Consider the following 58,710-nt stretch of genomic DNA (forward strand, 5'->3'; position numbering starts at 1 on the left):
GCTTTCTCTACCCTGGGAACCAGCTGTCACCTCTGCTATCCTCAGAGCCTCTGCTTCTCACCTCCTTTTCTTTCTCTTTTACTCACCAGTCCCCTCATCGCTCCTGGAACAGCTCAGCTGCCAGAGGCCCTGCCCAGTCCCTGTAGGATGGGCTTGGGCCTAGAACCTGGAGGTCACTGTGGCTTCTGGTCCAGGAGTATTATGAAAACCTAGTGGGCAGGATGAATCGCATGTTTCGTTGCCAGTCTGTGTGTTCATATGTCCTCCGCTGGGCCATTAGCTCCTTTAGGGCAGGCTCTGTGTGACCCGCCCTGCCACTCCCACAGCCCCTGGCAAAGGGAGGCACTCACTACAGCTTTAAACCTAATTGTAAGTTTAAAAGAATGGGACAAACGGAAGTGTTTCTTTCTTTCTTTTTTTTTGTTAGGAAGATCAGCCCTGAGCTAACATCCATGCCAATCCTCCTCTTTTTTTGCTGAGGAAGACTAGCCCTGAGCTAACATCCGTGCCCATCTTCCTCGACTTTATGTGGGATGCTGCCACACCATGGCCTGACAAGCGGTGCGTCGGTGCGTGCCTGGGATCCGAACCCGGGCTGCCAGCAGTGGAGTGTGCGCACTTAACCGCTATGCCACAGGGCTGGCCACGGATGTCTTTCTTCTTAGACAATAAACTGAGGGCAGAAGTCACGTCGCCTCGGTCTCTCTGTGACTTGTCACTGGCACAGCTGGCATATTGTGGGCACACAGCAGTGCGCGGTAAGTGAATGGATTGGTGAACCACTGGGTCATTTTGACTGAAAAGATGATTTAAGTGAAAGCTTTCAGGAGGCAAACAACGTGGAATAATTTCTTGAAAACCTGTCATTCTTTTCTCATAGGCCAAAAGTATTTTCAGGATGAGTTTTCAGGGTTAACAAGCTGGTAAGCCAAGTTTGGGTGACAAAAGCCAGCTCATTATGTTGATAAGAGTGAGGCTATGTGTGGACATATAAAATGGCAGATCCTAACAAAGAAGGCAACCTGAGATGTGTGGAAGCGTGACCCCTTATCACTCAGGGACAGAAATCAGGGGTGGGGAGCAGAGAAGGGAACTAAAACTGGTGCAAGGTTTCTGTCTGGAAATCAAGGTGCTTTTCTGCCATTAACAGAGATAAGAAAAGTGAGTTTTGGGTGCAAGATTAGTTTGGACTTGAATGTGTCTCTGAACTCCAGCGTCCATAATTATTAAATAGGGGTGCGCTTGCTTTCTGAGGAAATGGGATAATGGTTGTGAAAGCACTTTGAAATTTGAAAACTGGGAAGGCCTAGACTATTACATTAATGATAACCTTTATTATTATTTTAATTATATTTAGATATATTCTGCCAGCAGTTAGAGAAAAGACTTGAAGTGACATTTGGGATCCAAAAGGAGGGATGAGACAACAGAAGAAGCGGGCGCAAATGGAGAGAGGCAGAGGGGCCAACAAGTCTTTAGGGATGGGGAAGAAGATAGGCTTTATCAAAGGGCTAGTGAGAACTCCAAGGGAAGGTTAGATAGTGCAGAGTGGTAGAAAGCAAGACTATGGAGAATTTTCAGAAGCTGGAAATGTTCCACAGTGTCAAATGCTGCAGAGAGGTTGCGTAAGAAGAGGAATGATTAAACCCCACTGAATTTGGTAAACTTGAGTAAATGGTTTCAGTAGGGGGTACATTCGTATATTTTGGAGGGGTGGTAGGGACTAGGTGTTAAGGTCCTGGAAGGGAGGAAGTAGTGGCTGTGGGTATCACCACAACTGTAGTGCTTAACAGCAAAAGAAAGATAGCTTGATAAATTCTTTTATACTTGTATTCCAAAAAGGATTTGAAGGGAAAAACAGGGGCAGAGAGATTGGCTGAGAATGTATGGAGGGTGCAGGGAAGTACGAGAGGAGAGAGAGGAGACTCTTGAGGATGTGACATTCAGTCTAAGTGGAGGGAGTCGCTTTACAAACTAGAGAGAACTCTTTTGAGGCTGGGGGGAAATGTGAGGGTCTCAAGAGTGTTGGCAGAGCAGAAGAGAGGGATTGCTGGAGGGAGGCCTCCTGTGAGCGCAGAGGGAGAGAATTGGGCAGTTAAGAAGAGAAGCTCTGAAACTGCACTGGGAAGAGCTGGGTATTTAGCAAATGTTTCTTGTGGTATAGAAAACATATAAAAATTTGCAAATAACAAATGTTCATTTGTCATACTCAACTAAGAACTATGGATTAACTTTCACACAAATCTAAAAACATACAGTAACTAGATCTTTAAATGCTGGTTGAATTGCTATTTTTATTATGTGTCAGCAGGTACTAATAGTTATGAATGCAGCTACATAGTTGTGCATGTATGTGTGTGTTGCATGCGTGTTTCTTTTAAAGATGTTGCAGAGTGCACTGTTTCTTCTCACACCTGACTCAGACCTGACTTCACTTTTCAGAAGCTGGAAGCCCTAGGCTGACATCCTTTCCTCGTCCCCCGCTCCTCTAGGGGCAGGGGCCTGAGATAGGGCAGAATGCATGGGCTATTGGTTGCTTCCATCACCTGCATGACCCACCACGCCAGGTGTGAGCTTTGCTGAGGTACAAAATTACTTCTTACTAGCATGTAATCGAAAGACAGGCTGAGAAAGAGTAAAGGTCCTGGCTTGCTGACTGGACTGTAATCAGTGGGTGCCCCTTAGCCCTGGACACCACTTGGGGCCTGCCGGTGTCCACACTGATGCTCCTGTAACCAGGCCCGGAGGTCAGCCTGGCCCATTAGCACGACCTCCCTAAGGTGCCAATGTCCCACCTTCCCATTCTGCTCTGGTATTTCCGCCTTCCAGACACATCCCGGCACTGAGCCCTCCCTGCCAACCCTTTCTTGTGCCAGACTCTCCTTTTCCCTATAAACGAAGTCTCCTCTACTGTCAACCTCTTTGTAAATACTCTACCTTCTTCCTCTTCCCTGAGGAATGACCCATCTCCTCCCACCACAGAGCTGGGGGTCGGGTGGGGTTGGCCGCCTTCTTGCTCCCCATTACTGCCTCCTAACCAAAACCACATGCCACTGGGCTTTACCCCTTCCTGCTCCACTTGTCTCCTGAGCTCTTCTCCATGCTCCCTAAAGACTTTGACATTTGGTCTGCAGACTTTTCCTCTCAACCCTTAGTCCTGCCATCAGCCTGGACAACTTCAGCTTTCACGTGGTCAGCCCTGCCCAACGCCAGTGGCACTGGCATTTACTTCCCCTCCACTACACTTTGGCTGCCTGTCCATGGTCACACCTGTGTCTTTCATTGCCTAGGACTGGCCCATCTCTGTAATCTCAAGTTTCAGAAGCATATTCGCGCTTATCATCCTGCAGGATAGAAGCTCTCCAGCTCATCTACTCCTACAGTTTCCAACCTCACACAGCTCTGGACTACTCCAATTTCTCTTTTCTGCATTGACTTCTCCCGCTGACCCAATTCTCACAGCCATTATTTTATTTATTCTCTCCCCACCAACCTTCTTGCTTCCTCATTTCTGCCTTGTACTCAGCCAGCAAGACTCCATCCTGGAGTAAGGCTCCTAATTCATCCTCTCCGGTTTGTAGACCAGGGAAAAATTCACTACAATTCAAATAGCAGATATTTATTTGGGCAATTAGAATTGCAATTCGGGAGACACAGATTCAGGCAGAAACCCAAAATGTGTTCCGAGGAAGAAAAGGGAGGCAAGGGTTTATAAAGGCAAAAAGAGATAAATCACACAGGTTGTTTTGCAAAATTTATGATTGGTGCTGGCAGCAACTGTTACTTCCTGGCTATACATGATTGGTTGCTAAGGCCGTCTCTAAGGCAAAAAGTTCTTATCTATGGGAGTGAGCATGTTTCTTGAAAGAAGGTCATGATGACAGCAGTGAAGCACAATTCAAAAGTTACATCCCATCTGGGTAGAGATGTGTGTATGCATAAGCTCCATTTCATTAATGGCCTCCCAGCTCCATTGTAGAAGCCTTGACATATGTTACTCCATGTTGTTATTGCTATCCACAACTTCTATATATATGGGTCCTTGTGGGCTGCTGGTGAAAACTGTATGATTTTTTTCTGCCTGACAATCCCTAAGCAGCTTTAGGGAGCTTCTGCCACTCCCTTTTTTCCTTTTCAAACCCTCCACCTCAACACCTTGCTTACTCTCAACAGAGGGCCTTACTTTAGAAAGGCCTTTCTTTTTCACTGAGAAAACTGAGTCTGTAAAGTAGGGAGTTTCTTAAGTTACTCTCCTGTGTTTATGTCCGTCTGACTCCCATCTTTCCATCCTTCTCCTCTTAGGAAAGAGCTATGGGCTGCTGTTTATTAAGGCTTTAGTTCTGGTCCCTCATCCCACCATCTTTACCTGATTCTTTAGGCCCATAAACTTGCTCACACCTTTCCCATCTGAAAATCAAACCAAACAAAAACCCTTGTTACCATCCTATCCTTCTCTTTCCCTTCACAGGCAAGCTTCCTGAAAAGACAAGTCTGAGTAGCTCTCTTCTTACCTCCCACTCCCTCTCTAATCAAGTTTCTGCCCTTATCATGCCACAATGAATGAGTCATCACTTGAGCCTCATGTGGACAAAATGTATTGGCACTTCCCTTCCTCCTTTTGCTTGCCCCTCCCTGAGCCATTTGATCTGCTGGCTGTCCCTTCCTCCCTTGGCTTCTCCCCTACATCTCTCCTCTTTGCTATCAAATCTCAGTTAGCTCCTTCTGAGTGCCCTTTACTGAGTCCCTTTGGACCCTCATCCCTGAAGCGCTGGAGACCCTGGGTTTATTCTGTACTCTGCTCTTCCCACTCTGTGTGCTTTCCCTGGGTGACCTCATCTGCAGTCACAGCTTCAGTAACCAGGGGCTTATTGAAAATTCTCCTGCATCTAGCTCCTGTTCAGGCTTCTCTTCTGAGTTCTAGACCCTTATGCCCAACTGCCCTCTGGGCACCTCCACTTAAATGTCCCTTGGGTACTCAGTCTCAGCCTCATCCTAACAGAATTCACATCTTTTCAGCCAAATTTCTTCCCCTGGATTCTTTGTGAACATTGTCATCATCCAGGATCCCAGCCTCTTTTCCCTATTTCTAGTCAGTCGTCAACTCTAGCAAGATGGGGGGGGGGTTTGTTCACGAGAATCCCAGGGAAGCTGAGGGATGCGGATTGGCTTGGTAGGGCTGCTCTCCAAAGAGATGCAGTGGATTGGGGGGCTACATACTGTGGGGAGGGCCCTGTGGTAGGAACGGCACTCGGGGAGCTGGCCCAGTGAGGGAAGGGTAGCTATGGGTGATGCTGCCAATCCTAGGTAAACTTAATTGAGCATCACCAAGTGCTGAGGTATTTGGAGTTCTTGAAGAAAAAGGAACAGAGCTTGCCTGTGCCCGAACAGAACTGAAAAGAGATAGCTCAGAGAGGAACAGGGACAGAGAGAAGCCCAACACAGTAAGATTCAGAAGTGGGAGGGCCAAGCGTACTTGGATCTTTCATAGGTAAGGAGGCCCCAAGTGAGTGTGGGTTATACAGTTCCTATTCACAGGTCTCCAACCAGATCCTCTTTTCCTCAGTAGCCTCCAGGCTACTGCCCACCCTCAAGTCTTGTCCAAAATGCAAATCTTATTAAGCCATTGGCTCTTTTAACTTTTGGATGTCAAGTTAAACATTCCTTGGCTCCTTACACAAGGCCCTTCAGGATATGGTCCCTGTTTACTATCTAGCCCCATCTTTTGCTACTGCCTACACATTCTTTTTGCTTCAGCCACGTGGAAGTTCTTCTAGCCCTTTAAAAGCATGAGGCCTTCAGATAGGGGTTCTATGCTCCTGTGCTTGGAATATCCGCTGGCCGTCTCCTCCTCAACCCTATTAATTCTGCCATTTCTACCTTCCCTTCAGTACTCAGCTCCAGCATCATTTCCCAGATGGCTTTTACAGTCCCAATCTGATTTTCTCTAGGCTACCATGGCATCCTACACATAACATAAAAATACTCTTTACCACATCTCACTGTAATCAGTTAACTTGCCTCTCTTCCCTAGGAGACTGGTACTGTATGAAGGCAGGTCTCAGTCTCTCTGGCTTTCTATCCCCAATGTTTAGCTCACGAACAGCAGTGGATATTTCTAAACAAATAAATAAAAGGTAATCAACCATGAAAGTTCTAACGTTTAATAAGTAGGCTATTTAACCTAGCAACCTTTTAACATACAAATAGCAGGCCACTTAATTGTGCCATTTCACACGCTGACTGTCGTGCATCTCGTTCCGGATGGTGAGTGCAATGTTGGTGGCCCATTTGCCAGTGGGAAAATCTGGACATTTAAGAGAGCATCTTCAGGAGGTATCATCAGCCCACAGACGGATCTCAAGCAGCCTGTCATCTGCAGAACTCACATCAGCATCTTTCTCCCGGCCTTGACCTAATCATTACCTATAGCTACTAACAGAGGTGGGCAGATAGACATATTTATGGTAATCTCTCTTTGGTATGTTGGTCTATGTGGGTGTGTTTCTGTGTGCGCGCGCCCAGGAGAGGGAGGAAGGAGCGCACCACTTCTTCAGAGACGCCTTTCCTGACCTCCTGGCTAGGTGACGGTCGCTTCCCCACCGTCTCTGAGCACCTTATTCTCCCATCTGCACGGATCACATCTTTACTTGCATTCGTGTGATTAGTGCCTGTCTCCACTGCATGAGGTAAGCAGCCTAATATGTTCCTGTTCACCCCTGTAATCCCCCTGCTCAGTAGGATGCCAGAGGCATCACAGGTATCCCATAAATAAGTACTCGACAAGCATCTCTGGCCGGAGTGGGGGACTGCGGGCCGCGGGCAGCTCCCACCCACTCCGGCGCGCAGACCCCGGCCAGCGCTAACGCCCCGCCCACCAACGGCCGGCGTGGCCAGGCGGGGCCGGGCGGGGCACGCAGCGCGGGGGGCGCGCTCTCGCGGGGACAGTCCTCCAGCTCGCGTGGGCGCGGCCCGGGGAGGGGGAACTCGCGGAGGGGGCGGGCGCGACACGAGGCAGCGGCCTGGCCAATGAACGCCGGCCTGGCGGGGCTCGCGGCCGGCCGCCGGGGCGCGCGCGGGGCTGGGCGTGCCCATGGGTGACGCGCCGGCCCGGGCGGGCCAATGGGCGCGGGGTGGCAGGCGGGCGGGCCTGGCGACCGGGGGCTTTAGGAGGCCAACGGGAGGCTGGCCGGACAGGCTGACGTTCGTCCGCAACGCGGGAGGCGCGTGGCGGGGATGGCGCTGGCGCGGGCCTGGAAGCAGATGTCCTGGTTCTACTACCAGTACCTGCTGGTCACGGCGCTCTACATGCTGGAGCCGTGGGAGCGGACCGTGTTCAGTATCCTGCCCGGGCCGCGCGCGCGGGGGCCGGGGCGGGGCGCGGGGCCGGGGCGGCATCCTCCAGGGCCCAGGGCCCGGGGCCCGCGGGCGGAGGGCGGAGAGGCGGCCCCGCAGGAGCCGCGCGCGCGGACTGGCCTCTGCGCGGCAGGCGCGCGGGCGGAGGGCTCGGGACCGAGGGGGCGCGCCGGCGGAGTGGGGGGCGAGAACTCTTGAGACCCGATCGCCTGTGAGTCGCTTGACCCGGGGTGGAATCGTCTTTATTCCTGGAGAAAGTCCCCTCGGGCGATGTTTAACCTGGTGTGTCCTCACCTGCACTTCGGCCGCGCCTGCCTTGGATTCAGTGCCCTGTTCCTGTGAGAGGCAGGGACCGTGTAAGTGGAGCAAGTCGCTCCCGGCTTGGACGCCTTTGACCTTTAGCTGTCCCTGATTTAGCTGGCTTTAGCCCTAATGAGAATGCTAACCAGTTTTAAAATCGGTTTGTGAATTTGTGTTGATGACACCCCAATACAGTCTTTGAAAGCAGTTATTGTACCTTTTTGGTCTTCAAGATGGCTAGTTGTAAAAGTGTGTTTTTATTCATTAATTTGCTGTTTGCACAGTCTGTAGAAGTGGAGCCCAGAAAAGGAATTGTGGTTAGTCGTAGATAGTATTTGAAACTTGTGTTTTCGTAGATAGCTGATAAATACTTGTTAGTGACTGTTGAGTGTTTACTGCAAGCCAAGCAACCGTGCTAAGCACGTTGCCTGTATCTTAACTTATTTAACTTTCATAACAACCTCAATTAATAATTCACTGTTGTGAAGATAGGCTCCGTGAAGTCTGTGATGTTCGTGTCTCCATTTGTCTATGTTTACATCTCTTGATATTATTCTTGCGGAATAAATGCTAATAATGAGTTGTAACTTTTTGTTTAACTTGGGGGCCAATATGAAACATTTATTTAACTTGCTTACTTCACGCAGGGTTTCTCCTTTTCATTGTGGTTTATTTTGGAGTAACTTCAGAATGACTTTGCAAGTGCATCGTTGCATTCTGGTAGAGTGACTGGTTAATTTCATTCCAAGTCTTAATAAATGTGTTTATTTGTATTGAACTAGTATAGATTGTACTCAAAGCTGAGTCTTGTTTCAACACTTTCGAGGAGGAATCTTGGCTGCTTACAAGTAAATTTACTTATTTTTGTTATTGTTGGCATTTCTTTCCAAACCTGGAACTTAAGAACTGGCATGCATATTTTGGATTTTAAGTCAGAATGGAAAGTACGCTTTGATTTCCTGCACCATTTATTTGTAGCTACAGTTTAATTTCACTCTGAGTTCTGTAGGTTAGAGCTCATGAGGTCATCCTTGTAAAATGGGTACAGTCATGTATTGCTTAACAACGGGATACTTTCTGAGGAATTTGTCGTTAGGCGATTTTGTAGTTGGGCATTTTTTTATCAACCAACGTCTGAACAGTTTCCATGTGCAGACATGCTTTGTATCTTACCAAAAAAATGCTAAGTGACACTTGCGGTAAGACAGAAGGTAACAATAAAATGAATCATGTAAGTGCTAAGTAGTATTACAATGAATATTATAGAAGGAGACCAGCACAGACTGAGAGAACTATTGACCTCCATCTCTGGAGGGGAAGTTTTTAACATGTTTCAAAAGCCCCCTTTCCCTATTGGCGGCCATCAGATGGAAAGGAAGAAGACCAGGTTTTGTAACCAAGACAAGTTTTGTAACCAGTGAGACACTCCCTGTAGAGCCTCATTGGATAACATTGTAACCATGCTTTTGAGGGGAGGTGGAAAGATTAAAAATACTTTATTAAATAATTTGAAGCATAAGTAAAGTTATTTTAGCCTTGTTTTTTTAATTAAAAAATAAAGTTTTTTTTTTCTGTAATCACTGGGTTATATTTGCTATCTCTCTACGGCTTCTTATGTTTCCATGGCATTTTATACTTATATTTATTTTAAGCAAAATGTGGGCAGTTTTTTGATTTATGTTAGGAATTAGATTTCCCCTGAAAGACAGTCCATGTTTCTTCAAGAAAAGAGTTTTTTTAAAACTACTGTGCTGGGCACACAAATAATGCTTGAGAAACATTTGTTTATATATTGATTTGTTATTTCAAAGCAATTGCAGAAATATTTGGGAATGGTAAAAGAGACCTGATTTTAAACCACTTTTAAGGTAGCTTTGGAGCTTGGCTGTTTCTGATGAACAGAGTTCAGTTCTTGGAGAGAAATCAAATTTAAAGAAGTAGAACATGCTATAGATTGAAACAGCTTCTTTGATTTGTTTTGGAGATGTTAACAAAATTTGCATTGCTCTGTCTACTCATTTGTAAAATACGCATGTTTGCGGAATTCTGTATTCCTCAAGTATTATGTACTTGCAAATTGCCAGATACTATATTTTAGATAGTGGAGCTAGAAAATTAGATAAAACATAAAATATTTATTCTAATTCCACCAGGTAAATAAGTAAAAAATATAGACCAATAGATTATAGCTGTTGTAGAGAAAAATAAAACAGAAAAGAGGATAGGAAGTAAGGAAAAGGGAGTGTTCTTCAGTTTTAGCTAGCGTAGTCAGGAAGGGGACATTTAGAAAGATTTAAACAAGGAGAGAATTCCAGGGGAATGAGCATAGCAGGCAGAAGGAGCAGTCGGTACGGACGCCCCAAAGCATCAGCATGTCTGGCCTGTTTCAAGGATAGCTGAGGAGCCAGTGTGCTGAGCCGGAGTAAAGGAGGTGTGAATAGTAGAGAAGGAGGTCAGATCCTGTAGGGCCTTCTAGGCTTTGGAGTAAGAATTCAGGAGATGAAGGGAGGTGCTCGTACCTGTTAAGTAGAGTCACTCCAATCCAGTAACAAATTTTTCACTGACATTTTAATATTTAATAAAGTAGGAAAATAAATCATAAGAATATATATTTCTTTTCTCCATGAGACTCAAAGCTCTTTTCATTTTGAATGGAAAAAATACAACCTAGGAACAGTTTCTTTCTCTCTCTCTCTTTTTTTTTTTTTTTGGTGAGGAAGATTGGCCCTGAACTAACATCCGTTGCCAATCTTCCTCTTTTTGCTTCAGGAAGATTGTCCCTGAGCTAACATCTGTGCCAGTCTTCCTCTATTTTGTATGTGGGACGCTGCCACAGCATGGCTTGATGAGCAGTGTGTAGGTCTGTGCCTGGGATCCGAGCACGCAAACCCCAGCCGCTGAAGTGGAGTGCGTGAAAGTAACCACTATGCCACTGGACTCACCCCTTTTTTTCTCATTTTTAATGTACTGAGTTCTGTACTAAGTTTCCAAGAAGATGGACTTCATTTCTTCCTTCAAGGAAATTAAAGCCATGTTTTAGGAAAAATAAGAATTTACACACGTTCTCCGATGGATCCTCCTCTTGTCATTTCAGCTGAGGGAGCTGGGCAGCAAGTGCTTTGGGATGCAGGGCAGGAAGAGCACAGTGGACTGGGGTGCTCAGAGAACTTTTAAGGAAGTATTTAAATGTTTTTTCCCCCCAGATGGGAAGAAGGTATGGACTGGGGTGCAGAGGTGTGCTGAGGTGGCAAGTGCGCCAGGCTGACTGGCTGGAGCAGGGATTCTTTAAGGCAGACGAGGGGGAAAGTCGAGTTGAGAAAGCAGATTGGGGCCATTTATTAATTCAGCAGATACTAGATGTGCGTACCTTGTGCTGGATGCTGGCCTAGGAGCTTGTGATACATCAGTGAGCACCTGAGACATAGATCCCTGTCCTTGTGGAACTTGTATAATAAGTGAGGTCTATAGTATGTTAAGCGGTAAGCACATGGAAAGCAGAAAAGTAGGTCAGGGTTGGGGGATAAGAACTGTGCGGATGGGATGGAGTTCTTGTTTTTAAAGAGGATATCAGGAGAGGCTTCATTGAGAAAGAATATTTGAGTAAAAATGTAAAGGAGATGAGGAAGTTAGCAGGGTAGAAATTTGAGGGAGGAGCATAGCTGGCAGAGGGAATAGCCAGTGCAAAGTTCCCAAGTCCACAGCTTGCCTGGCATGTGCGAAGGCCATCACGGAGGCAGGGATGGCTGGAGCAGAGCGAGCATGGGGGAGACTAATAGGCAGTGAGGTCAGAGTCAGTGGAGGTCGTAGAGGTCCTTGTAAGGACTTTGGCTTATCATGTTAGTGAAAAAGAGTGCTCTTGGAAGGTTTTGAGAGAGGAGTGATCCGATCTGCCTCTACGGTTGAAAAGGTTTACTTTGGTTGCACGGTTTGGAATAGGTTAAGGATGCTGAGAGGAGGCAAAGGTAGAAGCACAGGTGGGATTGAGGTAGGCTTTGAATGATAACAAAGAGAAGAACGTTGAAAATTTTAAGCTGTATGTTATTTTCAGTAGCAACTAAGTTAATTTATTTTCTTAGATTTTTGCTGGATCCTCAAATGCTTACAGCTAGAATCAAAAAGGATTTTTCTTCACATCTCAGTATACTAGAGTAATTAAAGTTTTTGAGAGTTTAGAAAATACGAATTCCTAAATTGTAAATACAGTAGACTATGCATCCTCATGGTTCAATACTCAAAAGGTACAAAAAGGTAGATGGTGAGTTTTTTTCCCCACCCTGCGCCAGCCACCCTGGGGCAACCAGTGTTAGCAGTTTTCTGGGCATCTCGCCTACGATATTCTGTGAACACCAGGAAAATGCTTTTAATATGTGTTGTTTAATAATTTTATTTTCTTTATTTCTTTTTTGTGAGGAGATCAGCCCTGTGCTAACATCTGCCAATCCTCTTTTTTTGCCGAGGAAGACTGGCCCTGGGCTAACATCCGTGCCCATCTTCCTCCACTTTATATGGGACACCGCCACAGCATGGCTTGCCAAGTAGTGCATCAGTGCGCGCCCAGGATCCGAGCCGGCGAACCCCGGGCCGCCGCAGTGGAGCACGCACACTTAACCGCTTGCGCCACCAGGCCAGCCCCTATGTGTTGTTTAATAATGCATGGTTTGTTGAAGTCAAAGTTTTTGTAAGCCATTAGAGAGGTGGTTGAGTAGTATATTTTGCCATGCCACTTTTGGAGGTACTAATAATGATTGCATATGGTTCCCCACAATTAAGTTAGTATTTCTTTTTTGTATAGTTTCCATATAAAATATATTTTTTAGATAAACACAACAAACACAACAAAATTGACCAAAAAACCCGCTATATTTTGGCCATTGGGGTCCTTTAGATCACTGCCTCTCTCTGTTTGGTAGTGCTTCCTCTAAGCTAGTCAGTAAAGGGAATTATCATTAAAACTCCAGGTCACCAGACTCTTCTACTAAAACTTTTTTCCTAACGAACTCCTCTTTTGAGGAAAATGTTTGGACATATAGAGTCATTTGACGCTTGAAATAGACTTCCAGTAAAAATCAGCATGTGATTTGGTGATTAGGCAAAATTCTTAATATCAGAGAAAGTTACTTCTAGAAAATATTCTTAGTAAAGAAACTTAATGTCTTTTAGAAGGATTTTTATCAACATACTTTCAAGCAAAATGTGATTTCAGAAGAACCTTGAAATAACCTGAACATTTTGCACTACCTTCAAACTTACATAGAAAAAGAATTTCTTCCCAACAATTTCCAGTCTTTCTTTTGTATTTTATGCCATTTCCTTTCAATCTTCCTGTTGTAGAAATGAATGCAGCTTTCTGTGACCAGGAGGGCTAAATGGGAAAGTAGAGGTAGTAATAACTGTGACTGATAATTAATACTTACAGTCCTCCAGCCCAGCGTGATTCAGATTTTTTGGGAGCCCCTAAAAGGAAGAAAGCATGGGCTATGTATCCTCTCGCTCATTTAAGTTGACATCTGAAATCTTTCATAGTAATGTACACAGTTACAAGCGATTTAATTTCTTGCTTTTCATACGTGTATTTTATTATTGTATATTTTTGTTAAAACCTTCAAACTATAATTTTTTCTTTTATAATTCATAGAAAATGTGCAGTACATAACCTAATTGACAAAGCCAGTCCTCATTGTGAAGCCAAATAGGCAGTATCAGCCTTAATTTCTGTCAGAACAAGCTCAGTGCCATTTTTCTGTTCAAGTAATTGTTATGTAAACATCTTCACTCCTGTCTCACTTTTTTTTTTTTTTTTTGGTTTTATAACTTTATTTGACAGTCAGTGGTTAGTTCTCATTCACATTGACTGTAGGGATTTTTGAAGGTGGTGACAGGTATGTAGGAAACGAAAGCTTGTGCGGTGAGTCTTCACCCTCATGACGTTTTCTGGACAAAGGCACATGAATACAGTTTGGGACGTTCCTTATCCCTTTGGCCCAGACAGCTTTCTGGAGCCTGGTGTCAAAGCATACGGTTGGAGTTCCCATCTCCTTCATGGCAAATTTCTGGATCTCTTTGAGTGTCTGAGTGGCAGTCTTCTTGAAGCCCGCTCCATGGGCGTGCTTGTGAATGTTGACAGTGTGTTCTCTGGCCACTACCTCATTGATGGCACAACAGCACTTCTTCTGCCATTCTTCTTTGCGGGAGCCATTCTGCTGGGCTCAGGTTGGAAAAATGTCTCACTTCTGAATTCAAGTTAGATGAGGCTGGAGCTGTGCCAGGAGTTTGTTATCTGAATGAAATAAAGTACAACCCAAGTTAGTTATTATTCCTTTGTTTGCTGTCCCAGAGGTTGTTTTATACCCTGGGGAAATGCAAAATTGTAAGATTCAGGAAGTAAAGTGGGGGAAGTGAAGTTGTAAGTTGGAGGAGGAAGGAGAACTAGCTGATCACAACAATCTCAGATCAGCTTTAGGAGAGAATGCAGTGGAATCTGAAGATCTGTAAACTGATTCCCCTTAACCGATCCTAACCTTCTGGAAAGTCTTCTTGTACCTCCAGGGCTCCTGTGCTTTAGTTTGAAGACAGCTGCTCCAGCCTGTTGTATACTGCCTTGATATTTGGCTGGCTAAGTGAGAATGTTAGAATGTCCCTTATCTGTACTTCTTAGGATATTATAACTTTTTCTTTAGCAGCTTTCAGGAAAGGTGGAAGATGAAGAAAATCATGCTACACAAGAACCAGGTGGTCTGTACCAGGACCAGGGCAGGGAACGTCATGGGTGGTTGATAGCAGTGGGAACAGAGCACACATAGATATTCTACAGTGTTTCAGCATGTGATACCATCGATTTGTCAGTAGAGGTGACTGTGGGTCCTGTCTCCACTGCTTCATATTCTTCAAGACTTTGTGACTCCCCCCCGCCCCCAGCCGGCCCAGGCTTTGAGTGTTGTGATGTTTATGGTACTTAGGAGCAAAGACAAGATAAATTCTTTTGATTTTTTTTCAAAAAAAACCCTCAATGCTCAAGTTTAATAATTAAAACTACATATACTTAATTGGGTATATATACTTTTCAGAAACAGGAATGCTTAAAAAATAGAAGTTATGGAATGATAGAAAGATAGTATTTATGATCAGTAGTTATGAAAAGTAGAATTACTACTAATACAATAATTTTGGCCATCACATGTTATATGTGTTCTTGAAAAATCCCCCAATAATAGGATTTATGGGAAAATGGCATTGGACCAGACCACTGAAAATCCATGCAACTTAGTAAAGGCACTAACAAAAACAGTAATCTGCACCTTGGGGGATAACTTGGATAACCCCGGGCAGGCAGGCTGCAGGCTGCCTTGGGGGACATTAGAAACACATGGACAGAGTTGACTGGAAATGAGGTAATACAGGTGGTGTGGGCTGCCATTGAGGAGGCGTGGGGTGGGGGCAGAGCAAGCTGCCACTAGCTGAGAGCTGTGCTGGCTTAGAGGTCCACCCTTCTGAAGAGGGAGCCAGGTGCAGATGTTCATTTTTAATTTTCTTAAAATGAGCTAAAAGGACTCCTGCCTGTGCAGTAGCTGAGCTGAAGGATTTTCCTGCTGAAGGTTATAATTCATTTCCCATTAATCTGGCTCCCCCAATTTATGAAAGATCCCAGATGAAACAATGCGGCTCCTATGCTATACTAGTCATGTGTGACCTACTGGTGTTCCAGAAACACACTGTAGCAGAACAGATTATATTTGAGAGCAGACTGGGAATTTTTTTCCCCTTGACCCTGGGACTTCACATCTTTATAGAAATTAATAGAAGCTTTAGTTATAAAGGTGCACAGCAGCACATAGCCTTGGTGTCTCTGGGCTCAGAGCTACAAACCATGTCCAGGATTTCAGTTCGGAGTTGAACATGATTATTGCTGGTTTCAACAGCACGCTTTTTTGTTTGTTTAGTTTTTCAGGAGGTTGTCATGAATTTGTGGTTTCTAAAGTAATTTCCATACTTTGGTATAATGAGCACTACAGAAAGCTCGTAGAATGGGTTTTGCTTGCTAAACACTAATTTTTGGTGTTGCTGGGGTATCCTTTAATGTGACCCAAGAATACCACGTTGGCTGACATACCCAGGACTGTCACAGTAGCCACTTCTTCCACTTGCTTTCATTTTAAGGCAACTAGAAAAGTATCAAGAGACAGTTGATATATTTGGTAAAAATAAACTTTCTTAACATTTCTCTTGGTGATGATCTCCAGTTTTTTGAGATCAAGGGGAAAAACCCACAGTAATAAGGAAGGTTTTCTTTTTGGAGCGGCAGTCAGTAGCCGACAGCTGCTTTCACTTAGGGCTCTGATTGCTTTTCACCAAACAGCCTACGGTAATACTTTGTCAAGTGCTTTTTCTTTTTTCATTAAGGTAGTTCCTTAAAATAAATCAGATTTATCAAAACTTTTTAGTATTTCTAAGGATAAAAGTAGCATTTTAGAATGATTTTAGAAAAGGAATTTGACTAGTAGAAGATTGCATTGTTTTAGATGACATTTTAGCTTTATTTTTTGATGTGACCAGTGCAGAGACTTAAAGCATTGAAATTCTTTAGATTAGTGAAGAGGTGTAAGTCATACCCACTGGAACAAATGTTCCTGGCCTTTTCCCAGTGAGAAAGTACTCTTGATTTCTCCACGTCTTCTAAGTAGGTTACTAAGGCAGGCGGTGATAGGGCGGAGTTACTGATTGGGACAGGAAATGTTAGTTACTGTGGTCTTGCTTCTGATGTATGGTACTTGTCTTTAAAGCATTTCCTCTCTTTGTTATTGGGCTTTTTTTTTTTTTAAGCTGCTGGGAAAAGGGTTGGGGATGGCGCTTGTGTGGGCAGAAACCCTCTATTTTTTCCCATCTAGCTGTAAATGTGTCAGCTTGTGATTAGTTGGACATCCCTGTTAAAGAAACAGCAAACAACATACAGATAATATGGTTTCACATCTATTTGCTTTTAAATCCATTGAACTCATAAAATATTTATGTTGTGTCCAGGTTATAAATAACCTCTGATTGTTCATTCACCCCTTGTACAAACGTTTATCTGCCGCGCCTGCACATATCATGGCACGTTATCTGCTCAGTTCTTGAATGATTTATGAGGTGCCTGCTTGAGCTAACAGTACGCTACAGCTGGGAGCAAAGGAGCCGCCCAGGTGCTCTTGCTCTCAAGCACTTAAAATTCAGAGGTAGAGACAGTTATAAACACACAAAACAGAAAAGCCTATTTTTTAGTTTTTGAGGTTTGTTGTTTGTTATGTTCTAGATTTCACTAATTTTATTCTCTGTTTCTTGAATCCTGGAGTCCCCTCTAAAATATAGACCTGATTAATCTGTGTACACCTACTGATACTTATACAAACAACACTAAGAGTTTAGTAAATGGAAGGACTACTCTTATCACTTTGTGTATTACCTTCCAATATGTGTGTATTATATAACATTGATTATTTACATTTTTTCTGTGTGTTTGTGTGTGTCTCAGTGTCTCAAACAGAAGATTACGTTAAGGATGATTGAGAGGTGGTGCCTAAATGTCCTCTCCAAACAAGTGGGATCCTAAAATGTTAATGTAGGAAGGAGCCTCATTTTATGGAGAAGAAACTCGGGTCCAGAGAAGTTGTGATATCCCAGGATTATACTATAAATTAATAACTAATAGCAGGAATTTGGGGAATTAATTAAATTCCCAAATATAGGTCTGAGTCATGACGTTAAATGCCCAAGCCCTCAAACGATAGTTTTAATGAGGATTATATTACCTTGTGTTGTGAAATAGATTTGATTCCAGATTCTCATATCAACCCTGAAAGGTAGGTGATATGTCCCCATTTTGTAGATAAGGAGACTAGTGATCAGAGAATTGTTGACACAACTAGGGATTGGCAGAATCACAACTCAAACCTAGCTCTCCTCCAGTGCCGTGGTGCTCCCGGTACCAATGTCTAAGGATGTCAGTAAATCTACCATTTTAAATGATGCCAAGTGTAATATCAGGGAATATTCAACTCAGTACATTGGAGCTATTTCAACTGCATGGCTAAAATTGCTTAAGTTGCATTTGTAGACAGCTACTTATACACGGTGCTTTCTTTTTGCATTTTTTGCAAGGTGATTATTAAAGCTGGTAGAAAGTCCTCACGGTCCCATTGTCTACTTGTTCACTTAGTGTGTGTCACTGTACAGTGAAGTCAGTTTTAAATATTCTCTTATGGTTTAGAGCTTTAGGATAATTTTTGGGAATGATTTTGAAATTTAATTGTGTAGAAAACTTACTTTTAGAGTCTTATTTAATTATTGTAATTCTTGAAATAAGTAGAAATGGGATCAGAATATAGGAACATTTTTGGGGGGACACAAGATAAAAGTTAAATTTAATAAATGGCTCTGGGTAAAAGGTTAGGTTAAGTTTTTTTGAGCAGCTTATAAACTGGCATTTGCATCTAGGTTCAAATGACTTTCGATCATTTTCTGTCTATCTTGGCCAGAATTGAGAGTTGTTTATTCTGTTTCCGAGAGCTAAGACTTTCTGTTTATTTCCTAGTAACAAATTAGATCCAATGATGCTTAACCCAAACTTTGTAAGGGAGGAAGATCCTTCATACAAAATTGTTTTTAGTCTACTACTGTATGCAGTTCCATTTTCCTTTACAGTTCTTATTAAAAAAAGTTGACTTTTGTATTTGTATTGTGTTTTGTATTCAGGCATACAAAAAAGCCCATAAAGGCTAATATAATGAATGTGCATGTACTACCAACTAGCTGAAGAAAAACATTGCTAATACATTTGAAGCCCCTTTACGCCCCTTCTCAGTTGCTCCTCCCTGCTTCCTCTTCCCATTTCACCCCACTGAGTAACCACTATCCTGAATTTAGCATATGTAATTGCCATGTATTTCTTACTGCTGGTACTCCATGTGTATGCATCATAGCGTAATGCCATATAAAGTCATGAACTCCAGTATCTTACATTTTAACCAAGAAAAAACCTTTTCAAGTTTTGATAAATTTTTGTTTCATTTAGAAAAACATCATGATTCTATGTGCATATAAAAATTTTAAAAGTTTGACAATTTAGTGTTCACAAAATTGAGCTTAAGCTTGAGATTCTTGTCTTATAGTGGAGTAATATCTGTTAAGCTAATTTATGCATGTTTCTTAACGATATATTCTCCATACTAAGTTGAAGAAATATAGTGCCATAAAGAGGATGTAATATAATCATTCAGAGGGCTGTTTTTAGTAATCACTCCTTACTTAAATTTGAGCCAATGACCTGAAGGTTATTACTACACCATATCATTTGCTTGGTGTATACATTTATAAGACTTATGTAAAAGCTGTAAAAAACCCAAAAAGCATTCTGAAAATACAGTATTGCCTAGAAGCAGATTTTGGTTTTCTTTTCTGTAGTCACTATAAAGTTTGTCAGTCACGGTAATGTGTAGAATATGTAGAAAGCACTGCAGTAAATCTAGAGTCCTATAATGTTTCTTGAGCAATTCCTTTATTCATCAAGTATTTAGTGAACATATGTTATGTTAGTTGGAGGTACAGCAGTAATAAGACTTTGTTCCTGTGTTCAAGGAATTGGATCTGGATGAGATAAATATATCTACAAGTAGGTAATGTCAGGTGATAAGTGCTATATTATATGAGTAATGAGCTTTAGGAGCATTAGGGAGTAATCAATTCTGCCAGGAGGTTGGGGTAAGAATGGGAAAAATCTGAGTGCTAGGGAAGGCCTCATATAAGAGGAGATAACTAGCTGAGCTCTAAGAATGATTAAGTTTTACTGGGAGGAATAGGACTTTTCACATATAGGAAAGTATTATAGTAGAGTGGTTGAGAACACAGATTTTTGGAGTTTGACTGATTTGCTTTGGAATTGGCTTGATCACTTACTCTGATTTTGGGGTGTTACTTGAGTTGAAAGGCTTAACACAGTGCCGGGCACACACTTGGTATTCACAAAACGAAAGTGGCTGCTACTACCCTTATTCTTACTCATATTATTATTTAACCATAAGCAAAAGGAGAGCAATATGAAAACATAAAACATTGTTTTCTGAGACTCATGTAATATGGCTGCGAGTAGGCTGTGTGTTTGTTGGGGATGATTTGGGATGTTGGGATGTACGATGGAAAAGTAGCATAGTGGATGCTCTTGGTCCCCACCTCGATCCCCCTTACTAGCTGAAGTACCTTTCCCCCAGCAGAATGTTGAGTGTTGTCTGCTATGCCTGCTAGCCGCCCTCTTCTCTGGGGTATCGCCCTTGGCCAGGGCGGCCGTCTTGCCCAGGTGGTTTTTCCTCACCCCATCCTGTAGCCAATGACTGACTGCTAAAGAGATACAAAAGGTCAGGCCTCCTACCTCAAAGCAACACTGACGTGTGGTACAATGCGTGTGCCAGAGCCGTCTGTGGAAGCTGAGCCCCTGAACTGATGTAGCTCCACTGTCCGCCCCCCCGCCCCCACTCTGTTCTGCTCTACTCATTCCCATTCTGATAAAACGCCCTCAAAAATAACTTGTATAAGAATCCCTGCCCCAATTTCTCAATTCCTGTCCACTTCTGTGGACTCCAATCTAAGACAGGTACTTAGGTTGGAAAGATCCTTGGTTGCTTGGCTTAGAATTCAAGTGCTATAGGCATTGGGAAGCCTAATGTATGTTAAAAGGATCACTAGTCAGGAGTGTCATGGAAAGTGCCTCGCAGACTAAAATGGGAGCTTTTACATGATTGAGTAAGGGATGATAAATACCTCAGTCATTTATCATTGATTGGTGTAGGGGAACAAGATGTGAGTCATTTGTAGGGTTTGGGAAGAACTGAGAAGTCTTAGATAATTTAAATTTGGGGAGCAGGAATCAAAGAAGTTTCTAGATTGACTAGGCAAAGAGTTAATCAATGGTTATATCAACTCTTTTCAAGTAGTTGAAAAATAGGACTCATAGGGAGAGGTAGTTTTGGAGAAAGTAATGAGTTCAGTTTTGGCTCTGTTGAACTTAAGGTACCTTAGAAATGTCATTGGTGGAAATGTTCAGTAAGTCACAGGAAATACTTGTCTGCACTATGGAAGGTGAGGTCAGGTCAACAACATTAAGGTGATTGTTTAAGTTATAAGAGTGTACAGGGCCCAAGACAAAACATTGGGAACTCATTTTATTATTTAGAATGTTTTCAGCTGCAAGTATAACAAAGAAAATCTAAAACTGGATTAATAGTAAGAGGAATTTATTGGCTTATGTATCTGTAAATCCAGTGGTGGAGTGGGCTTCTGGTGGTGATTTGATCAGGGTTCCAGCTCCATGTTTCTGTGATTATTTTTGTTTCACTATCTTCACGTGTCAGCGTTGTCCTGAGTTTTGCTTTCCTCATGGAGGCAAAGTGACCCAGTGATTCCAGGATTCCATCAGCACATCATACTCTTCTAGGAGAGAAGAGTATCTGCCTTCCTGAGTTCCTGGCAGAAGTCCTAAATTTTGAGCTGGTTGATCAGTTTTGAGGGTGGTCATTGTTATAAAGAAAAGTGTTTATTAATTGGTTAAGATCAGTCAGGGCTTGGGGCCGGCCCTGTTGCATAGTGGTTAAGTTCCACGTGGTCTGCTTTGGTGGCCTGGTTCACGGATTCAGATCCCGGGTGCGGCCCTACACCACTTGTCAACCACGATGTGGTGGCGACCCACATACAAAATAGAGGAAGCTGGGCACAGATGTTAGCTCAGGGCTAATCTTCCTCAGGAAAAAAAAAATCAGTCAGAGCTTATCCCTTGAGATGGGATGGGGTTAGGCCTACCCTAAGAGCATCCCTAAGAGCATGGCTGCTATGCTAGGAGGAGGGGTGGGAGAAAAGCACAAAATTCATTCTAATCATCTTACACATAAGGGACAAACAGGGAAGAGCCAGTGAAACAGGAATTTGGTGAGAGAGATGGGAGGAGAGCCCTGGAGAAGTACTCAGCTCAGACTGGAAAAAGCTTTGAAGAGGAAGGACTAAAATAGCGTCAATTCAAATAGCCATTGGATTTGTTAGGAGGTCTTTGGTGACCTGAGAGCAGTGTCTATGGCCTGGAGGGTTAGAAGTCAGACGGTTGTCTGGGTGATGAGCAATGATATGGAAGCAGGGAGTGTATACTTTTTTTTTTTTTTTTTAAAGAAATGAAGTGGAAAATAGAAGGTTTAAGAAGTAACTGGATTAAGGGGGGCTAAAACGTCAATTAAAGAAAAATGATTATGGGAGACTTTTCCCCCATGTTTGCTGGATGAGGGGAATGAATTTAGGGTTTGAGTCAGATGGCTTCTGTTTGAGCTCTGGCTCTTGTATGGCCCTGGACCAGTCACTCTAGTGTTAGCCTTTAATGAGTAATAGTCATAATAAACATTTCACAGGAAAGATGTAAGGGTCAAGCAAGATAATATATAGTAGAGTTTTGTCAACTAAACTGTTATACAAATACTGGTTGGTAGTAAGCCTATTGTTTATTTAAATCCTATCTTCTCATAAAAGAATGTAAAGTATTATAAAACTGCTAATATGGAGAGCTGAAAGGTATGAAAGATGGGGGTGAGGGAGAGGGAGACAGAGAGAGAATATGAATGAAGGAATTAATAAATCATGGTCCCCATTCGGAAGCAGTTATTTCTCTTAGCATGGCTACATGACCCTGCAAAGTGAAAGCCCTTAGATTTTACATAATTTTTGTTAGCAGTATTTTGTGTGGCCCAAAAGGAGGGCCCTTGTTGATTTGCATATGTATAGTTTCAGTTCCTTTTGGAATGAGGAGAAAAGAACACAGTTCAAAATGTTTATTGTTTAGGTTATCAAGATTGATATTTTTATTTGACGTTGCAAAGTTTAGTGATAATAATAAATGTTTAACAGTAGCAGATGCTATGGGTTTTTTTTTTTTTTAATTTTATTTATTTATTTATTTTCCCCCAAAGCCCCAGTAGATAGTTGTGTGTCATAGCTGCACATCCTTCCAGTTGCTGTATGTGGGACACGGCCTCAGCATGGCTGGAGAATTGGTGCGACGGTGCGCGCCCGGGATCCGAACCCGGGCCGCCAGCAACGGAGCGCGCGCACTTAACCGATAAGCCATGGGGCTGGCCCTATACTATGGGTTTGTATGTCACTAGTATATGATTGACCTTGACTTTGTCTGGCTCTAAAGCCAATGCTTTTAGCCACATTCTAGTCTAAATAATTCTAAAATTCTTGGATCATACGTTTTTATTATTCAAGTTGGTAGACCTTTTGCAGTCATTAAATACAATTTTATTCCTATCATTTGTGTTTCTTAGTTGACAGTGTTACCTTCTATGCTTCATTTTAAGCAGTCTGATGTTTTGAAGAATAATAGGGAGAATAACAGTACCTAGCTTGTAAGGTGGTGGCGAAGATAAAGTGAGCTAAAAAACTTAGAATGGTGTTATTGTTATGGCTGTAACTATAATTGTTAGTTCTATATAAATACTTGATGTATACGAGAAAGCATTAAGTGAATGGATGCTTCAGTATAAAGCAGTTGAAAAAATGTTGAGATTTAGTTTTCAATAAATTAAGAAAAATTCAATTGAGTTTCCTTAACTACAACTCAGACTCCATGCTGGTTTCCATTGTGGGGATGGCACTGTACACGGGCTATGTCTTCATGCCTCAGCACATCATGGCGATATTGCACTACTTTGAAATCGTACAATGACCAAGATGTGACCAGAATGGAGAAGTTCCTGAGGGAAGAACCACCCTCTGAAGTTGGAATGAGACTTCATCAGATGTCATAAGAAACTCTACTAGATGTCAACATAACCAACCGTATGAATATGAAGACTGAAATTCATGAGTAGAACAGGAAAATAATCCTGACTCATGTGTTGTGTTCTTTATTTTTAATTTGAAAAGAGGCTCTTGTATAGTAGTTTTTGTCTATTTTAACATTGTAGTCATTTGTACTTTGATATCAGTATTTTCTTAACCTTTGTGACTGTTTCAATATTACCCTGTGAAAGCTTTTCTTAATGTAACTTTGAGTACATTTTAATTGCCTTCTATTTCTAAAACCCAAAGTCATTAGTTGGGCTTTACTGTTCTTGCTATTGTATGGCATATACATCTGCCTGGATATATTTCTACTCTTGACTAAAGTTTTGTAAGAAACAATACAGGATTTGGGGCAGGGGGATGGGGAGGGAGGATATTTTATTGAGAACTATTTACAAAAGACTTATCTGTAAGTTTGAACTCAGGAGTACAGTTTTAGCTATCTAGACTCTAACAGCTTTTGCTTTAAAACTGTTAAAATGTTTCTTAATAATGAAAAAGAAAGATCTTGCTGAAGTTAAAATAAGGAACATTTCATTTTTTAAATATTTAATTCTTATGTGGACTCATTTCCAGAAAACTTTGGTGATGATTCTTGTGACAACATGTGGTTGAATGGCATTATTATGTAATGCTTGTGTAGCATAGAGTTTTAAATAGAAAGTATATCAGTTTCCTCGGAGGGCCATTATTAATAATGTACTTCTTTAAATTTGGTTTCATGATTGTAATGGGTGCTGCAAATGCATTTGCACATGGCAATAAGATATGATGAGATGAATTGTTAAAAACTATGGCAAAAAGAAATTTAAACTTGGTTAAAATCCTTTCACTCTTTGTATTTTTTTTTTTTAAGATTTTTATTCCTTAAACGTAAAATGACTACCTAATTTTTTGATGTAAACTCATTAAATTCAAGGAGAAAAATCAGCTGATGTAGTGGTATAATTTTGTTTCCTCATTGGTTAAATATTGATTATTTATACTTCTGAATTGATTGCTGTGGACAGATAAGCAGTAAATATATCTTAACATGTCTCAACATAAAAATATTGCTAATTAAAAAAATTAGACATATTATATTTTACCATGCTTCCCAGAATAAGTTTTGCTGTTTTCTACAAATGTAAATATTTTTGGCCTTAAATTTTAAGGACTAGACTTTTAAAGTGTTTTCTACTCCAGAGGTACCAAGTAATATATAAACGTTTGGTGTTTTTAAAGAGTCAATTTATATCATTACTATTAGAGATGGTGAGGATAATATGTAATTATTTAGTTTTGAAGTAGTTAAGAGTAGTTGGGTATGGTTATGTCTGGTTATGGTATGGTTATAGTATTTATACTATCTCAAGCAGAATAATGAATATGAGGGGCCGGCCTGGTGGCGCACAAGTGCGCGCGCTCCACTGCAGCGGCCCGGGGCTTGCCAGTTCGGATCCCGGGCACGCACCGACGCACCGCTTGGCAAGCCGTGCTGTGGCGGTGTCCCATATAAAGTGGAGGAAGATGGGCACGGATGTTAGTCCAGGGCCAGTCTTCCTCAGCAAAAAGAGGAGGATTGGCAGATGTTAGCTCAGGGCTGATCTTCCTCACACACACACAAAAAAGGAATAATGAATATGAGGATTTAACTCTGGATTTGTTCAACTAATGCTCAAATTTGGTTTTCCCTCGTTGACCCCCCTATAGAGAACCATTGACAAGCAATGTCTAATATCTGAGTCTCTGGTAAGTTGAGGACAGGAAAAGTTGAGAATCACTAGTTTAGATGGGTATCCAGATTACCTATCCTAGCCCTCTACTCAGATATCTATTTTTTTTTTTTTATGCATACGTTTTCTTTTTTTGTGTGTGAGGAAGATCAGCCCTGAGCTAACATCCATGCCAATCCTCCTCTTTTTGCTGAGGAATACTGGCTCTGAGGTAACATCTATTGCCAATCCTCCTCTTTTTTCCCTTTTTGTCCCCAAAGGCCCAGTAGATAGTTGTATATCATAGCTGCACATCCTTCTAGTTGCTGTATGTGGGATGCGGCCTCAGCATGGCCGGAGAAGCGGTGCGTCGGTGTGCGCCCGGGATCCGAACCCGGGCCACCAGTAGCAGAGTGTGCGCACTTAACCGCTAAGCCACGGGGCCGGCCTTACTCAGCTATCTTTAATTCATCTTCACTGTTTGCTGAAATCCATTAAATTGCTCTTGTATAGCCAATGATTGTTATGAAACACTGGCCTGTGAGATAAGTTTAGCCTTAGAATCTTGAGGAGAGTCAGAAAGGCAAATAGGAGCAGGTGCATTGAAAGGTAATCAGGGAAGCATATTGTCACCAACTGATGCAAGTGTCTGGTCTTTTATTAGTAAAAAACAAATGGGAGATCTTTCCACTTTATTTGTTTACAAGAAGGTATTTATTAGACAATTCTCCATGGGTCTGTTATGTTTATGTCTTCCAAGCAGAAGTACTGACTGCTTTTATTCTGGAATATTTTTCAAGGATGTTTGTATGATAGAGAAGATAGAGCAGAGAGAATATCTCCCTCCAGAACAAAGGACAGCTTTGCTTAGATCCTTGAAAGAGAGAGTATGTCCTGGAGCAAAGGGCACTATAAAAGATCTGGGTTTCCTTTGCTCAGGGTTCCTCTCCTGTAATGTAACCCTTTGCATATACAGATATTACCTGGCCCTCTTTGCATTGTCCTGTGGGAATTGGGGCTTGGGAACCAGAACAAGAAAATGATACTTTGGCTATGGCTATGAGTAATAAAGTACTTTGTGTCTGACCCTGGAATCTCATATCTTCTGCCAGGACCGATAAAACTGTGCCAGACTAACTTGTTAGTTTGCAAGTAGGGTAAAGTCTCACAGCCTTCACAGTTCTTAACAGTTTTGGTGATGAGGATGCGACCCCGACAGAGACATGGTATTCTGGAAGAGGAAGGATAATGGCCCTGCGGGCCAGATTGAGAGGTGAGACAACTCCCTGGTATCCAGTAGTATATGCTCTTGCCAAAGTATTGAGTGGGTTAGGGGAATAAGGGTCCCCCACTATCTTACTTGTTAATTAATGATTAGAGGCTGAGCAGTGACAGGATTGAAACAAGCTGCCTAAATGGTGCATTAGTTGTTGGTCACTCCTGTGGGCAGCTGTAAGAAGGAATCTTATAACAATGGGACAACTCGCAAGACAATGTGGCTGTGGCTGCTGAGCCAAAGAATCCCCAAAACGGAAATAAATGGTGTCAGCAGTGAGGGACACATTATTCAGTACAGAACTTTTGGTGGTCTGAAAACATTAGAAGTTCATTCGGGTGATCCATGAGCGAATGACCACTGAAATTGAATGCAAAGCCTTGCTTATTGGCTCAGAGCTTCTCTCTCCCTCTGTGACCCCTTCTCTCTTCTCTTCTATCCTGACTTCATTTTCATTAAGAAGAAAGATAATTAAGCCTGGATGGTCAAGCTATTCATGAGAACCATCTGTTTTACTGCCTCCTCAATGAGGGAAGGCTAGCTTAGTAGTCCAAGTGAGAAAAAGATGGTAACTTAGACCAGGGTGGTGGCACTGGAGGTAAAAACAGGATATGGTGACTAATTAGATATGGGGGTGGGGGGAGTGGGTAGGAGGAGAGTCCAGGTTTCTGTCTTGAGCAACTTGCTAAGTGGTGACATTCACTAATAACAGGGACTAGGGGAAAAGGATCAGATATGGGGTGACTATGCAGGAATTAAGTGGGTTGTAGGTGATAAAGGACTTTGTAAGCCATTATTAAGGAGTATGGACTTGATCCCAAGAGCAGTGGGGAGTTACTGAAGAGTTTTAAGTGAGGGGGTGATACCAGATTTGCATTTTAAAAAGATCACCTAGTTACAATATTGTACATGGATCGGAGGAGATAAAAACTCTGGTGGGAAAACTATTTAGGAGGCTGTTAGAGTAATTCAGGCAAAGCATAGTGGCCAAAACTAAGTTTGTTGCAGTGGAGATGAGAAGTGGATAAAATTGAAAGATATCAAAGATAGAGGAGAGATGGAAGTTGTAGTTGTTGACTGGATTTTTGGCTGACTCAGTTGTGTGGTTAGTGGTTCCATTCATTAAAAATTAATATACAGAGGGGGCCGGCCCGGTGGCGCAAGCGGTTAAGTGCGCGCGCTCCGCTGCGGCGGCCCGGGGTTCGCTGGTTCGGATCCCGGGCGCGCACCGAAGTACTGCTTGGTAAGCCATGCTGTGGCGGCGTCCCATATAAAGTGGAGGAAGATAGGCACCGATGTTAGCCCAGGGCCATCTTCCTCAGCAAAAAAAGAGGAGGATTGGCGGATGTTAGCTCAGGGCTGATCTCCTCACAAAAAAAAAAAAAAAAAAAAAAAAATTAATATACAGAGATGAATGGGTTTGGCATAGGAGAAAATGATTTCAGTTTTTGATATGTTGAGTTTGATGTTAGTGGCATATTTGAGTGGAGATGTTGAATAGTCTGATGAATATGGAGATATGTTCAGGAAATGGATCTGGGCTGAAGATATCTATAATATATAGATATCTATAGATAGATATAGATGGATATATATACATATATATATTTGGGAATCATAGATAGATGATAACTGAAGTCAAAGGAAAGGATGAAAGTTCCTAGGAAGACCATAGAAAGTGGAAGTTCTTAATCTGGTTTCTAAGCCCTATAAAGCTGAAATTATGTGCAAAATTATATGTAAATATTTTGGGGCACTTTTCCAATACTTTAATCAGATTTTCAAGTTATTATTCATTGACTTGAAAGGATTAAGGACCACTGTTATAATCTATATTTGATTTTATTTGCAATGAATGTGAATTAATAATTAAAAAAACCTTTGGTACTATAAGCTAGGTTGAAACATGACAAAATGGGGAAAAACTGGCAACATCTATGAAAAAGGGCTCACTTTCTTAATCTACAAAAACATTTTGGAAATCATTGAGAATTAGAGTTCCATAGCCTTTTATCGAAAACCTTTGGGACTATGAATATTTCAGAATTCTGATTTTTGGGGGCTTTAGAAAGGTAAATCGTGTATAATATTTAATATGCCCAGTGAGGCCCAGGGCAGTATGTAGTTAATCAAATACATTTTTAGTTCTGCATTGAAATATATGAAAATTCATACTAAATGAGATAAATAAAACTATAAATATCTTTGCATCAGTCCAGAGAAGGTTTTGCTGACAAATGAGTTCAGATCAAGCCAGATTTTGCTACCAATTGGGTTTTGAACAATTTAAGAATTTCAGAGTTGTTTTGATTTTTGGGATTGCAGATAAGAGATTGTTCATTTGTACTAACATTTCGATAAAATATTGGACGAAGAGCAGACATGTCACAAAAGAAGAAATAGGAAATGTCCAGTAAGCATATAAGAGGTATTTAGCTTCACTGGTAGTCAAAGAATACCAATAAAAAAAGATACATTTTGTTACTTGTCAGATTGGCAGAGGTTCATAACGTAGGATTGACATGGGAGCTGGGCACCCTTATTGTGGAAGCAGAATTCTAAGATGGCCCCGTGATCTCTGCCCTCTGGTGTTATGTCTTCTAGAATCCTCTCCCCTTAAGAGTGGGTAGGACATGTGATTTGCTTCTGTGCCAACAGTGATGGGATGTCACTTCCATGATTATGTTACGTTTTATAAGACTCGTCTTGGCAGACTAGATTGTTTTCCAGGCCTTGAAGAAGCAAAGAGCCATGCTGTGAACTTACTGTGGAGAGGGCCCTGGGGCAGGGAACTGTGGGCAGCCTCTAGCTGACAGCCCGTAAGAAGCCAGACCCTCATGCATACAGCTACAAGGAAGAGACTTCTCCAGTTGAGTGTCCGGAGGAGAACGAAGCCCAGCTGGCGCCTTGATTGCAACCTTGTGAAACCCTGAGTGGAGGACACAGGAAAGCTGTACCTGCACTCCTGAACCACAGAGACTTTTGTGCTTTGAAGTTTGTGATAATTTATGATGTAGCAATAGGAAAGTAATACGTTTATGCTGGTGGAAGTGTATATTGTCTCAAACAAGATGTATCAATATTTAAAAAATAAAAGGCAAGCAAAAAACTATATATATGCCTTTCGATCCGACAGTTCTGCTCTTAGGCTATAGACAGTTGTATAAAATTGTATGTTCGAGGTTATTAATTAAGATGAAGCTTAAAATAGAAAAGTGGTAAGAAGATGAATGACTGACATAGAGGACTGGTTAAATTATGTTGTATTTATACTGAGGACTGTTAAGCAACCCTTAAAAATGATGTACACATCTAATTTTTGTTATGGAAAGATGGCAAATAATAAGTGTTATGTAGTAGACACCACAATGAGCCAAAATACCACCTTTTTACTGTCAAAGGGCATGATGTACTTTAGGTCTGTTATTCAAATGGGCTTGCTCATCTCAAAGCCCAGAATTAGGCAGGATTTCCCTCGCAGTCATAGGCAGTGCTAGATCTGGGCATGAGGGGAATAGCCAGCCTCTGGAGGAGTTCCCTGTGGGTAGCCCATTCCCAAGAAGACAAGTCAATATGGGTCTTGAGTTCCCAGTTCTTCCCAGATTTCCAAACAGGTAAGTCACTTCACCTTCCCAGGTGGAGAGAGGCCAGGATGCATTGAAGGAAAATCCTCCCTCAGGGAAATCAGGAGCGGGAGCAATTCTTCCCTTGGTGGCATACTGGCCTCTGATTCTACCATCCAGGGAGCAAGTTCTGGGGGTGGCCTGTAGGTCTGGCCACAGAGAGGTCAGTGGTGGTGGAGACCTGCCGTGAGGGGCATATCTGAGTCCTCTGCCCTTGCTGTGGTGGCAGCAAGAGATGCATGGTGGTTGGGGGAGCCAGGCCAGTGCAAGCAGCCCTGAGAGCCTTTGGGTATTTCTGGAGGAGAGCTGTGGGAGAGGATGGAGCAATTTAGATGTTCAAGGAGATGTGGAATCTGGGGACACACTGATTACACATGTCTAGGCTGACCACTCCTGAATTTATAATGCTGTCCAGACCTTGCTTCTGAGAGCCTATCTTGTATTTCCTGCTATGTACCGGACACTCTAATTTCCTCTTCTTGGCCCCTAAGACCTGATCCTGCTTCAGTGTTCTCCATCTCAATAAATTGTCAGAAACCTAAGATTTACCCTTCTTGCTTCCTGTTTCCTCATTTCCATTTCTGATCAACCATCAAATTTTGTTGATTTCACCTCCTAAGTAATTGATCTGAACTGTCCACTTCTATTTTATTTTTTATCTACACTGCCATTACTCCATTTAGTCCTACCTTGCCTGAATCCATTCTTAAAATAAAACTCTTTTTCTGTACTCACAACACTTCTGACATCAAATGTATGCGTTTTTTTTTTTCCCACACAAAAACAATTCTCTGACACCAGAAAGACATCCTATAATTCAATTCAATTCTGACACTATCTACCTGGAGTTAGCACCAGATCCCATAGGTTAAGTGTCCAGTCTCACAAAACTACCCCCACTTCAAAGGCCAATGGAAAGTGTGGACTTGTACTTCTGACCTACCGGCTATAAATTGGAGGTTCTCACGATCACCTTGTCGGGTTCCATAATTTGCTAGAACTCAGGAGAACACTTTACTTATCAGTATTGGTTTATTATAAAGAATACTCAGGAACAGCCAGTGGAAGAGATGTATAGGGCAAGGTATGTGGGAAGGGGCACAGAGCTTCCATGCCCTCTCCAGGTGTACCACACTCCCAGCACCTCGATGTGTTTACCAACCCAGAAGCTCTCCCAACCCCATTGTTTAGGGTTTTTATGGAGCTTCTATTACGTAGGCATGATTGGATAAATCATTGGCCATTGGTGATTAAACTCAATCTCCAGCCCCTTTCCCTGGAGGTGAGGGGGTAGGGTGGGGCTGAAAGTTCCAACACTCTAATTACATGGTTGGTTCCTCCAGCCTCCATCCTGAAGCTGTCTAGGACCCCATCAAGAGTCCCTCATTAACTTAAACCCAGATATGGTTGAAAGGGACTTATCATGAATAATGAAAAACACTCCTATCACCTCTATCACTCAGGAAATTCCAAGGATTTTAGGAGCTCTATGCCAGGAACCTAGGATGAAGACCAAATATGTATTTCTTATTATATCACAACATCTCAATTATTCATGAAGCACCGGGCTGAGCTGTGAAAGAAAAGATCAGATTATGTCATTTCCACCTAAAACCCACCTATGTCTTTCTACTGCATTTGAGATCAAGTCCCAAATCCTTAACATTTCCACAAGGCCTGGATGATCTGCCCTCTGTGCTTCACAAGCTTGTTCTCATGACTCTCAGCAATCTACCCCCACTTCCCCCAGCCTTCTTTCCACCTCAGGGTGTTTACCCAGGCTCTTTCCCCAGCCTGCAGAGTGCTGCCCCGTTCTCCTTCTAGCTTTTCTCCTGTCTACCCAGCACAGGTGTCTCTTCCTCAGGAAACCTCTGTGACCCTCCAGACCAGGTTAGGGGCCCTGTGACACCGTGTCACTTAACACAATTCCAGTGATTTCTGAGTTGTCTCTTTCCTACTGGTCTATAAAAAATTTGAGAGTAGCTCTTGTATCTGTCTGGTTTATTTCTATTTCAATATCTGTAAATATAACTGGGATGATAAAACTTAACGTTTCGAAGAGATGAAAATTTTTTCCCCTAGTTCCTATCCCATGAAGCTGACCCATAATCCCCCTCCTCTTTAAAATTTTAATAGCAGATTCTATAATGGAAACTTAAAAAATGGATCTCTTAAAAAAGCAAGACCCATTAAAAATAGAAGTAGCTTTTATTGTTTTCCCTTAAGTATAAGAATAGTATGAGCTTATTATAAAAAATTTCAGAAAAATTGGATGGCACGGATCACATTTGTTAAAATCATTATTATCATAAAGGCCTTATTGTTAAGAACCTATTGTGTGCAAGAAATTTACACACAGACTTCTTAAACTAGCCCTGCCTGGTGGGCACCATCACTACCTTACAGATAAGGAAGCAAGGGTCATAGAGACTTTCAGAGGTCACATCCCAATAAGTGATGGGCCTGTGTGTGTGTCTGCAGATTTATGCCCAAGGCTATTAGGCCGGAAACTGTGTGCCTCTCTGTTAAGTGGTTCCTAGCCAGGATGGTCATCTTTGATTCTGATTTAGGAGATCTGCCATGGAGCCTGGAAATCTCTACTAGTGAGTTAGGCTGTTCCGCAGTTATAGTTCTACAGTACCAGATAGTCTTGTTTTCTTAACTTAGAGAAAAGTATAAGCAGGCCTGACTTAACTTCTGATCATTTCCTTAGGATGCCAAGTTGTTTGTGCCCATGTTATTGACTCCTGCCAGCAAATAAGCACTAACCTGGAAGCCCTCCTCTGTAGATCTGCTTGCTAATGCTCTGGGTAAGTCCTTCTCTGGTTAAGGTCTCAGTTTGTCTCCAGGGTCTGTTACTTCTCTGCTGCCACCTTTTGGTCCCGGGCATCTTGCCTGTGGACTGCAAGCCCCTGAGATCCACAGTCTGTGGGCTCAAGTTGAAGAGCAAGGAAGGAGAGATCAGAACTAACCTAAGCAATGTTGAGAAATAAAAGAAGGAAGAAGAGACAGGAGGAGGAAAGAGAAGGGGAGGGAGAGAGAGAAGAATCTGACGAATAAAGGAATATTTTGTGATTATAGAGTAGTAAAACTCATTTTTCTTTCTTTCTTTTTTTTTTGGTGAGGAAGATCAGCCCTGAGCTAACATCTGCTAATCCTCCTCTTTTTGCTGAGGAAGACCAGCTCTGGGCTAACATCCGTGCCCATCTTCCTCTACTTTATATGGGATGCCGCCACAGCATGGCTTGACAAGCAGTGCATTGGTGAGCACCCGAGATCCGAACCGGCAAACCCTGGGCTGCCGCAGTGGAACGCGCACACTTAACCTCTTGCCCCACCCGGTGGCCCCAAGACTCATTTTTCTTGTGCGGCTGATAATCCATTTCTGAAAGCAGTTTTATTAGGGGAGTCCCAAACATATATTTTAAACATTTAAAAATATCACATAAGGGGTGGCCCAGTGGTGTAGTGGTTAAGTTTGTGTGCTTCCACTTTGGTGGCCCAGGGTTTGCGGATTCAGATCCCGGGCGTGGACCTACACACTGCTCATCAAGCCAATGCTGTGGCGGCATCCCACATACAAAATAAAAGAAGATGGGCACAGATCTTAGCTCAGAGCCAATCTTCCTCCAGCAAGAAAAAAAAAAAAGAGGAAGATTGGTAGCAGATGTTACCTCAGGGCCAATATTCCTCACGGGAAAAAAAGTCACATAAAAGTAAACAGGACTGTAATGACACTTTAGAGGAGAAAGGTTGGACTAGTGCCAAGATGGAAAAATTTTTCATTCTGTGGAATCAAGGTCATCTTTGGCTTTGAGGTCTTTGCATTTGGCCACCACTCAAGGCAAAGCTTGACAGTGTGACCAGCCCTGAGGTGAATGAGTGAACTCTCTGAAATATCTTGGAAAGATGTCCATAATATATTGTGAAATAAAAAAATAACAAATAACACACACAAAAATTGCAAAATAGATTTATAGAATCATCCCATTAAAAAACCTGCATCTGGGCATAAGTGCAAAAGAAGTTTTGGCAGCTAAACAGTAGCGTGAGAGCCTTGGATTGTACGAGAGAGAAGGGTGGAGAGTGGGGTGGTTAGAGGTGTGTCCTCAGAGGCTTTTGCCTGGAGATGGGGAGCTATGTTAGATCAATTGAGGTGAGCACTGAGGACAGGAAGGCTCTGGAAGAAGACCACCTCTCAGACTGTGCATTGCCAACTTGGGCGTTGCCAGAGCAAAGTATACTCAGTGGTGAGCAGCAGAGGGAGGCCTTGAATTAGAGTCTCCCTGGGTTGCTCTAGTGCCCTTGGGGTTTAGATGGGACCCAGAAATTGCTGAGAGACAGATTGGGAGTTTGTCAGAGGGGACTTCCTAAAGCAGGAGAAATATCTCTGTATGTTGGTGAGAGGCTACAGAGTGGCACCTCCAGGCTAGGACCTAATGGGGGTCACAGTTAGAAATTGGAGGGGCCTATTGAGACAGCGTAACCCGAAGGGAGGTTGAATCAACAAGGAGGAGTTGGCCGGTAATCCTTGGGAATATTGAGTGAGCCAAGAGAACAGACCATGGAGTCTTCAGGGAGGCCAGCAGACAAGTTGTATCAAGGCCATCCAGCAGACAAGGACAGTCACCCTGGAGCTCAGGGAAAACGAGCAAGGCAGCGCAAGGATCAGCACAAGGCCACGGACTCCCTTTCCTCCTCTACTCCCCGGGGATGTGTAAGCCTAATTCAGAGGAGGGAGCAGGGGAGGAGGAAGCTTTCTGAGATCCTGAGCATCTTTATCCACATGGAAGACTGAAGAGACTGTTTAAATAACTGGATCTGACTAAGTTTAAGTTGCAGTAGATGTTTAGTGAAATATTTATCTTATCTATTAGTAGGTAGGGGGTTAATGCCTAAGAACAGAACTATAACATAATCAAATTCACTTTGCAAATATGCATTGTAGCAAATTAAACTTTGCAACCTCATTATATATGAATGTTAGTATATGCTTGAAGAGAGCATCAGGAGAAAGACGTGCCAACGGTTGGCAGTGGCCAGTCTCCAGGGGATGGGGTTAGCGGTTGGCAGTGGCCAGTCTCCAGGGAGACCAAGAACAGGGGTTCTTGGTAACTTTCTCTTTCTATACTGTGTACTTCTGCAATGTTTGTTTCTTTTTTCTCCAGTTTTATTAAGATATAACTGAGATATAACATTGTATTAGTTTAAGGTTTAGGATGTAATGATTTGATATATGTTGCAAAATGATTACCACAATAAGTTTAGTTAACATCCATCGCCTCACATAGATATACATTTTTAAAATAAGCATGCATTAATTTTGTAATCAGGAGGACATTATACAAAGAAATTAAATTTCTTTAAAGCTTTCTGATTTTTATAATGTGTTCCTTCATCTTCCTGTATGTAGCAGGAAAAATAAAGCAGACATTATCAAGATAAGAACTTTAATTCTAGGATACTGTAGTTTATTAAGTGGAAAATGTGTGTATTTGGTTATTGTTTTACTTTATTTGATCTACATATATTTTAGAAAATTTATATTGCATAAATATATAATTATGGGTAAATAAATATGGGATTTGTGACACCAGGCCCTTGGATAGGAAAACAACCTCTTTTAATGTCGCTGTTTCTATTGGAAAATCAGGTTTAACTTAAGGCAAAACTTTTAGGTAAGTAACCTGCTGTAAGAATAAGTATTACATGCGTGTTGAATTTATCACAATCTACCTTCAAATAACATCATCCTATTTTGTGAGCGGTGTAAGGACATTACAACAGCATAATTCCACTGAACTTCTTCCTCCTCCTGTGCTCTTGTCGCTTATATTTTACCACTACATATGCTAGAAGCTTCTCAATTTATTGTTGTTCATTTTTGCTTTGAAAATTGATGATCTTTTAAAGAAATATAGAAAGAATATATAAAATAAAGGTACCAAATTTTTTTTAACATATACTCAGATAATTTATCCTTTCTTTTGCTCTTCACTTTCTTCTGTAGTACTAGAGTTCTATCAGGTTTTCTTTCCTTTTTGCCTGAAGAAACACCTTTCACATTTCTCATAGCAAAGATTTATAGAGACATATTCTCTCAGCTTTTATCTTTCTAAGAATATCTTTATTTCATCTTCATTTTTGAAATATATTTTCACTGAATATAAAATTCTAGGTTGACAGTTGTTTTCCTTTTTTTACTTTACAGAAATTTCTCCATTGTCTTCTGACTTTCATTATTTCTAGGGAGAAGTCAGCTTTATTTGTATCCTTTCCTGCCTGGATATAATGTGTTTCCCATCCTCCTCCTCTGGCTGCTCTTTTTAAGATCTACTTTGTATTTTTGGTTTTCAAAAATTTGATTTTGGTGTGACTAGGTCATTTCTTTGTGTTTATCCTGCTTGGAATTCATGGAGATTCTTAAATCTTTGGATTGTTTTCTTTTATCATTTTTGGAAAGGTTTTGGCCAGTGTATCTTCAAATATTTCTTCTTCTTCACTTTCTCCCTCTTCTACTTCTGGGACTCTAATTAATGTTAGATGTTTTCCCACAGATTTGTTCTGTTATTTTTTCTCTCTCTCTTTTTTTTCCTCTTTGTGTTTCAGTTTTGACACTTATATTGATCTATTTTTGGCTCTGTGATCTCATCCTCTGCTTTGTCTAATCTGCGGTTACACTCATATAATGTATTCTTCACTTCTGATATCATATTGTTCGTTTCTAGCATTTCCATTAGATTCTATTTTTAAATAGTTTCCATGTCTCTGCTGAAATTCTTCATCTCTTCCAACATGTTTCCATCTTTCCCACTAGATACTTTAGCATTTTCATCATAGTTATCTTAAAGTCCTAGTCTGATAATTTCAACGTTTGGGACATCTCTGGGTCTGTTTCTATTGACTATTTCCTTTTACAACCATGGGTCACATTTTCTTGTTTTTACACATCATGGATTCTTTTTAAAAAAATTTTTTTTTTTTTGTGGGGAAGATCAGCCCTGAGGTAACATCCATGCCAATCCTCCTCTTTTTGCTGAGGAAGACTGGCCCTGAGATAACATTCATGCCCATCTTCCTCCACTTTATGTGGGACGCCACCACAGCATGGCCTGACAAGTGGTGCATCGGTGTGTACCCGGGATCTGAACCTGGGCCGCCAGCAGCAGAGTGCGCGCGCTTAACCGCTATGCCACAGGGCTGGCACCATCTTGTGATTTTTAATTGCATTCTGGACATTTAGTATAAAAGAATAGTAGATACTGAAGTAAACTATTTTCCTTCAGAAAGGTAAATATCAGGCTGCTGGAGTAGGGAAGTCAGTCTGATCTGTCATTGAGCTGGATGTGTACTTTTTTGCGGTTTGATTTAGTTTACCACAAGCCTCAAATGTTTTGAGGGTGGGATCTGGACTTCCTCTTTAGCAAGGCTTGTATCTGAGTATGGGTGAGTTCCAGGGGTCTCCTGGTGCTTCATGGCTCACCTGTCAGCTTGTGGAGCTATTGGACATCTCTCCTTGCTTTATTGACCAGCTGCCTACCTTGTTGGTTGCTGAGGGTTTGCCTTTGCTCTGCATTGCTGCCATCTCTCATGAAACATCAGTCCTTTAGTTAGGAGCCTGGAAAGTAAAATCTCACTTTATTATTTACCGTTAAAGTTTAGCTAGCAGAAGAAACTACATTTCCAGGATAATTTTTCCCTTGTAGATACTTATCTGTTTTCACTAAATCTTCGGCATAAATAATGTAAACGTGTAATTAAATCTAGGAAGCACTTATACCTTCCCACAATCTTTAAAACTTACTACGATTAGCTGTGCTACCAGAGTTTTGTTTCATTTTTAATTTGACATGGTAGTCGTGGATCACAATATTTTTTAGTACAAGATTCTGGTTAAAAATTATACTTACAATTGAAAGATTACTGGAGCATATATAACTTGTGACCAAGTAATTAGAAATATATGTCAGCTAGTGAGACTTTGAGATGTAGTAACAGATGATGAATCTAGTGTTTCCAATGGGTCATTTTAGGAGATAATAGCGTCCAACAATAGTGGGAGAAAGCAATGGGAGATTGCAAAGTAATAAATTTCAAACCTTTGAAAGTTTTCATGCCCAGGTGCTTCTGAAGCTTCATGCTTTTGCCTCTGTAGAAAAATTCAGTTTTTATTTAAGAAAAATTTGATTTAGTGTTGTCAAGGTTTATTCAACTACCTGGGAATCTAGAGAGACAACTTTTGGATTTACATTTTCTTATTTCCCTTTCTGAGCTTGCAGAATTTATCAGATTCATTCTCATTGCCCATTGATTTCTAAGAACAACCTCTAACTTCTGACATTTTTAAACAAGACATATTTGAGAATTATCTGTCGTTTCTCATGGACTTAATAAAACTTTATGCTTTTCCAGCTGTGTAAAGTTCAGAAAATTGATTCCTTTTTTTCTTGCTTGATTCAACTGTGTTAAAGACAGTCATAAGATATAACGTTAATTTTTGCCTTTGTGTCTTATCCTCTTCAAAGCTTTTTGAAATTGCCAAACAAGGGCACAGGTAGGTTCGTTGACTGAATATTTGTTGTGATCAGTATGAAAATGCTGATTCATAGCTATTTCTGGTTGGTATAATACTAGGTATAAAATCTTCAGTCTATATGAAAATAGAAATCATTTATTATGCTAGTAAAAATTCAAGTAACTATTCTATAAGAAAAACAAATACAAGGAGTACACACAATTATTTTTATGAATTAAAGCACAGCTACTTCCACTTTAGTACCAACTATGACAAGATTTTTTTCCCAACTTTTTCCTTTTTTCCCATTTTGGTGAGGAAGATTGGCCCTGAGCTAACATCTGTTGCCAATCCTCCTCTTTTTGCTGAGGAAGATTGGCCCTGGGCTAACATCCATGCCCATCTTCCTCTACTTTATATGTAGGATGCCTGCCACAGCATGGCTTGATAAGCAGTGCATAGTCCCGTGTCCGGGATGCAAACCTCTGAACCCCGGGCTGCCGAAACGGAGTGGGCAAACTTAACCACTACACCACCAGACTGGCCCCCTTTCCTAACTTTTTAATTAGAATATTTTCAGTCATTCAGAAAAGTTGAAAGAATGGTACAAGATAAACATTATATTCCCTTTACCTAGATTTATTAAATGTTAACATTTTCTGATAATTCTAAAAAGCGACAACACATCTTTTATTTGGGCGGTTGAGAATTTTGTTTCTGTTTATTTTTTTGGCAGTTTGCTTCTTGGTGATTAGTTACAGAGACAAAAAGACACAGTGACGAAATTATCCCCTCACTTGGGTCAGTGCCAGCCTCATGGTATCTGCTACTTGTGAGGCGTTCATTTGGGGCATGGGTTCTCTTGGCTCATAGCAAGGGGAGAAGAAGAGGAGGAATAAGAGAAGCTTTCCTCTGTAAACTGTCTTTTCCTCCCTTTTGATGAGTATTTGCTGATCTGAAGAATTAACCATGTTCATTGAGGCAGGCTGAATTCAATTTCCTTTTCTTCTTTTTTTTTTTGGTGATGAAGATTAGCCCTGAGCTAACATCTGCCAATCCTCCTCTTTTTACTGAGGAAGATTGGCCCTGAGCTAACATCCATACCCATCTTCCTCTATTTTATATGTGGGACGCCTGCCACAGCATGGCTTGATAAGTGGTGTGTAGGTCTGCACCCAGGATCTGAACCTGCAAACCCCGGGCTGCCGAAGTGGAGCGTGAGAACTTAACCACTACGCCACCAGGCCAGCTGCTTTTTCTTCTTATGAAGTAAAGAAAGTTCCATCTTTCTAGGACTTTTTGGTATACTGTATTATCCGACAGAAAGTTCGCTATGATTTTGAGTTCTGTTATATTTCCCACAAACCTGTCTTCAGGGTTAATAGTTTATAGCCCTCTTGTTCAGATAAGAAGGATTGGCGCTGGAGGATTTATGATATCTAACCTAGTTTTCCATCACCATACCTTGACCTTGGCCTTCTAAGTTGTAGCCCATATAAAGCGATCGATTGCTACCAGATAGAGGCAAATGACCCTCTTTAACTCTAGGGCAATAGCTAATAAGGTCTTGATAATTTTGATTTATCCACTGTTACCTGTGATTGCATGTGCCTCTCTGAAGCTGCCCTGAGTTGATGGATGCAACTTGTATGACAGGAAGCCAGTTCCAGAGGCTTTCTCCTTGTATCCTTAGCCTCACCAGGGCTCCTAGAATGGGAATGATGAAGTCATTTTTCTTTCATTGTGGTCTTCTATAATGAAATACAGTAAAAATTCATCTTCTCTTGAGCATGCCCTTTTTTCCTTGTCAGATCTACAGTCTTTCCTTGACTGAACCAATTTGTTATCTACAAAAGCAATGGCGCACTTCCTTTTTGATTCAAGGGGCTCTGGATTGGCCCAGTTTAGTAGTGGGTCAGTTCTTTCCTTAGCCAAGACATTTGGTTTCCCTTTTAATGAATTTGAGCGAAAAAGAAACATCTGTTATTGGAGACCCTCTGGAATACTTCAAACTATCTTATCCTTCAGCATAGTTGAGCAAAACTCAAGGCAAGCTAGGTTGGAAGAAGCCAAAACTAATTTTTATATATGTTCCAGAATCTAAGGATACCTTCGTCATTAGTAGAAATGAGGATGTGATAGTCTGGATCCCCCTCATTTAAAGAAGTCATCACTCATGAATTTGAGGAGCCCTCGCAGTCAAGCTCTTTGTGCTTCTGGCTTGTCTGAAGTGAAAGCCTACTGGCATGTCCTTTAAAGTACTGAATCACAGATAATACTGGATTTCATATTACCATGGGCAAGTAGTTGGGGCAAGAAGAGAGATCTTATATCCTGATGTCCAGCCCTGCCACAAAGCTACATTTTTATATATATTTTTTTCTACTGGCTTTTGCTTGGTAGTACTTGATTTCAATTCAGTTTGCATCTGAAGTTTAATTTGCATCTGAACCCCTATTTGTTTTTGTGTTTGTACAAATTTATTGCCTAAATAAAAGTATGTTAAACATTTCTTGGGCACAGGAAAATGAAAACTCCTTATATTTAAATAAGGCAGCATGTCATATTAAATGTGAGGCCTCTTATTGTCAAATGATGTTGATTGCATCATGAATATGATTAGTTCTTAGTCAGCATCTCACATGTGACCCAAGATACCTGCCTATTAGTGCAAATGGAATCACATCAACCATAATGACCCAAATGACATTGGTTCCTATCCCACCCACTCCAGCAGGACTTCACCCTGTAAAATATTTTTTGAAGTCTCCAGGAGGTCTCTCCTATGTGCGCATAAATGAACACTCTCCAGCGGGCACTGCTGCTGCTTTGCCACCTCCACAGGGTACCCTTTGGGTCCTGCTGGGTCCCAGTGCCATGGGTCTGAGTCCCAAGTCCTGATATTGTCCCTGATGCCCCAGAGCAGAGCTGTGTGGCTTCTGGGAGGTGGGGAAGAATGCCCTCTCACCTTGGAGCTTGGTGTTGCCCTCGGCTAGAGGGGTTGCAAAGCACTACTTGCCCAGGCATGCCACCAGAGCTTTTCCTTTTTATGCCACCTGTATCCCATAGGACTCAGGTATGGGACTTTGGGGGTGGGCCTGGAGAATGTAGTCATTATTATTATAGATAGTTAACAATGATTGAGCATTTACTAGTGCTTAGCTGTGTGATAAGCCCTTTAATAATTATTCCTTTTAATTCTAGATTGTATTATTTCCATTTTACAGAAGAGGAAACTGAGGCTTCAGACGTTAAATAATTTGCACAAGGTTACATGGCCAATACTGGCAGTCTGACCTCAAAGTCTGCTATCTTAAATCACTAAATCCAAACTGCTGACATTGTACTGTTCTCAGCATCACTTCCGCCTCTAATCCCAAAGCTTCTGTATTGCATTAGTTCATGGTGCTGGGTTCCTTCCTTTTAGGACAAATTTTCTTGCAGTTAGGTTCTTCCACCAATTCATCAGACATATACAAATTTATGCAAAGTTTAGCAAAAAACACAGCATGGTTTTTTCCCCCCTGGAAGGCACTTCAGTCTTTTAGGCAAATTGGCTTATCCTCACCTACATTTCTGCTAAGTCCCAAATAGGTTCAAACTGGGCCACCAACCACTGTCCCCTCTTCTGCACAGTGGTTTATGATTGGCATTGTCATCTTAAGAGATAGGCACTATTGTAACTCGGCTTTCTAGACTCAGGGTAAATCTATTTTTTCAGCTATCCACGGGATAGTTTTACTTAGGTCTCCCACTTGAACCTCATATAATATATATAAAACGGATCTCATCCCAACATCCTATTTTTGTGGGTAGGACTTTCCTTCCACCTTTTCCCAAGAATGAAAATTCAGAGAGGTCTTTGACTTTTTCCTCACCTCTGTTGCTTGTGGTCTGGTCAACAACTCAGCCTTCCACACAACATTTCTCTCCTCCCTAATGCAAGCATTATTCCAGTAGTGTTCAAGGCTCTGTTAACAATCACTCAACGTCCTACCTCGAAAATCGTTGACTCTCTCGGGTCCAATGGGCTTGCCTTTGCTGCTGTAGCCTCCCACCCCGTGGCACATCTGGATCTTGTCAGCATGTGGAAATGCTCCATCTTAGAAATTGGACTCTCTGGGCCATGTTCTTCCTATCCCTTACAGCTTTCTTGGGCCCTTTTTTCACTATATCCCATCTTCTACGTGAACCAATCACCACGCTATTATAACTATCTGTTATAACACAGACAGCTAGTTCCCCTCAACATCCATTTTCTCTTCTTCTGTAAAGATAGAATTTCTCATTTTTAGCTGGGCACATTGTTGCCCTGAAAATAAAGGCTATATTTCCCTGCATTGTTTGCAGCTAGTTGTGGCCATGTGACTCCATTCTGGCCAGTGGGATGTGAGAGAAAGTGATGCGCGCCACTTCCAGGGAGAGGACATGCCCTATTTTCCCCCCTTCTTTTATTCTGTTGAGTAGAATGTGAATGCGATAGCTGGTCATCTTAGATCTTGTGGACAATAGCCACCCTCAAGGGATGGTGGTGCAATAGGATAGAAAGAGCCTTGGACAACCTCATGGAATAGGGCAGCCCTGCCAGCCCTCCATCTATGTCTGGGCTATTTCATGAGAGAGAAATAAATGTATTCTTATATAACTCATTGCAATTTTTGATCTCTGCTTCATGCAACCGAACCTGTATCCTAATTCAAAACCTATTGTCTGTGTGCCCCTGTGGACTGAAGCTCCTTAAGGATGGGCACAATGTCTTAGTCACCATTTGTGTTAGTCTAGTTCAGGACTAATTTGTTGGTTCTGGAGGTGGAACTGGAAACAGATTGTTTTTTTCCCTCCAGATGAAAGGACAAATACGCAGGGTATGAGTAAAGCACAAGCAAAGTTTTATGCTGCCTCTTGCCTTCCTAGCCTCGGTGGGGAAGGAAGGGGAGGGTCTGTAGGCAGAGGGCAAGGGCTTATAGGGCAAGGTTCCACCCATACCGACAATAGAAGAGGGAGGGTGGCGATGTTCCAGGGCACCATGGATACTGGACAAAGCCAGGTTATTTCTTATCCTGCCAGAGAAAAGAGAGACCCTGTTAGCACATTGCAGCTGGCACCACAGCCAGGTGTGCGTCCCGTTGACTTAGGCTATTCCACTGGGCTCTCCTTGAATGGGGCCAGCTGGTGGGGTCCAGACTCTGGATAGAATTCATGCAGGCGGGCTGGGCAGCCTAATTCCATCAAGGTGGTCAGGCATTTAGGGGTTGGGCTACACAATCACGTTGAGGGTGGCCAGACACTCAGAGCTGGGGCTCCCCAGGCAAAGATGACTCATTAATCTATAAAATATATGGATCCGGGCCAACTATATGCTTACATTAAAAACACCTTGTACCATCGTTGTCCAGTCAAGAGTCAGAAACCACACCAATTGTTTGAACAAAGATAATTTGATATGTAGACTGTTACCTAGATATAAAGTTGTTAACTAGGTGACCGAAAAAGCCAGAAAAGAGGCCTAAGGGATCAGAGAGAGAGCAATTGCAGGAAGCAGCTACCACTCACAGGGGTCGGGAACAAAGACTGGGATTATTAAAACTGGGAAACTTGGAGGAGGGGCCCTGCGGAGTAGAGCTCAGACCTCTGAGGAAGAGGCGCAGCTCTGCTGGGACCAGCGTCTCTGAGCTCGGAGAGGGGACTGTGGGCTTGAGAACCAGACCTCCAGGAAAGGAGGCAACAGCTGGGATGAGGCTAGGACTACAAACGCTGGAAAAACTGCAAACTGGATTTAAATGCTGCTCCAGGTGGGCAGAAGGATTGCTGGGGTGATGCTCACAGGACCGGGCAGACAGGAAGCAGTCCCTTCTCCCTCCCTTAGCCTCCCAGTCTCCCTCTAGCAGAGCAGAGCCTAACAGGGAGACTGCTGGCCGAGTGGAAATGTGGTTTGCAAAGTCCCAGTCCCAGCAGCACAGGGCAGAGCGTAGAAAGATGGGTGTGGAGCTGAGAGATTATAGTTGTGTGGGACTGGCACCCTGCTCAATGATGTCTAAATTCAGATTGTTTCAAGTTGCATCAGCCAGCGTTATAGGTGAGCCCTACAGACTTCAACTGCTTAAGGGACAATCCAGTGACTAAAGGAAGATAGACTTGTTGCAAGATGACATTTGAATTGTGCCAGGGAGATGATGCAGATAAAGCATCACAGGGCTAGTGATAGGAACTAAGTCTTGAAGGATGAAAAGGAGTTCCTGATGCAAACCAGTGGAGAAGGGTGTTCCACTCAGAAGGAACACGGATGCAAAGGCCAGAAGTGGGCCAAACCCTCCAACAGGGTGAGTTGCATGAGAACCCTCAGGGCAAAGCCTGAGCTCCTCAAGTCTCTGGGCTTCCCTAGGACAAGGCAGGAATTGGGGTGTGGGTGGCTAGGGAGGCAGTAGGCTTCCCCAGGACCAGGGACTGCCTAGGGATCTCACCCTCAGAGTGATCAGGACCCTCTATCTGTTTTTCTGTCATTTAAGGATGATGTTTAATGCTGGGCAGACCTGGACAAGTTAATTAAATCCTCTGATTAGAAAGGATTATTTGCATTTGATAAATAAGGAGACTGAGGCTCTAAGAAGTTAAGCAACATGCCTGCGATCACAGAATCAGGGACTCAAATGACTCAGTTTCCTACTGGATGTCTCTATCTGGATATCCCCATGGATTCTCCAACTGAGTATGTTCTAACATGAACTCCTTCTCTTCCTCTGCACCCAGCTCCAGACCTTCTTTCTGGATCCTTGAAGTCAGATGGTGACTGTATGGCTTGGGTTCATTCCTTCTTCTTGCCTCCATGCCCCCGCCTCTCCCCATACAACCAATCACCAAGTCTCGTAGATTTGACCATTTAAATATACGTTCTCTATTCTCCGTCATTACTGGCTTGTCTTCGTTCAAGCACTCACTCGATTGTTGCTAAAACTTTCTGCTGGTCTCCATGCTTCCAGCTTGGTCCTCCTCCAATTCAGGCACCATTCTGAGGCCAGAGAAAGCTTTCAAAAACACAAAAATCATGTCATTCCCCTTCTTACAACTTTTCAATGGCTCCCGTGGCTTCCCAGAGAAAATCCAAGCTCCTTTGTCTTTTCACAGTGAGGCCACTGTAATATGGTCCCCACCAACTTCTCCAGCTTTGCTCGCCACCATCTCCCTCCCTCTTTTGGGGTGGGGCAGAGGGACAACCCTGACCAGGGAAACAAATCAGGGTTCACCTTCCTCCCTCCACTGACTGAGCTGTGGGCAAGAAATTGCAGGGATGCCACACTGCTTTTGTTTCTTTCAGCAGGTCGCCTGCCTCTGATGAAATGGGTGTGCCACTTCGGCCGCTGCTCATTTCAGTGTGGCAGTGGTGTGGACACCCGCTGGCTTCTGTTTTCTGTGCTGGAAGGAATGTGTGAGGATTCCTAGGTCTTGCTTCTGTGCTGTCTTTTCTAGTCCTCCTCTATTTCTTTCTTTTTTTAAAAGTATATTTATATTAGACCCAAATCTTTTAATGCAAAGGGCAGAAACGCAGTTCAAGTGAGCTTAAGGCGAAAAAGGGAATTTATTGACTTATTTAACTGGTAAATCTGGGGTGGAGCTGGATCCAAGGATACAAATATTATTATTTTTTTGTCTCTCTCCCCTTCTGTTTTGCTACTCTCTGTGTTGGCCACTTTCTCTCCCATTTCAAGATGCGTTCCTTGTGTGCAGGAGGTGAAGGGTGGTGTGGCTGCAGGCAGCTCTGAGCTTACTGCTCCCAGCCCAGCCACCCCAGAGGAATGAGAGCTTCTCTCTCTCAACATCTCTCTATAAAATCCTGAGGAAAGACTCTGATTGGTCCTGCTTTACTCGTTTGTCCTTCCTGCCTCTGCCTCCCCCACCTCCCAGTCCCTAGGGCCAGGAAGAAGGGGAACATCAATTACAAAGGCCTGGATCAGAAGCCCACCATCTGGTCAAGGGAGTGGGGCGCTGTGATTGGCAGTTCATCCAGAACCACATAGAACTGAGGAGGCAGTTATCCACAGAAAATGGGGGTGTTATTATTAGAATATGGAGGAAAGGCATGTTGGAGAGACGGAAGAAAAAAAGGACAGACAACCAAAGAGAGATCTACACTGCCATCATCACCACTCCCACCACTTGCACCACGACTAGTAAGCACTACTGCTGCCACCAGTGCTGTTTATTGAGCACCTACTGTGTTCTAGGCACAGGGCAGGTCCGTTATGTATACAGCTTCTTTCTGAATGTTACATATTCCACATCACACCGTTTATAGAAGAGGAAACTGATGCTTAGAAGATTTAACACCCTTGCTTGAAGTCACGGAGTTGGTCTGTCTGACTCCAGACCCATGCACTTCACACTACACTAAACTGCTCCTGGTTGGGGAGTCCTCTGTCCTGCCATTGCATGTTAATTACAGCCCACAACTGACCCTATGAAGGAGCGACTGGAAGAGCGCGTGACTTTTTAAATTGACCTTTGGTCACATTGGCCTGCATGTTTTTATAATGTCAAAGGTGCGTCTTTATGACCTAATCTGTGGAATGAGGTTAAGGAACCAGTACTTTCTCACATGGGCTGAGTGTGACTGCTGAGGTGAAGACGAGGAGGGCCGAGCCATTAAATGGGCACAGGGCTGCAGCAGCACATGCCGGGAAGAGGAAAGCCCACCCGCGGACATTTTACATTCAGGGTTGCGAATAAGCATTTTTAAAAACAGAAGCCTACAAAATCTTTTTGCATCTATTCTTTTACTTGGATTGTTTCAGTTAAAAAATGCCAGAGGCTGCTAAAGACTTTGAGCTATGGGTAAATAGCAATCAAAAACATGGAAATATAATTTAGCCCTGACATATGAGCCACATAGTGGGTTAAAGGAAGAAGTCAATATTGTATACTTAAACATATGTACTTAAACAATGCTATATACTTAAAGTATACTCATATACTATACATACTTAAAACATACTATATATCCTACATAGTACTTAAATATACCACACATACATACACACTTAAAATGTTATATATACTTAAAATGTGGCTCACTTATTCAGTGAAGAAAATTAGAGGTGTTAATATGGATCCTGGTTTCATTTTGACTGCAGTATACTTCACTAGGCTGGGGGGATCCTCAAGGCACTTGAAAAACTTTTTTTGAACTTAAGTCTCCTGGTTATACTCCCTTTATTAGTGGCTGGCGGTCACGAAGGGGTTCTAGACTGCAGTACTTATAGGATGGTCAGTCATGGTGCTGTCCCCTTCACAAGTGTCCTGCTAAGGGTGGGAGGTCATATTTCATTCCACTCTCCTGGTCAGGGGTGGGCACCCAGGCCAAGGGGAGTCAGGCTGCAGGTTGGTCAACGGCTTGTAAGATGGCTCGATACCAAGGATCTGCCCAAATTGTTCTGATGGTGACCACACTGGAATAAGAATTTCTTTGTCTTTAAGAGGATCGAGATATTCGATCCTTAAATGGGGTTTCCTAGGCCAGGGCATGTGGGAAACACCACATCCATCCCCCCTTGGAGAGGCACAGGGTGCTTTAGCATTACTCTGAGAATCCTATAGACTTACTTGGCAACAGAACTCTCACCTGTTAACATCTTTTATAATACCGTGTTCCATGGGACAGAGTATAGAGTAGGAGCTGGCATGTGGCAGGGAGCAGAAGGAGGGATGGCAGCAGAAACAGAGAGGCCGCTCTGTCCCCATGTCAGGGGAGCCTGGCACTCCATTGCTAAGGGGGTGACAAGAGTCCCTGGTCATTAGATCTATTTCACACTCTGAACTGCCTTCTTGTCCTTGTGCGATCTGGGTACAGCTGCCCCTGGGCAGCCGTAGTATTTTAGTGTTCCTTGTTTCCATATGTATTCTCATCTCAAACCTCCACTAATTAAGATGAATTGAGCGAGTCTTTTTTCTTGTAACCGAGAGTCTGACTAATGTAACAGGATGTTAGATGTGCCTTTTTAATGGTCTCTTCAGATACTGAGACAGGTGACAGATGTCTCCGTTTCCCCATGAGATGTTGGACCACCTATGCGGGACAGGCTGAGAGACTGTGGAACTGGTGTTGGCAGCACTTGCCCCTCACATGCTCCAGGAGAGGGAACAGAGGGTGAAGAATCATTGTGGGGGTGGGCAGTGAGAATCCTTTGGAGAGAGAGTTGTCAGGGCTCGCAAGCCAAATGGAGGGCCTTCAGAGTTTCAGGCGAAGGGACTGGTGCCTGTTTCTGGCCAGAGCCGGCAGCGCGAGGCAAGCAGGTGATGATGGAGGAACAGTACTCCCATGGTGGAGGAGCTGAGGTGTGAAGAGGTGGAAAAGGAAGTGGGACTTGGGTTATCTTAAAAAAGAGGCTCTCCTGGAGGGCAAGGTGAAGCCAGCTTTACACAGCTAGAGGGTGACGGCATTGGTGGCCAGTTGGAGGAGATCCCACCTATACTGGCGACTACATCAGGGTCCTCAGCAGGGATGAGGGTCCCCGTAAGGAAGAAGTCATTGTGCATCTGCTGCACTGAGGCTCGCTTTCAAATGACAACCGCACCAGCGTGGGAAGACTTCGATGTCCCTACGTCCTTTTCCTCCCTGCACTCCCCCACTCCTCCGCGGAGGAGCCAGAGGCAGCAGAGGGCATGCGGCAGGGGGCATAGAAGGAGCTGCTACACCCCACCCACCCCATGCTCAGCAGGTCTCCCAGCAGAGTGGTCCCAATCGAGGAAATGGAGAAGTTTTAATTGAATGAGAGTTTGGAGATTAGCCTTTTGAGCAGACTAGAATTTTTGCCTAAAAATGACCAAAGAATTTTTATTTTCTGAGTGACTGGAGAATCTATAAGCCTCAGGCTGGGATGGAGCAGTTCTACATGGTGAGTTTTGCAGAGGTAGTCCTGCCTTTGGCTTATTCAATTCTGCACTCCATACCCTGGGAATAGGATGAAGGTAAAATCAGTTGAAAGGGTTTATAAGTGTTTGCACTGCTTCCTAAGTAACTATGCATGAATGAAGTCTGACATAAAAGATTTTGGACACTTATAATGCACGTTTGATTAACACAACCAATTCATATGATTCAATCATTGAACATTATTAAGCACTTTGCTGGATACTGGGGCTCTGAGCATGAGTAAGAGTTGCTTCCTGCCCTCAAGAAACATGCAGTCTAGTTTGAGAAGTTCCGGTCCAGCCTGGGGCTTTCTTACTTCAGGTTGTGTAAGAATCACGGTGGTGTTGGTTTAATGCATCATCACCTCTGAGTCTGATTCACTAGGTCTGGGTTGGGACCTAGGAATCTGCATTTTAACAATACCTTGTTCTAAGGCTACTGATGGAGAAATAACAATCTAGCCTTCCAATCAGCACCACATGCCAAAGCAGCTTTTACCGCGTTAGGTTGTGCATTATTGACTGCCATGGAGTTCGCCCCGGGGTCCAGGACAATATTACCCATTTGGATAAAACAAAGTTTCTGACAGTTTTTTGTTTTTTTTCCCACTGAGGAAGATTTGCCCTGAGCTAATATCTGTGCCAATATTCCTCTATTTTGTATGTGGGTCACCGCCACAGCATGGCTGACGAGTTGTGTAGGTCCGAGCCAGGGATCCGAACACTTGAACCTGGGCTGCCGAAGCGGAGTGTGCCAAACCTAACCACTAGGCCACCGGGCTGGTCCCTCTGCCAGTTCTTTATTACATCAAATGAAAACAGCTAGATAGATTTTCACCAAATTAGAAGAGCGTGTTTGGGTTTGCCTGACTTAAAAGAAAGGATAAAGGAGTTTTACTTTGGGAGTTCCTGAGAAGGGGGTCCTTTGGTGAGAGAGGCTGCCGTCTTCAGAGCAGGGTCAGGCACTGAATTCTGACAATGCTGCTTCTCCCAAGAGCAGGCTGGGCTTAGGGTAGAAGAAGCAGGAGTTTATTGATTTATTGGTGGTTAATAATTGATGTGAGCAGCCCAGGGGAGGCCAGGAACCTGGTAACACAATTTTCACAAAAAGTATGCAGGAGAAAATGGACTATAAGCATGTGAACAGAGAGTTCTAATCCCCATTCAGCTATTTGTCATGGAAATTTGGACAAGGGTTTTGCTTTCTCTGTTGCCCTGATTATATAATTAGGACAGTGCTGAATTTTTTTCATAGCGTTGTTGTAAGGAATAATAAACAAAACCCCATGTTATATCTTGGAAACTTTATAAAGATGAGTTTTCTTTTAAAAGATGAGTTTTGTTTTATGTTAAAAATGAAGAATAAATGGGATAAAATAGATTTTATTGCAAGATCTCAGACTTAGTATAGTGTGGCATTCCCTTATAGTGTATTGTCTTATTTCCTTTATTGTTTGTTTTGATGACTTAGTTTACAAGTGTTATAAGATTTTAAAATCATGTGATCAGATTTAAAAAATCTAAAGTGGAAACCAAGGCAATTAGAAAACAGAGAGTAAGCATATTTTTGAAAGCTGAATAGGTTTTTAGACATAAAACAAGTGTGGAGAAGTATGCTAAGCGACTATGGACTTACAAACTCTTGTGGTTATTAATTTACTAAGGGGCCTTGAGCCATGAATATGGATGAAAATCTATGAAAAATTGACACGTGTACTCAAATCAGGGCAATATATCTTCCTACCCATGATACGGTGCAACATGAAAGTCTTAAATATTTAACATAATGCTATGCCATATAATTACATGTGTGGCATTATCTTTAATAGGAACTGATTAATGAGGGTGACATAAAGCAAGGATGAATATTAGCTACTCAGACACTGATGTTCAGATAGCCACCTGAAAAGTCATTTTTCTCCAAGTCCTATTCCTTAAGGAGTATAGAAATGTCAATTGTTTTTGCAGAGTTTCCATTTCAAGAAGCAGTTATTCATAATCCCCAGAGAACTCTCTCCTAACAGAGTACAATAAAACTTAGAATTAATGGCGGTGACATTTTAGACCTAAATTACTGCCTTCATGGTTTAAATAATTATCCTGCTATGTCTGTGCAAGGGACTTTCAAATTTTTCACTTCTTTCCTGGCTTATCTCTCATCTCCACTGCTTGCCCAGTTTCTCATCCCTTACAACTGAATACAGGAGCCTGAATTTTTAACTTTCCTCGTAAAATTCTACTGCTTATTAACAGGACTTTTATGGTAGTTCATCTAAAATTGTTTTTCAACAAACTCCTCTCAAAGGTCATCCCTGACTGTCTATTTCTTTCTTCATTTTGGCACTGAAATGCTGCTATGCACTGGTCCATCCTGCTTTTTATATGTTTCCTCATCTCTTGCTGTTTCTTTACTTTATTCCTCAAAGATGACTATTTTTTTAATAGAATTTATTTTTTAGGGTAGTTTTAGGTTCACAGCAAAACTGAACAGAAGGTATAGAGATTTCCTGCAAACTCCTTGCCCCCACACATGCACACTGTCAACATCTCCCACCAGAGTGGTACATTTGGAACAACTGGTGAACCTACGTTGACATATCATTGTCACCCAGAGTCCATAGTTTACGTTAGTGTTCACTCTTGGTATTGTACATCGTATGGGTTTGGGTAAATGTATAATGACATGTATCCACCATTATTGTATCATACAAAGTAGTTTCACTGTTCTAAAAATCCTCTGTGCTCCCCCTCTTCATCCTTCCCTCCTCCTGTCAATTTTTTAATAAGTAATTGTTGAGTGCCTACTATCAACTGGAAATGGACTAGTCACTTAAAAAACAAACTAAAAATAAGGTCCCATGTCATTAAGAATCTAACAGTCTGTTGGGAAGCTAGTTACATAAACAAGTAATATGATAAACTAAATTGCTTTCATGAGATTGTGTATCAGTGTTGATGGGGCCGTAGGAGAAATGGAACACATAAGTCAACCTGGGGAATGTAGAGAAGGCTTCGCAACGGACATATCTTCTCTAGTAGAAGTGTGCTGGTATGCAATGTGGGGAGGGGTTGATACAGAGGTGCCAGAGGATGGCATCTAAGTTGAGAAGATAGCATGTGCAAAGGCCCAGCAGCTCTGGAAGACAAGGAATGCTCAGAGTGACCACAGTAGTTTATTATGTTTGAACAACTGGCTGTGAGGTGGGGTTCAGAAGGAGATGAGACTTGGAAGGAAGGCAGGGATAAAGATCATGAAAGGCCTTGAATATCATGGAAAAGGAGTTTATTAGAGTTTATCTTGGAGGCACTGGGGAGTCACTGAAGAATTTTGAGAAGTGTACTGATGAGATTTTTATGTTAGAAAAATCTTGATGGGTGGAAGCTAAATTAGAGGGCAGCAAGATTGGAGGCAAGAAAGACCAGTGAGTTTGCTTTCATAATATTTCCTTTGGGAGACAATGAGGACCAGAATAGGGCAGTGGGGAGAAGATAGAGAAGACAGACTTATGAGGCACACTGGATTTGGGAACTGATTAGATTTGGGGCAAGGAAGAGAGAAGTTTCTGGCTTGGTCAACTTGACATTTATCAAGACAGAAAAGAGAGAGAGGAGCAGTTTATATGGGGGGTGGTTGGGAAGAGGAAAGATGTGTTTGGTTTCGAATACAGTGAGTGTGAGGAGCTGCTGGAACATTCAGGTGGGAATGTCGAGTAGAAAGGGGGCTCCACAGGTCTGGAGCTAAGAAGAGAGTTCTGAGCTAGAGATATGGATTTGGGAGTTACGCTTGTGGGTGGGTGTGGTAAGCAAGCAGGAATAGAGTGGGTGAGTGAGTATGAGTCGAGTTGAGTAAGAAGAATGAGAAGACAAGAGGGAGAATGAAAGAGCCCCAGGCTGTAGCCATCATGATGATTCAACCCTTAGTATTCACTTTTGTCTCTCAAGAACAAGGAGATTCTGTTAGACAACCATGACATCATTTTTACACCAAAGACAGTCCACATTACTTTAATAACTTTAAAAATCTTGTCCATACTCAAACTCCCAAAACTGTTCTTTTAAGATATTTCTTAAAATCCAGGCTCCAATCAAGTTTCATGCATTGCATTTGATTGTTGTTACCTTTCTTTAGTCTCAGTCTAGAGCATCTCCCACTTCCCTCTGTTCTCCATGATACCGAGTGCTCTGAGAAGCCAGGCCAGTTGTTCTACAGGACAGTCACTTCTAGACCATAGTTAGATTTAGGTCAGCCACTTCTAGTAGTTTACCAGTAAGTGATGTTTGTACCTCCCACTGCATCACATCAGAGAGATTCTGATGTCAGGAACAGGCCCGTTTTATAGCTAGATTTTTGACTATTATATCAGAAACTGTCCAAATTATTGGATCTGACAAATATTTATTTGTATCCAATAATATTTTGGTGGATTGGTCTTTTCTACAAAGTCATACATATTCTGAGTCTCTCTCATCTTTAAAATATAGCCCAATGTAAGTCAACTTTGCAGCTGTTACTCTGATTGTTTTTTTCTTGGTTTTATTTTCCAGTGGAAACTTGTGTTGCAAATAGCTTGTTCTGAGTGAGGCCTGGTCTGGTTCAGTGAAACCTAAAGCCTTCTGTCAGTCTGGTTCACTGACCCAGGACTACTTTTTTGTCTCACTAACCACTGTGACCTACAATTCTGATGGATAAACCAATGTTTAAGGGACGGACAGAGAAAGAGTTGCCTGTTGAGAAGACTAAGAAGGAGCAGCCAGAGAGAGAGGCAGTGACCCAGGAGTGAGAGAATGCTTATATCAATTAGGAATCTTTTGGTGGCAAGTAACAGAAGCCAAATGCTAAATGACTGAAGGGAAAAAAAGAATGTAACCTAAAGATACAGGGGTAGTCAGGTGTGTAGGTGCAGGCACATAACTGGAATTTGTGACTAGAACATTATGGGAAACCCAAGAAATTTTTTTATTTTTCCTCTCTATTCAAAAATTCTCAGGGAAGTCACTGATTGGTATTGGTTGTCACTTATTGGTGAGGCCCACCCCTGGGCTGCTCAACCATGGTGGTGAGGTGGAGGCATGTGAGTAGACAAACATGGTGGCTGGGGCCCACCACCCATGTACCAACGTTTCCTAGAGAAGGAGAAATCGTTAATCAGGCTCTTAGAGGGGTTTATCGCTGTGGTGTCAAGATATCTGAGGAAAAGTTTTAGGATATGGGGGTGGGTCACTGTGAAATACAGAAGGAGGTCAAATGAGAGAGAAAAAAGTACCCATTGGGTTTGGCATTTAGGATGTCAGTAGCAACTTTAGCAAGGTTAGTTTTAGTGGAGTGAGGGCAGTGGATTGAGGAAGGAATAGGATGTAGGGAGCACAGAGGTCTGTATTCTAGAAGCTTGCTTTGAAAGGAAAAAGAGGTGTCCACTAGCAGCTAAGGTCTAAGGTGGAAGAGACATGCTAAAGCAGGGATTCCTTGCCTGGGCTCCATGAGCCTGGGAATCTTTCAACCCCTTAGAAATGGCATGCAAAACCTACCTGCTTCTCAAAGAGATCTGCAATCCACAAATATTAAGAACCACTGTGCTATAGGAAATGTGGCAATAGAGAGGAAGAGGTGAAAGAAATAGGAGAGATGAGGGATAGCTTGAGCATGCCTGCAAGGAAGGGGCCAGGTGGGAGCTGGAACTCAAGGGGAAGGATTACTCTTATTGCGAAGAGGATGGTTTGTGTTTTTTTCTGCTGAGACTGGGGGAGAGGTGTGAAATCTAGGGCAGATGCAGACACGTTTGTGGGTAGAGTGGCAGGGAACTGTGAGCATTCCATTGTCCTCTCTTTTGTTTTTGGTCTCTCTTTGCCTGGCATCTGGATAAAAGCTCTTTCTATAGATACCTGGCCAAGAGACGGTTGTAATCTGTTCTATCTGCCTCCAGATTGCTCCTGACTGATGTGCCTTGTCACTTGTGCCTGACACGCCTGGTGAGTTAGAACTTCAGCTGTGCTGGAGCTGTCCCTGGCCCTGCCCCAAGACCTTCTACAGGTCACTTCCTACTCCTTGTAGGTGAAACTGACAGGTATGAACAATTAATTGCACCTCTCCCTTCCCTGAAGGTAAGCTGCATTCAGGGCTTTCCTCCATTCTGGGGCTTTCTGTGTTGGAGTCTCCCGGGGGAGAGTGAGTTAGCAGGCATGATTCAAGAGAGGAGGTACTTGTGTGGGTGGGTATTTATTGGAGTTATTAATTTACAGTGAGTGACCTTTGTTTCTTAAATGATCTTGAGCCAGAAGGCAGGGAAAGGGTGGCCTCTGGTACAGGGACTCAGGATCTGTAATCTGAACTTCTCTACTCGTGGAATGATCTCAGCTCAGTCTCTTACCCCTGCCTTAATTTACCATCTGCAAAAGCAAATAATATTTCCCACTGATGTTAATGGGGGACTGTGTCTGTTGACATTTCTGAGAGGTACCATGAGAACAGAGTGTTGAACACATCATTGCTAAGGGAGAGCCTTATAAGGCTTATAGCTTTATAATCCTCTTAAACCACTCCTGCGATCTGAATGTTCTCCAAGCTGCGATTGTGGAAGAACCGGTTTCTGAAAGAAAAGCTTATGACGTTCTTTAGACAATGTTACTCATTGATAATACTCATATTCCAGAGAGAGTGTATCAGTTTTTAATTTAAGGGCATTTTTGATATAAGGGCATTTATTTTCCTAGATGTTTTAATGTTCATGAACCCTTGAAGCTGGTGTCCTTTCTGTACTACTGAGATTCTCTTTAAAAGTAATTTAATAACACTAAACCAGTGATCATTAAGTTACCTGGGACTTAGCTGTACCTCTTTTTTTTTAATGTTGCATTAAATTTATTCTTTTTTAATTTTTAAAAATTGTGGTAAAATATACGCAACATAAAATATACATACTTACCATTTTAACCATTTTTATACAGTTCAGTGGCATTAAACATATTCACATTGTTGTGGACCCATCACCACCATCCATCTCCAAAATTAGTTATACTTCTTTAGGAATGAAAGTAAATGATCTGTCTGTTGGCTTCAGGGATTCCTTCTGCTGGGGATCTGTAATAAGGTGGCGAGCTGAGTAACTCCTTGCTCCTGGGAAGCTTCTTATTTCTGAGGAATGGCTCTGAAATAAAATGAAAAGGTATGAAGACAAGAGGCCCCCTTTACAGACTGACCTTGTCAGAGTCCGCAGTAGTTTAGGGTTCCTATTACAGCTCAGCCCGAAGGTTCTCACAGCTATTGTTAGCCAACAAGATAAAGTGGGTTTTATTTGGAGGGCAGAGGAGAGTTCCAGGGTCTCTGTAACACCTGGAGCTACCGAGCAGAGAGCTCAGCACCGAATGACGTGGTGGCCACAACATCTATGGCCAAAATCAGCCAGCCTCAGCTGCCTGCATGATGCCACATGGAAGCAGTAGGATGGAGCAGGAAGGTGGCTGTGAGGGGATGAACCGGCACAGGATCTGTCCTCAGGGAGTGAGAAGGGTACTGTCACAGCCTGCTGTGTGGAGGAAAGAGAGATCACACCCAGGTAGTTGAAATCAGCTTAACATCCTGTTGGAAACTTCTCCTTTCTTCCCGTGCAATCTGAGAAATGCTGTTAGCTGGGAACAGGGTGGTTAATAGTTCAGGAATTTCAAGCATAGAACTCTGGTGGTCTTCAACTCTTTCCCCACGACTCAGTCTTTCTCTGGCATCATACGAAAGAAAGCTATTGTCTCTACAATGATTTGCTCACAACACCTGTTCCCTAAAGATCTACTTGTCCCAAATGTGACCTCATCCATACTCACTGTGTTTTATCAAAATGTGCTGATGACAGGTGTTAAAAAGATCACAATTTATAGCCAGCATTGTGCTCAAGGCCAACACAGCCAAGAGGGGACCCAGGCGTGCTCCTGACTGGGTTAAATGTCCCCTTTGGAGGACTGGGCTGTTTTTCCCTTTGATGTGGGGATAAAAGTTTGCTCCATTTTTATATTTGTAGAGGAAAGTTCCTGTGGTGTTGCCCAGTAGCTCTGCCAGGGAGGGAAATGTGTGTTCCTCTCATTCGATTAACCGAGTCCTCTGCAAATGAGTTCAAGGTCATGGGGTCTCTACAACTCGGACTTGACTGAACGTGGCACCACCCTGTTCTGCTTAAGGAACGCCTCAGAGAGTGCCACGACAGCCTGTTCCTGCTTCAGTGAATAGCCAGCCATTCACTGCTTCCGTGATATTGTGTTAGATGTGGGCACCAATCCCCCTAACTCTCAGCTCCTCTCTGTAGCATGGGAAGCCTGGTGGTGGGATGGAGAATGTGACTTCCTTGTTCATCATCTATGTTGATTTACAAGAAACACGTAAGGAAACGTTATACTGGACCCATACTAGTGAAGGAAAACTTAGAGCAAGAGGCTTGGTTAGTGGGTTGATTGGCATGTCTGTCTGTCAGTCTGTGCATGTGTCTGCCTCTCTCTTCCTTCCTCCCTCATGTCTCTGTCTTTCTCTCAGTCTCTCTCTGTCTGTCTCTGACTCTTTAAGTATCGCCCTTGCTATCTCTCTCTGTCTTTCTTGCTGTGTCTATGTGTGTTTCAGTATGTCTATCTCAGTATGTCCATCTCCCTTGCTGTATCTCTCTCTCTGTCTTGTGTCTTTCTATATGTGTCTCAGTATATCTATCTCTTTCCATCTTGTTTCTCTGAGCATGTGCTGAGCTCTGACTGTGTGCCAGGTACTATGCTGGATTCTGAGAGTCTCAAGACAAGACACTGTGAAAAATAATAGTAACAATCACAACTGGCGTTGTTGCTAGTTGCTTAGCGTGTACCAGACTCTGTGTTAAGAGCTTTATATACATTATTGCACTTTATCCTCACAACAGCTTTATGTGATGTTTACATCACCCATTTCACACACAAGGAAACTGAGGTTCAGATAGGTTTATAACTTGCCCTAGGTCGTGTCGCTTGTAAGGGCTTGTCTAACTCAAGAGTCCATATTCTTTACTGCTTCCTCATTTGCCCTTCAGCAGTTAACTTGTGTTCCTGGGGACTTCAGGCTTCCTGTAGGAATGTTTTATGATATCGAATTGATTCTAGGTTACTGGTCTGGTCCAGGTCTAGGAAGCTATGTGCAGCTGGGAAATTTAAATGAGTGTGTGTGTGTGTGTGTGTGTGTGTATGTGTGTGTGTGTGTGTGAG

General features: G+C 42.5%; 1 protein-coding gene, 1 long non-coding RNA gene and 1 pseudogene across 2 annotated transcripts; 2 read left to right on the forward strand and 1 right to left on the reverse strand.

Moving 5' to 3' along the window:
* The first annotated feature begins 7,177 nt into the window (after nt 1-7,177).
* On the forward strand, nt 7,178-24,429 carry SPTSSA (serine palmitoyltransferase small subunit A). Its single transcript, XM_058540745.1, has 2 exons — nt 7,178-7,336; nt 23,277-24,429. Exons 1-2 carry the CDS (start codon nt 7,234-7,236, stop codon nt 23,378-23,380), a joined length of 207 nt encoding a protein of 68 aa, XP_058396728.1. The 5' UTR covers nt 7,178-7,233; the 3' UTR covers nt 23,381-24,429.
* On the reverse strand, nt 13,485-13,849 carry LOC131405682 (large ribosomal subunit protein eL31-like; annotated as a pseudogene).
* Nucleotides 24,430-32,598: 8,169 nt separating the features above from the next.
* Nucleotides 32,599-56,713, forward strand: LOC131405294 (uncharacterized). The gene is made up of 3 exons (XR_009219955.1): nt 32,599-32,902; nt 55,431-55,476; nt 56,565-56,713. It is a non-coding gene; the product is annotated as an uncharacterized LOC131405294 (long non-coding RNA).
* The last annotated feature ends 1,997 nt before the right edge of the window (nt 56,714-58,710 follow it).

This window comes from Diceros bicornis, chromosome 5, assembly GCF_020826845.1.
Source record: "Diceros bicornis minor isolate mBicDic1 chromosome 5, mDicBic1.mat.cur, whole genome shotgun sequence".
Lineage (NCBI taxonomy): Eukaryota > Metazoa > Chordata > Mammalia > Perissodactyla > Rhinocerotidae > Diceros > Diceros bicornis.

Excerpts from the sequence above, each read along its gene's own strand:
- SPTSSA (XM_058540745.1), top strand. The coding sequence starts at position 7,234 with ATGGCGCTGGCGCGGGCCTGGAAGCAGATGTCCTGGTTCTACTACCAG. Across the intron at positions 7,337-23,276 it reads GTGGGAGCGGACCGTGTTCA|ACTCCATGCTGGTTTCCATT; the intron begins GTATCCTGCCCG and ends ACTACAACTCAG.